This window comes from Pezoporus wallicus, unplaced genomic scaffold (genome assembly GCF_028554395.1).
Source record: "Pezoporus wallicus isolate ANWC-B61680 ecotype Strahan unplaced genomic scaffold, APGP_CSIRO_Pwel_v1 contig_5542, whole genome shotgun sequence".
Classification (NCBI taxonomy): Eukaryota; Metazoa; Chordata; class Aves; order Psittaciformes; family Psittacidae; genus Pezoporus; species Pezoporus wallicus.
Genome location: NW_026640165.1, coordinates 1558514 through 1630602, shown reverse-complemented (window position 1 = coordinate 1630602; position 72089 = coordinate 1558514). Strand labels below are relative to the sequence as shown.

Here is a 72089-nt window from a genome sequence, read left to right as displayed (position 1 = left end):
CAGCATGTTTTGGAAAGGACATTCTTGGCAGATCCACTGCCTGCTGCATAACGAACTTCTTCCTTGTGTTTCCTTTGAACTTGACTCCTATCAGCTTGATTAGCTGGCCTGTCATTGTCCTGGAGACACAATCAACACTTGATCCCTATCCACTCTCTTTGTGTTACTAATGATTTCACAGATTTCCATGTACCCCATCTCTTTTCCAGCTTGAGAAGCCCCTCTCTCCTGCACTGATCCTTGTACAGAAGTTCTGTCACACCTTTACTGATCCTGTACTCTTTGAACCTTTTTCAGCTCTCCTCTGTTCCTCTTGAGAACCTAGAACTGCACAGAGTATTCAAGATGTGGGTACAAGATGGATTTATACAGTGACACGGTGATGTTTGATACTTTATTAGCTTTTCCTTTCCTAGTAATCACAGTAATTTATTTGCTCTTTGGCTGTTACTGAGCAGTGATATGATATTTTCAAGAAAGTGTCTACAAGGTTTCCTCCTGAGTAACAGCGGTGAGCACAGAAACCAGAATTTACATGTGAAGCTGCTTCTACCCAAATGCATTTTCTGTTCAATTTGCGACTGTATGGACTGGTCACTCCATCTCATAAGGTCCTTCTTGAGTTCCTCACTCATACTCACTACCAGGAACTCCATTACCATTATAGTTTGTGACCTCCCTCATCACCTCTTCTTGCAGCTCCCAGCTCTGGCTTTTCTCTGCTGATAACCCTCTGCCCTTTTCTTGCTTTCCCCACCCCAATGACTCATGGTATCCCACAGATTTCTTCACTTGGACCCATCATCCTTCCCATTTGCCATCTGCAGCCTACACCATCCAGAAAAGCCATACTCTTTCTACATGCTTTCTGAAACTACCAGCACTCTCCTTTACCAAATCATTGTAATCATGGCAAACAGAGTTGTACCAAACCTTTGGTGTCCAGAGGGAAGCTGTCCCTGCTGCAAAGATGTTGTGAGAGAAAGAAGGGACAGGATGGGACACTCCTGCCAGGCAACTGAAGAAACATCTAGAAATTTTCAGAATTACTCATGATGTCATTTTTATTTTCTGAGGGCTTTAGAAAATAAAGTTGTGGGTTTTGTTAACAGAAAAAAAAGGATTTATTACTTTTTTTTTTTCACCCTAGTTGTCAGCCAAAGTTTGAATTGTTTCAGTTAATTCTTTAGAGTCAGGATTGTTTCAAAACCTAACTGTTTATTTACGAAGAACAGGCACTGCCTTCTTGACTTAACATGAGGAAACACTTTGCTCGCAGCTCCAAGCTCTGTTCCAGCTAGAGGTTCATGCAGTTTATACTACCAGGCTGTTGTGGTTTAAGCCCAGCCGGTAACTCAGAACCATGCAGTCTCCCTCTCACTCCCCCCTCTTCCTCCCCTGCTCCTGGAGGGATGGGGAGGAGAATCGAAAGAATGTAACTCCCACAGGTTGAGATAAGAGCAGTCCAGTAACTAAGGTATAACACAAATCATTGCTGCTACCACCAATAATAATAATGATAAGGGAAATAACAAAGGCAGAGAATACAACTGCTTACCACCTGTCGACCGATACCTAGCCCGACCCGACCCAAGCAGCAATCTAGCCCTTCTGGGTATCTGCCCCCAGTTTATATACAGGACATGACGTGCTCTGGTATGGAATACCTCTTTGGTTAGTTTGGGTCAGGTGTCCTGTCTCTGCTTCCTCCCGGCTTCCCCTCCTCCCTGGCAGAGCATGAGCCTCACAAAGCCCTTGGTCAGACTAAATGTTACTGAGCAGCAACTAAAAACATTGGCATTATCAGCGCTGTTCCCAGCCTGAAAGTCAAAACACATCACTGCACCAGCTATTAAGAAGGAGAAAAATGACTGCTACTGCTGAACCCAGGACGCAGGAAACACCTAGCAATGCATTTGCAGGCACAGCTCAACTCCCTCAGAAGACTTGTGTCATGTGCTTGAGTTTTGGATGGTGGCTCCTATTCTGGATAGTTGATTCCATAAAGTACATGAATTGCTCCCTTTTGCTTAATGGGAATAAATAGGGCCACAATACTTCCCATTTCCAACCAGCTTTAACGCAGTCTATGGTGGAAGGGACTTCATAATAAGCCAGTGGTCTTCCAGTTGTGTTGTTCCAGAAGGAATGAGCATATTCAGTCTGAAAACTCCACTTTCTTCCACCAGCACAGTTCAGTCATTCAGCGTCTCCCTCCCATAGACATCCCAACTCTGTGGAACCCCTGGCACAGTCAAGCCTTGCAGTAGTAATAATATGGAATTCCACTACTGGAAGCAATGCTAAAAAGGCTCAAGTCATTTAAAGATTAACCTGCTGGTTAGGCTTCCCACGTGGAAAGTAGAACGTAGTACGTTCTACCTCTTCTTGCTTTCAAGGATTTGTAAGGGACTGTCTCTAATGAAAAGGCTGGGGAGACAGGGAGTTAATTTGGAAACCAGAGCTGGCTTCAATGACATTCAGAAATTGCCACATCCTTTTTGAACAGCATATAAAACTTCCAATATGTCTGTGCAATCCAAAAAATGTATGTGCCAACCACTGACTCCAGCTCCTGCCTCCAGATCTTTGCTTCTCTTTCATGTGGGAACATCTCAAGGCCTTTTCCAATGATTTTTTTCTTATGGGTACAGTGTGATTTTTCCTCCCTCCATTCAGACTGGTCCATACCACAGACTTGAACACTTCACCAAGCACCTGAGGTAAGTGACACAAGTCTGAGGAGACCTGCAGCCTGCTCATGTTTTTTACGATGTTGCCCAACATGATTGCCCATAACCACATTCAGCCGCAGCCATGCCCTATAGAGCAGCCAGGCTGTCCTGGGTTCAGCAGTAGCAGTCATTTTTCTCCTCCTTGGTAGATGGTGTAGTGCAGTGTTTTGACTTTCAGCTCGGGAACAGAGCTGATAGCGATGTTTTGGTTTGGCCAAGGACTTTGTGAGCCTCATGCTCTGCCAGGGAGGAGGGGAAGCCAGGAGGAAGCAGAGACAGGACACCTGACCCAAACTGACCGAAGAGGCATTCCATACCACAGCACGTCATGCCCAGGAGGTAACGGGGAGTTAGCCGGAAGGGCTGGGAGACTGCAGGGTTGGAGGAGGTATCGGTCGGGCTTGGGGGGGGGAGCGAGTTATCAGTTGGTTGCTGGTGAGGTACTTGTTATTTCCTTTATCATTGTTATTATTGGTGGTAGCAGCAGTGATTTGTGTTATACCTTAGTTACTAAACTGTTCTTATCTCAACCCGTGGGAGTTGCATTCTTTTCGATTCTCCTCTCCGTCCCTCTGGGAGTAGGGGGAGGGAAAGAAGGAGGGGAGTGAGTGAACAAGTTGCCTGACTGGGTTTAAACCACGACACAGGCATTATCACCATAATTCTCCACTTGCAGGTTCTCTTATTTCTGCCTGGTGTAACACAAGTCACTGCACAGCCGGAAGGGTTGTAATCCTGGGATGTTCTCTTTAGTGGTTGGGCTTTTCCCAGCTATGTGCTAGCAAGATGTGCTCTCCACTCTGCTACAGAGGAAACAGCACAGTGGACTTGCTGACAGTAACCTGCTGCTGCTTATTCTTCACTGCAGAGGACACAAATGTTTTTTTTTCAAGACACAACACTCCTTTTTCTGTTATGGCTGCCGTTTCTCACTCTTTACAAGAGTACATATTTTCAGCTTAATGTGTCTGTAAACAGCAAAACCAAAGAAGCCCTCCAGTTGTGTGAGTGATGTTACAGCATAGTCATAGGATGGTTAGGGTTGGAAGAGACCTTAAAGATCATCCAGTTCCAAGCCCCCTGCCATGGGCAGGGACACCTCACGCTAAACCATGTCACTCAAGGCTCTGTCCAACCTGGCCTTGAACACTGCCAGGGATGGAGCATTCATAACTTCCTTGGGTAGCCTGTTCCACCACAGACAGTGATTTTTGAGAATACACCAGCCAATTCTACACCCAGGGAGGGGAGGAGGCTGTGGTCTTGTCTCCTGTTGTTAAACTCCCACTGCTGAGGGAAGGGTGTCAATGGAAACGAGATACCCTGATCTAGATAAAAATGGCCGATTTATCCAGACCCATGTGAGATGGCTCTGTAACAGAAAGAGAGACAAGTTGCAATGATTTCCACTAGCAATCATCAGCAGTTACTATTGTGCCAGCTTTGCTGTAGTAATCTCGGGCTTTCAAACTTTTGCTAACTAATCCTTCTTTGGCTGAAATTTGGCACATGAAATAAGAATTTATTAGGAATACCTGGTGTTTTTCTGTTCTTGTTTTGGTGATTTCTTCTGGTTATTGCAAATGTAAGAGCATATTTTTTTCTCATCTCTAAGAGCATCATTAATGGACTTAGAGAGCTTGTCACTTGTTAATCTCTATCTGTCATACAAAAAAGACATCACTATTATACGTAGTCTAGTTTTTGTTTTAATTTCTTGCTGATTTATCTCCTTCTGAGTGCAGGCTTGCAACAGGCTTGCAACAGCTGCTATTGCAGGCTTATTACCCATAACCTACGTCTGCATTTGCACAACAAACTTGGAAGAAAGCAGCAGATCAAACATGTCTTTATGCATAAAAGTGGACTTAATTCTCTATTGCTTTTCACTTGGATGGAACAAGCGCAATGAAACTATATTGTATGTAATGTAAGGAGCTCTATGAAATGCAAAGCAGTGGAAAGGAGTGGCTGGTGGCATCGTACAGCTCCAGAGTCCTTTGACTCTTTGTGGTTCAAGATTCACTCAGGTGTATCTGAGACCTGAGTGGTATTATCTTCACTTTAAAGTTTTGTAATAATGAAGAGGCACCATGCTAACAAGAGAAAAGCAAACCACAGTTATCTCACTTGAAGTGGTACAAGCCAATAAGTTATGATTAAACATTCTTTTTAATTGGATATTTCACATAATTCTTGCTGCAAATATGAAAATGCAGCATGGCTTGTTGTGTTTTAATTTTGTACTCTAAAATATTTTGTTAGAAACTAGTGACCTCACCTCTAAGATGTAATTAATAGAACTTTCCTACAACATATGTGATGTAAGTAATTGCATTTCCCTACAAAATAAAGTAATGCTCTATACATTTATTATTCATTCCATTGCTGGTTAGCTTGTCCTTAATCCAATAATAAACCTTTAGTTGCTCAACTCTGAGAAGATATTTTTGATATCAAAAAGCTAACAAAATCTGTAGTGTTTGTGAGTGGGGAAGCAGACTCAGACTCTACTAATGATTAGCTCTTGGTACACAATCACTTGGAACTTGTCCAAACAGCAGTTTTTGCAAAATTTGGCTTTGTATTTACAATGCTCATTCACAACGTTATACCCATAAATAGCCACTCTTAGGCCAAAATACATATACATAGATATGTTTTATTTAGGTTTTAATTCAGCTAGGAAAACCTTCTGATGCAGTTTGAGCAGCAGCTCAACCTGAAGTAGAGGCCAGGAGCCCACAGTGGAGGGTGGGGAGGGTGAAGGACCTCATCAACCACTGCAGTTAAGCAAAATGCTTGTTAATCTTTGCACTTAGTGTACAGTGAGCATGAGGGAGTGAGCTCTCACCTGGAAGAGTATTTGGAGAGAAGTAGCAAACATGCTATAAATTAACACCCTTGCTGACTTAATGGAAACCTTCCTGCCTTAACAACCTGCTAGACAGGGGTGTGATTGATCCCACTACCCAGCAATGCTCCCTACCACAGGAAGTCTGTGTACGCTGTGACAGATGGGTGGAAACGAGTGCTGTGAGAGGAGCTGTCCCAGCCAAAGACCTGGCCATGTCCACAGCATTCTCAGCAATGGGATCACTGGGTGCTGCACCTGTGTGTGTGCTGTAGCCACGGGAGATCTGCCACCAGCAAGGGCACAGCTGAGATTTATTAAAAGGGGCTGTGAGTTAAACAAACCACAAACAGCCTGAGCGTGCTGTGGTTCAGCTGGACTCAGCTGGCTCTTTGCCCCTGAAGCTTCTCTCTACCAGGAACCTGACTACAAAAACATAACTCCTGTCATGCAATGTTGCACCAGGCGGGGTCACAAGTGCACTACTGAGAGCATGGGTCTAGTCCTGCATCTACCACTGGGTCCTTCTCTGTATCTCTATGGGAGACATCAGTCCCTCTTCTTTATTGTAAGGAATTCTGTGGAGTGAATTGCTAAACCATCCAACATCTCAGCCATCTGAGAGACGACTGTAAAAACAATTGCTCTGTCAGCTCTTTCTCATGCCTCTTCTGTGCATACATAATCCCACCAGGGGATCTGGGCTAGCAGAGTGTTTTGTTATAATCAATGACAAATTTGCTAACAATGAGTATCTTGCTGTTGTTATTTTATGCATATTCTTGAGAGATGCTGTCTGAGGGGATGGGAATGGGGAGCTGGGGAAGCACCAAATCAGGAGGCACTGGGAGGTTTGGGGTATACTTTAATAGAGGTCTGAATCTGGCATGGTTAATCCTAACAAAAAGTTGTTTCCAGCAGCTTGGCTTGCAGGAATGAACTGGGAGGTTCTGTCCACAACTGGCCTTTGCTGTCAGGAGCAGGCTTTTTATATGCAAACCTGCTGGTGCAAGCAGTAGAGGAAGGGTATTTCCTTCAGCTGGGGCTGGCTAAGTGAGGAATGGAGGAGAGGTGGTGGTGCTCTCCTGCTGACACGCCCTACAGTAGGTTGCAACTGGTACTCCCCCCAGTTTATATACTGGGCATGACATGGTATGGAATACCGCTTTGGCTAGTTTGGGTTGGGCGTCCTGTCTCTGCTTCCTCCTGGCTTCTTGTGCCCCTCCTCACTGGCAGAGCATGAGAGACTGAAAAGCCTTTGATCAGAGCAATTGCTACTGAGCAACAACTGAATCATCGGTGTGTTATCAGCACTGTTGTCAGACTGAAGCCTAAACACAGCACTGCACCAGCTACAAGGAAGAAAATACCTCGACAAGCTTGTGAGGTGGGCTGATGCCAACCTTATGAAGTTTAACCATGCCAAGTGCAAGGTCCTACACCTGGGTCAGAGCAATCCCAGGCACAGCTACAGGTTGGGCAGAGAAGAGATTCAGAGCAGCCCTGTGGAGAAGGACTTGGGGGTGTTGGTTGATGAGAAAATGAACATGAGCCAGGTTCAGTGTGCGCTCACAGCCCAGAAAGCCAACTGTATCCTGGGCTGCATCAAAAGGAGCGTGACCAGCAGGTCGAAGGAGGTGATCCTGCCCCTCTACTCTGCCCTTGTGAGACCTCACCTGGAGTATTGTGTGCAGTTCTGGTGTCCTCAGCATAAAAAGGACATGGAACTTTTGGAACAAGTCCAGAGGAGGGCCACAAGGATGATCAGGGGACTGGAGCACCTCCTGTATGAAGACAGGCTGAGGATGTTGTTGCTGTTCATTCTGGAGAAGAGAAGGCTGCGTGGAGACCTCATAGCAGCCTTCCAGTATCTGAAGGGGGGCTATAAGTATGCTGGAGAGGGACTCTTCATTCGGGACAGTAGTGATAGGACAAGTGGTAATGGGTTAAAACTTAAACAGGGGAAGTTTAGATTGGATATAAGGAGGAAATTCTTTCCTGTTAGGGTGGTGAGGCACTGGAACGGGTTGCCCAGGGGAGTTGTGAATGCTCCATCCCTGGTGGTGTTCAATACCAGGTTGGACGAAGCCTTGGGTGATCTAGTGTAGTGTGAGGTGTCCCTGCCCATGGCAGGGGGTTGGAACTAGATGATCTTAAGGTCCTTTCCAACCCTAACTATTCTATGATTCTATGATAAACCAATAGAAGAATGCATAGTAGAAATCTCAGCCATGGACTTGTCTCTCTAACCTGGTCTCAGTGTCCCTGCCAGCAAGGGCTTCCTGTGTGAGAGAGAGGCTGCAAATGAAGGAGCAGGGAGCTTGAGGCAAGAGAGATTTGGTAAATGTGTGAAGAGGAAGAAGCTGCTGCAGCGTTTCCTCTCTTATGCAAGAGACAGCTCAGGCTTCCATGTAGCTGAACTCCGTGAGGGTCCTGGAGCAAGCATCTATCAAGCATCAAGCAGAGGTGTTGGTACTGGGAGAGCCCAGGCAGGAGCAGAGGAAGGGGCCCGTGATAAGCAGCAGAAGCTGCTCTCACCAATGCACCCCCTTACCTCCCTGCCTGGTTTCCCCCACACCTCTAAGGAAAATACTGTTTGTCATTGGGTTCATATTTGGCAGCAGAGAAAATCTGTTCAATGACTACCCATTTAGCTTCATTTCCCTGTATTTCTACTTGAGAGCTTTGACTAGTGCTATTTATAACAAGAGTATTAAATCTGAAGTCAGGCCTTGCTCCTGGTTATGACGGCTGGCAGAAGGTTTGCCCTCTAATCCTACTTCTGCTTTTGCACCTCTTTTACCTGCACAGTCCAGGAGGATATGTTCTTGTTCTGTTCATGGCTCGGTTTTACACTTATGTTAAACAAGAAAAATAGATGTGCTGTGTAATGGTGCTTGCTTATTCTTCATCAGATGTGACCTTACACGTGTAGAAAGTGCTTTACACCTCCCTAAAAGGAAAAAAGGCAAAAGCAAGTTGGAGCCATACCAACCAACCCAGAAGCAAAAGCTACCAGAAAGATAAACTGTCATCCAAACACAGTAGTGACTGAGCCACAGGATGGGTCCAGCAGCAGCTCTCCAGCAGCTGCAGCCTGCCAAGAAACCAAGGGCTGCTGCCATCAAGATTTTGTGTTTCCGATAACTGTGTCACTTGGAATGTGGCCATGAACATCACCCACAGAGAAAGGCAGGGCAGAGGAAGGCAGTGGCAGCCCTCCCACCAGGCTGTCTCCTCGCAGCTCCACCTCCGCCTGCCCTCTCCCCACTGCCTGCATTGACACAAAGCTGTATTTAAATGTCTCCTCCTGCCTTCTGCTGGTGCTTTTTCACAGAAACCTTTGCCTTTTGGCTGGTGAACAATGAGAAGATGAGCACTTCTCATGGCTATCTCCATTCCCAGGGATGGGGGCTCTGCAGACCTCTAATGGCATCTTAACTACCCAAATTTCTTTCAAGCCTTTCTCCATTAAATGGAGCAGTACCTCACACATCAGATGTCCGTATGTTAAGAGCCATAAGATTTTGAGGTTTGCAGATAAGCAAGAAGAAGTGCAATGAAAGGACAGATTTTCTCAGTATCTACAGAGGACTGTATTTATGTTAAGGCTGGCTATCCTGTTTCAGCCTGGAGCAGTGTTCCACCCATGCAAGACTTTATTTTCCAGGGAACTGTGTCTTTGGGGACTTCCTGATTTCTGGCTATTGCCTGGCTGAAAAAAGTGACCCAGTCCTGACCAAGCCTTGCTTCTCTGGTGGGTTCCCCCATGTTGCTGCCTATCAAGGGTGCCCTTGAAGTTATTTTCATCAGGAAGCACAAGGTCTGCTGCACGATGGGGAAAAAACTGCAATCCTTCCCCTGTTCAACACAGAGTTAAGCTGGCACTGCCTAGTGTTTCCAACAAGACAAATCCCTGCACTGGCAGAACCTCCATAACTACGTTAATTTTTAGGCACCACTTGCAGTGTTACGTGCCCTAGTCCTTCATTGTATGAATAGCAGTGGTACTAGGCAGTGTAATAGTCTCCCCTTAAACTTCAATGGGGATGTTTCCACCGCAAAAAGTAATACCACGACAGGTGATTTTTCAATGGCTCTTTCAAGAAACAACAAAGAGAAGGAGAATTTTCCTTTAAAGACATAAACCTGCCCATCTGAGTGGCTGCATGGCAGCATGGCAACTCCTGGCCCAGCAGCCTCGCACCCAGCAGCACCAGGCAGGCATCTGGACACTGCTCCAGCTGTGTTTAGTGCCATGGACCAAGCTTCCAACCGTCATGGCCACAGAAAACAGTGGAAATTTTTTTGCTATGGAGTAAGTAAATCACTTGAGACTGAGCTCCACAGAGGCTGCTTAGCTCACCTTGCATGTCCTTGTCCTAACAGGAAGAAAGAAGAAAACAAAAACAGAAAAGGAAGTTATTGGGGTGATTTAATGAGTGTTATTTGTAAACCCTTTCAATTATTTTTCCCATCATGGAGGCCTGGGAGGTTATGTGCTCTTTGTGAGGTGTCTGCAATGAGCTGAGGCCACATCTGCGGAATATTGCCGACTTGGACACGATTCCTGCCCCTCTGCGTGTCAGAAATAGGCCTGGCTGGCAGAAGCCAAACCTTTCACAGCAACCATCAGCTTTGTGTAGCTGTGATTTTGGTCTTGGGGGTTGGGCTCCCCCCGGCCCCTAATTGTACACAGAAGACTTCTGCCATTGGCCGTAAGGGACTTGGAGCTGAGTCGCTCCTGTTGCATACTCTGAAAGCGACGGCAGCCGCAAGGAAGCATTTTCCAAGTTCTAAAGGAAAAAGGAGCCTGCCCTCTAGCTGCTAAGCGCGCACACGTCTCACTTCCTCGGCTCTCCCGCGGCAGGCAGGGCTCAAAACCAGGTTTGCTTCCTCCCCTCCTGCTTCCTGGGCTTTGCTGTTTCTTGCCCTGCTCGGGGGCTCCAAGCTGGGTTTGCTACGCGGTTCCCCTGCACGGACATGACCTCCTGGATGGGGTTTAACTGATAGGTAGGACTGCGTGACTTCTGCACGGTGCAACTGATTCTCTGAGCTACAGGGCAGCAGTTCGTGGTGTAAGTTCACCTGCGTTGCCTTAATTAAAGCGAGGAACCAGTTCCCGAAGGGCAAGACCATTTCTCACAGCCCTCGGTGTCTGGTGATGCATAGCAGCTAAGGTCAGCACCTGAATTTAAACCAGGTGTAAGATACGGAGCAGAGCAAAAATGGGTTCGAGCATCAGTTCAAATACATAGAGAGATACTATTTGGATAAAACAACCGTCTTGAAAAATACAGGAGAAAGCAAAAGGTCACCTGGTGGGGGACTGATACTCTAAAGTATAATGCCCCTGAAATGCAGAAAGGTTCAGCATTTTGATTTTAAATGATGAGAAAACAAACTGATGCTTGTGCTTGCTTATATATACTGGCACAAAGGCACATGGCACCATACAAAGACTGCTGTACAAAGCAGAGGCAGGGGCCCTGGTTTGAGAAGCTAATGGCTTGAAGCACCTCAAAAGACTTTTGGCTTTCAGAGCTGAGTAATTGAATCAGCTGTGAGGAGACAGTAACACAAAGTGTGGCTGGATAGAAATGTAGTTTGGAAAAAGCAGGGGAAGGAGGGAAGGTTGTACCATAAGGATCTTTCTATGGCATTTCCTCACTTTTAAGTTTGTTGTTCTGGAGTTCTTTTAAAGGCCCAGAATACAAGATCGGGCCCTTAGCATATTGTAATATAGGGAAAAAAGGAGGAGAAAATGTGGATGGAAAAGAGGAGAAAAAGGAGCAATTTCCCCCTCTCATACTGGGCAGTTGCTACATGTATTCTTCTTGGTTACATTGGCAAAGGGAAAAATTATTTTTGGCATGTCTGCTTGTTGTCTGTGTTGAAGCCTGGCAGTGGCCATTCACAAACACAAAGCAATTTCTCCAAGTGGTCCAAAAGGAAAAAATGGTAAACCGTTTAGAAATGTTGAAAGAATTGCATTGGTTTGGGAGTTTTGTTTTGTTTTGTTTTCCATAAAAATCAAACAGTTTGTTGCAGGAAAAGGAAACTTCTGGCATTTTCAGCAAGGATTATTCCGTTCTCAAGCTTTTGAAATTAAAGACAAGAAATAAATGTTTGGGGGGCTTCTTTTTTATTGCTGCCTCTGCCTAATGCAAGTACTGGAGATAACATGTATTGGATCCAGATCCTTCTTTTGCTTGTGAGCTGGACACCCATTGCCCCAGTTTAATGATGGCAAAATTCTTCCTTTCATAACTGCAAACAGGTGCTCTGTGTCCTGTGGCGAGGCATCCTGGCTGGAGCTGGGCTCATCCTGAGCAACCATGGTGCTGGCAGTCCTCGAGGGGTTTCCACTGACCTCTTCTGCAGGCATGGCATCACTTTTCCAGCAGCACTTAGGGGCTGACCAAGGCACAAATGTATTTGTCACCACGGTGGTTAGGTCACCATACTGAGAAGGGAGGAAGTCTAATTGAATTAACTGTTCTGGAGACAAAACAGTTCTTGACCAAAACTTCCTCTTTCTTGGAGAAACAACCTAACCACTAGGCTATGCTGTTACACGTTTTATCTGTATGAAGATGGCTGTAGGGCATTCAAAAAGTAGCTGATAAAACCCTCCCTGACCCTTGGAAGACACTCGGAAGAGAGAAAGGGGAAGACCGCGTTAGACCCTTTTGGTTTAATTTTTTTAAAACCTGGATTTTAACTAACCTGTGAATTTTGTGGCAACTGTCTGACATCACTGAATGCTTCAAAGTAACATGTACAGCCCCCTTTCCTCCAGACATGTGGTCAAGGTGGTGGGGCAGAGGGGTTAAGGTGGGCAGCCAAAGCAGGTCAGGGTCCAGGAAGGCTTTGGACATGATGGGCAAACAGGAGAGAGCTGTAAGCAAAGCCCAAGGTGGTGGAAATTCCTTGCGGGGGTCTCTGAGGGTGCAGTGAGGAGGGAGAGCTTGCTCGTGCTGACGAGAGGCAGCTCTTGGGACAGGACGTCAAGGAGAAGATTTGCAGCAGTGCCTCGGCTTACTTCTTCAGTAGCAAGGATGAGACGTAGTGAACAACTGGCAGAAGCGGCGTGTCTGGATGTTGTGACTAATAAGGAATTTCGCACTTCGGAAGCCACTAGGTGGCATATGAGGTGTAGCAGAAGCAAAGCACAGTAGCTGCCGGAAGAGCAAGTCGGGCATGGCTAGAGGGCCCATAGCCCAGCTCAGGCAGTTGTGCAGGAGCCAGCTAGTTGCAATACCTCCATATTCTAACATGCCACAAAAGTGGGGCTGTTGTGGGGTTTTCTGGCTTTTTTTTTTTCCTTAAAAAAAAACCATTTTTTAAAGATGGGGTTTGTGGGACACTGTTAACAGGCAGGAACCTGCCCATGGTTCACCAAAAGGACCTTTTGGGATGCAAACTGGGGGATGTAGCTCCCAACCCTGTAGGCAGGCCATGGCTGAGCCTTTGCAGCATTTACCTCTTGCTGTGTTTTCACTTCAAATTGAAACGGAATGTTATTTTTTGTTAACATTCACCAGCTTGGATATATCTCTGGCCAAATACATTTTATAAAGGTCACTGAACAACCACCATTGATCGCTACCTACTATTGCCGGGGACAGTGTTGAAACACTTGTCCAGCTCTGTCACCTCTGTTTTGTGCTGAACCATTTGGTCATTTTCTTGTGGGTTTTTGCTGTTGATTGTTTTCTTGTTTGTTTTAATCCTCAAGTTGAACAAACTCCAACAAAGATCCCATGCAAACCCAGCTGACTAATGAAGGCTACTTACTTCTAGTGATGGGTCACAAATACATCTTTGTTTCAATAACTAAAACCATCTTCTGCAACATGCTTTTGATTCATTCCTCCACTGGTATTTGCAAGTAATGCCACAGAGGCCTCTTAAATTTCCCCAGTGCAGTGCTGGCATGAACCAGCGCGGAAAAAAACCTCTGAATCCTGCCCCTCTGAATCACTTGGTCGTGGCCCAGAATTGTATTTTCTCCCATCTATTCAGCTTGCAGTAATATTGTCATTTGGAAGAGAGTATTTAGTTAATCAACTGATAGAATAATGTGCTGAAATACATGAAAAATAAGGGTTACCTGTAAAAAAATGTGGAAGCATAAGTAGCCCTGGCTGTAAACAGAAGGATACATGTTCCACCTACTAATAAGTCCTGGTGTCTAGGAAGAGGGAGACAGAGAAGCATTTTGAAAGGCAAAGGTAGAGATTAGGTACTGTCCTTCTGCACAGGGCATCTTTTGTACAACTGCTATAGAATCACAGAATCATAGAATAGTTAGGGTTGGAAAGGACCTTAAGATAATCTAGTCCCATCAACCACAATGACAGCTGTAGGCTGGTTGTGTGAAAGGTGAAGGCAGGGACATGTTCCCACTCTATTATCTGGAATGAGAAGCCAGCCCCTAATTTGATTATGAATTACATGGGCCCGTCACTAGCCCTGGAGTGTGCTGCTTTCATCTTTCTGCCCCAGCCAGTGTGGGGGTAGTATTGGCTGGATGGTCTCCATCTGAGTCCTGCACAGCTATCAAGGACCATCGAGACATATGCTTTCTGCTGCTTGAAGTCTTGAGTGGATTTATAAATAAAGCAACAATTGAGATGTTTTAGGAAAGACGTGCTGGTTTGACTACATGTGCTTTTTCAGCATAAATACCACTTAGGGCTTTCCAACCAAAGTGGCTGCTGTTGTAAATTCAGCATTAGCCATCAAATCATCCCTGTTGGTGGCTCTCTTGTTCCTGTGGCATTTAGGCCTGTGTGGCTGGCTTTTGGCTCTGCAGTTCAGAAGAATCTGTAGAACTGAGCAAAAAGATGAACCCCAACCAACCAATTTAGTAATATCTGGCTGAATTTCTCCTTTTGCCTAAGGATTTGGGCTGTAACAATTGGACGTGGGGCTCTATATGTTTTTGCTAGTTCAATGCAAATAGCTCTGTTGTGTGGGAGCAGTGATAGACCTGTACTGGCCTGTTCAGATTGATAGACCTATACTGTGTTGCTTAGATTAGCAATAAGAAAACATGCATAAAAATGTTGAGAGAGAAATTTATTTCTACCTCAACATTCCTTAGCACGTTCTCTGTTGTGAATAGAGAAGGTGGTAAAGGAGCCCAAACTGCTTGTCTCCAGTAATTGTCTTCTGCACTCTACTTAATATCTGGCATGTTGCCCTATTCCTCCTTTCTGCAGAGTGCTTTGTCTTATTTCCAGCCCTGCCAACAAGTGCTTCCCCAGCTAAGGACACAGCTACTCCTCCGACCCTGTCAGATAATGAGCATTCTCTTGGCATATAAATTCATCTAAATTGAAGAACAACTAATTCACCGACTGGTGTCCCAGACCACACAGTAAGAAGCAGGTAAAGTCTGTATTGCCTAAAGTAGAAGAGAATTTACACTTAAATGCATTTACTTTTGACACGGTCATGCTGCAAGCTATAGCCATGTAGGCAGAGAGATTTTCTTGTAGCAGAAGCAGATCTTGGAGCAAAAACCCACATGAGGAACACTGAAATAGAAGTGGTTTTGTTCTCACAGATGTCTGAGAAATCAGAAATGTCCACTGTCCACTTCAGTATGAAGCCAAACTCCTGGGACCTTTGTTGTTTAACAGAATGGTCATAAAGATCTTTTTCATCTCCATAACATCCTGGGGTCACCAGGTATGCTTTTACTGGGCAGTAACAGTCCCTGCTCATGCCTGGTTTCAGACTGGAGCTCTGCACCCTCTTGCCCACAGCCAGCAGGAGGTATAAGGCATGCCAAAGCGGCTCCCCTTCCTCGAGGAGAGCAGAGCATTCCACCTTGTTCTGGTTGGAGTTTATTTGCAGAAAGCTCACCCCTTGCTTTCCAACAGCCTGCCTGCTCCCTGCTGGCTGTCTGCTCTCCCAGAACTGGGGATAGTCCCTCTTGCTTGGGGCAGAGATTGTGTGCCCCCAGTTTCATAGCACTGTGGCTTTAGGTTGGTTGCCTGGACTGGTGTTTTCTAGTTTTCTACATTTGCCCTCTAATGATGAGTTTAAGCAGTTCCCAATAGTGTCACCTTCAGCTGGGTTCTGACAGCAAAACAAGCTACTGTCTGGGTGCTAGTAAATGAAGTTAAAGAAACACAAAGTGGACTAGAGGAAGAGACCCCACATTGATCATAAGGAAAGATGCTATAAAAGGCTGACCAGGACCTGGGTCTAAGCTGTGGCCATATCACACCTGGCCTGTTCTGCAGGGCCTTGGCTACACCAACTGGGCTTCTGAAACCCCAGCAGGTAAGAGCAGAGATTTTTTCTGCTGCTATTGTGACACTGATTCCCTACCAAATTAAACCACAATTTTCCATCCAGACTTCCTGAAAAAGGATTGTTCTGGCCCTGCTTCTGGGAAGAACTTTTATCAGAAACTGGTGGCCTGATCCAACCTTAGCTATGTAAAGCACAGACAAGGAGAGGCTTGGTCTTTGGCCTTAGGCCACACCAGCAATGACAACAAACCTGCAGCACTCTGTCAGCAGAGATGTTTTTTCTACAACCACAACAACTTTTTTTTTTCTTTTAAAAAATTTTCTTTTTAAAAATTTCAGTTATTGACTGAGGGAATTGTCTTGCCCTAAACTCTTACCTAAAACAGCAAATCTGGTGAAACCTTGCAAAGTAGAGGCTCATCCGGAGTTTGCACCTTGATAGTGCAGTAGAAATGTTTCTTAGGACTATGGGAAAAGAAGGCTCCTGAGGCAGTGCTAAGGTTTCAGTGAAGAAGTTCATGATCACATGTTTAATTTTCAGCTCAAAGCTTTTAGCGCATGTTCCCAGCTAAAAGGGTCAACTTTGGTTTGCCAAGCACTGGGTTGAGCTTTGTGGAACAAACCAGAGGCAGCTCACCCATGGAACACAGTGCAGGTCTTCTTCACAGGAAGGTCCATAATTTAAAGAATGATGAGGTCACAGTTAAGAAATACTTGGGTTCATTCAAATTTGGTATGTTGAATGTTGAAATGGTTTCAATGTGAAATATTTTTATTAGACTATGAAATAAAAATGTTCTGTTGATGGTGTCAGAACAGAACTTCCAGGCTTACCCAAATGGGTGTTTACATTTTTTTCCTATGAAATGTCACTGAAATCGTCCTGTTTCCTGGCATGCTGGGTTTCAACACAACTGTGTTTCCCCATGCTCGCCATTCTGTTAGAAAATTTCAGCTCTTTCCAGCTATGACTATTGGCTAATATAGAATCAATCCATCCACCTGCTGTACAGTTTTACTCTAAGAAATTCCCTCAACCATAGCATTTTAATAAAAGCTGAACTGATGCATGTGTGTTTGAAATCTTGTTAGAAACATCTTACCTGCAGTGTGCTATATTCTGAAAGAGCATTATCATTACAATGAAAACTCTCTTCTCTTTCATCTGTGACCTACTTTACAGTAACATCTATAAAAATGTATAAATATCTGTTGAATAAAACTCTATTCATTGCATCTTTTATCTTAGTTGTTTACATTAACCATAATGAATTAACCTCTCAGAAGTCCAGCTGGCAGCTAAGGTGATGCTCATTGCATCACCTTGCATAAGGACTGGAGAGTTTAGGGCATGACATGCTGCGTGCTACCATGCAAGCCCATAGCAGAGCCTATGAGGCCAGCAGCAGCAGCCTAATTTCCCAGCAGCTCGGGACAGTTTTGTTTCATTATATGTGTGCCTTCTCCTGAAGTTAATCATAAAATAACTAGGGATGGAGGAAACAACTCTTCTGGCATGAATACTGGAGAAAGCCTTAAGATGTTTTGCCCTTCCTCGGTTCCTGTATGATGTATTAGTACATGTGATGTGATGTGACGTTTCACTGTAAAAATTAGGAGAGTCTAATTGCAATGTGCCAGGAAGTGAAGCAGGAAAGAGGAAAAGGAAGTCAAAATAGTTCCTGATCCTCTGCTTGGTCTTGAGTTCCTCTGCCAAAATGTGGTGTTTGCACTTCCCTGTATTTTTAGTTTTCTTTATCATGAGACTGAAGAGCTGGACAGGTCCCAGGAAAACTAATAGACTGACCAACTATGTAGAGGCACAGTAGATGGGAATAGTCTTTATGTCCTGACAAATGTACCAATACATAAGGTGAAGGAGAAAAAGATGCTTTGTAGTAATCATTCTGTAATTGCATGTACAAGAAGTGACAGAAGACAAAACACTTTCCAACAGGAAATGTTATTCTTTTAGAGGGTCTTATTTTCCTCCTGTGATGATGTGTAACAGCCTGTTATAAACATGAAGAGCCCAATGAGTAATATGCCCTAGTTAGAGGAACAAACCTCCTTAAGCCACAAAACGAAAATGCCTTTTTTGATGCATTTATACCATCTCAGTGCAGTGATTAGACTTGTTGGAAAAATTCTCAAGGGTTTTTCATACCTTTCTTTTCTCTTTTCTTTTCTTTTCTTTTCTTTTCTTTTCTTTTCTTTTCTTTCCTTTCCTTTCCTTTCCTTTCCTTTCCTTTCCTTTCCTTTCCTTTCCTTTCCTTTCCTTTCCTTTCCTTTCCTTTCCTTTCCTTTCCTTTCCTTTCCTTTCCTTTCCTTTCCTTTCCTTTCCTTTCCTTTCCTTTCCTTTCCTTTCCTTTCCTTTCCTTTCCTTTCCTTTCCTTTTTTTCCCTTTCCTTTCCTTTTTCTTTTCCTTTCTTCCTTTCTTCCCTTCCTTTCTTTTTCCCTTCCCTTCCCTTCCCTTCCCTTCCCTTCCCTTCCCTTCCCTTCCCTTCCCTTCCCTTCCCTTTTTTTCTGTTTTCTATTTTCTATGTTATTTTATTCTATTTTATTTTATTTATTTCTTGCATTCCAGCAGTTGAAGTTGATTGTAAAGGTAGCAGCTATTGAGTGTAATTATAACAGTTGCTGTTCTGGTTTTGGTGTGAGTTCCTTGAAGGCAAGGCTTCTATGAGCTGCAAATCAGGGGTGCTCTGGTGAGTGCTTTCCTGGATTCCAGAGAGCAATCATCAGTGACAATTCAAGATCCCATCTATTATTTATCAGCTTTATAGAATCATAGAATGATATGGGTTGGAAAAGACCTTAAGATCATCTAGTTCCAACCCCCCTGCCATGGGCAGGGACACCTCACACTAAACCATGTCACCCAAGGCTCTGTCCAACCTGGCCTTGAACACTGCCAGGGATGGAGCATTCACAGCTTCCTTGGGCAAAATCATAGTTTTGAGTTTTGCTCTTTATATCATGCAGGCAGTGGAACAGACCAATAAAACATCTGCATGGGAGATGGTTTAACATCACATAGATTGTTCAAAAATAAACCTGATGAGCAGCCAGGTACAGGATCATGAACACCTTATGGAAGAGGTGGCTTGCCAAATGCCGGGCTTCCTGTGTTGATTACTCCTTGTGATAGCTTTCGTTTTTTAAAAACTGGAACATTCATCCATGCTACTGGATAGTGAAAAGGCACTTTCATTGCCCATGTCTGCAGAGGATGGTGGGCAGGCATGTGCCAGACACTGCTGTTATTACCAAAGTGCTGCCAGCTCAGAAAAATTACCTTTCCAGGACTGACCCTGGGTTAGATTTCCATGGAAAAGTCTGGCTGCTCCCCATCACTCGAGGATGCCCCATCTGCTGGAGCAGCATGCGTCCTCCCAGCCTGGCACCCAGTGCCTGATGTGCTGTCCCCATAAGAAAGGCACTCAGACTCTGTAAAGTATCATTTAAAATGCTCTTTATGAGAGCTAACACTATAAAGATAAAATAGCATGCATAATCTTACATCACTTTATACGTCAGGAACCCCAAGCTCTGCACCTGCACACAGCACACTGTGCAGACCCCTCCACAAAGAGAGCCACCCCAGTTGGGTCATTTAAGCTGTTACAGGACTTTCTTACAAGATAACAACTCCGCTCATCACTTCTACCGTCAAGCAGAAAGGATGCGTGCATCACAACTCCTTGCCACACTTTCAGACAAAGGCAAGGTCACACTGGCGGTGTGATTGCTGGTACCAAGTGGGAGCTTCCACAGGCTCCTGCATTACAGCATGATGGTGAAACTTGTCCTTTGGCCATGGGGTACCCCAGCATGGGGATACAGTGCGTACACAGGCTAACTGCTATGTGGCTCACTAGCTCCTCTGTGCACTGTGCTCCTCTGGTAAGGATCACTGTGCCCTTGTCTCTTACAGAAGCTGTCCTGGCCAGCAGCACTGCCCACGAGAAGCTCCCGAGTGGACACTATGGCAGCTCTATGGTGCTGCAGACCAGCTCCATACCATGAGGTTATGTGCCAGTTATGTGCATTCATGCACCAGGCCGCCAGCAGTGGTAATTATTACTCAGGCATAGGGGCTGAGCTGTTTCCTCTTGCTGTGAGATCACCATCCTCACAGCACATCTTTCAGCAAGCCTTGCCAAGGGAGGTTTAAGACATTTGTAAAAGCCCCTTAGCAGTGAAAACTGAACCTCAATTCAGTGTTGTCCATCTCCTGCACATCACTAAGCAGATTCTCTTGCAACAATGTAGATTTAAGCTGAACTGATGTGTGTGATCGTATGTGTGTTTGTGCACCAGCTGATTCATACAGCATGTGTTCAGTTCTGCAGCTACCTATTGTATAAAAATAGGGTCCTGATCCTCTGACACCTCACCCCACCACTGTGATTGCTCAGGCTTCTGCCAAGAGAGTAGAAAACGCTACCAGACCAGAAGAGCAGTTCTCCTGCTCCTCAGCACTCCAGATGCACCAGGGTATGTACAGGCTGAGCCCTCCTGCAACTTAAGCAGTGACAACAGACTCGTGGTGGAGACACTGTGGGGCTAAGGCAGTGACCTCTCTGAGCACACAATAGATGCTGGATGGGTTTTCTTGCTCCCTTCAGCACAAGTCAGGGAGAAAGCAGGAGTGTGTAAGGAGGTGCACGGAAGTGCATGGGGATCTCAACCCATGATGATGTAGTGTGTGTGGTGGCTGGAGAGCAGCAGTCCTGGGTCACTGTGTTTGATGGGTTGGTGCTTGCTAAGCACTTGTCCCTCAGCTCACAGCGCTGCACAATGGCTCTACTGCAGGGAGAATCACTTTGGCCCTCCTTGCTCAGCACTTCCACATCTGTTTGGCCAGGCTAATGTTATTTTTCTCACCCTGAAAAAGATATCTTTAAATGGAGTTGCCTGAACCTCCACAGAGGGTTATTACAAGGCACATCTGGAGCTTACAGTGCGGCTGCTCAGGCTTCAAAAATCAGATTATAGTTTCCTTTTAAAACCTAGAGGAATGTGTTCTTGAGCTGTGAGTCACCTTAACTGTGACGTTACTCATTTGGACTGTTTCTGCTTAAAAAAAAAAGCCCTGAGCATCAAACAGCAGCAGAAGGTGGCAAAGGGTGGAAGGGTGGATGGAAGCCTGCAGGAACTTCATCTCAAGGGAAACACAGCAGACAGCACACCCGGCCCCAGCAGCAAGGAGCTGCATCTCCATATCCTGCAGGCTCAATCTGGTGGGCTCCTGCCCATGGCATGTGGCACAGCATGGAAGGAAGTGCTGCAGCATGGCATGAAAGCAAATACTGCTTTGAAGCCCCTCCTACAAAAAGGTTTTTCCCTCACAGCTGTCAGATGAGCCCTTGGGCCGCAGAATTCTGTGTTCCCACCACTGTGCCCATTGCTTCTGCCTCCAGCCCTGAAAGTGCCCACTGTGCTGCTGGTATGGCCCAATCTGGGCCATGGACCTGGCCCCAGTGTGCAATAGGGTGGTGAGGGTTGCATCCATGTCCAGGCTGTCCCCAAAATGGGATTCCAGATCCCTGCATAGAATCATATAATCATAGAATCAACCAGGTTGGAAAAGACCTTTAAGATGATCAAGTTCAACCATTACCCCTGGACTGCCCAGTTCACCACTAAACCATACCACTGAGGGCCAATTGCAAGGAGCATTGCCCTGGGATGCACCAGGAGGAGCAGCCTTACAGGGGGGTTAGACAAACCTGACCTGACAGTGCCCCCAGGGAGAGTTTGCAGCAGCAGGGAAGGATCACATTGGATGTGCTTTAATGGCACAGAATGACGCTCCCCAAGGATCCGCAGATGACCGCTGACCCTTCCCATGCCTGGCCCCTGCTCTCAACAAACATTGGAGCAAAACGCCAGCCCAGCAAAATGGACCCCTGAAAACCTCTCCCTGCTCTATTGAAACACAGCCTGTGGTGAGGGGAAGGGGAAAGTGCCACTTTGGCAGCTCTTTTTAATTAGTCAATGGATAACGAGGTCTGACAATAATCTGGTGAACATCCCGTTGTCGCTGACTTACAAGTCCCCCCTTCGATTTGAGCAGAGGATTTTGTGCTTGTGTAACGCAGCCCTGCTGTTACACAACTAACTCCAGGCACACGTTTTCTGGTTTCACTTGTGATTCATATCACGGAGGAGCTGAAACATGCTTGCTGGCTCCTGCCAAACAAAAGTCACGCTGCGTTATTTAGGTTTAGGTTTGTAGTACTCCGGCCCTTGAGCAGCAACAGGCATTTCAAACAGATTGACAGCCATTAATATTTACAGGACCAAAGGTCACAGAAAATCAATACAGCCTATGAGATGATCATGAGCAAAAACTTCAAAACCAGAGCTAAAACTTTCTGAAGGACCAGCAAAAGACCCATCAGTGCCAGACAATGCAGTTTGCTTCTTTCTTTTGTATATCCTCTTGTGCAATGCTGCATGTACAGCTTAGGCTGAAAGCTTCTGACGCTAAAATCAGCCTTTATATCACATGCTCCAACAAAACGACTTCTAATAGGCAGATGGACCACCAGGCTAACCCCAAAGGTATCTAGTTCAGGGAGCACTTTCTTGGAATTTGTGTAACAAGCAAATGTTGCAGTCTGGAGCTTCCTAAGCTGCCTTATGGTCTGTAGGATGTGGGTCCACAGGCAATTTCTTTTGGGATACAACTCCCACTTGCAGACAAATAACTTTGTGCAGCCCCAAATTCTTGTGCTGAGCAATTTAGGACTCTAGAAAATGTACCATGCAAAAAAAGTTGCAGGAAAAGGGGGAAAGTAGACATAGAGAGAAGAGCAGGCAAAAGCATACGGCCTCCTCTCCAACTGTTTAGCTGTAATACGTGCTTTTGGCTAGAGGCCAGGAAGGTGTCCCCTGAAGTTGCTCCCATGCTGCACCCTTGTGCAAAGCCCATGAGCTCTCAGTGGATGTTCATTTTGCACCTCTTGCTTGGCAGCCTCAGCATAAATCCAGCTGGAAAGCATCCTTATATGCAGGGCATGTCCCTGGCCAGATATTTAACCTTGTATTTACCTCAAAGTTATAGCACAGGCCAAGAGTATACATTAGCTGGGGGGTGGGAGTAGAGGGGTGGTGCACAGTATACCACAGTTTTGGTCCCAGACAATGCTCTAACTGCAGCTTGTTTGTACAGCCAGAGTTAAGATGGGACTAGATGCAAATTGGGGTTGAGTCCCCCTGTGCTGGATTGAGGGAAGAGTGCCCAACACAATAGGAAGTCAAAGAGGGCAGCTGTGGAGGCAATGTGATAGAAGTGCAGAGGTGGCCAGCCATGGCCAGAATGATGCTGGCCAGGGTCTTATACCTGTGGCCACATTGCTCAGGTATAATCCCAGTGAGGAGAAAGACTTAACATAAAGGGGTTGTTCTGGGGCTGCCCAGTGCTGTCCCCACTGCACACTCCTCTGGTCTTGTGATCCCCCAGCCCTGCATCCCAGAAGATCCCTGAAACAAGAAATCCCGGGAAGGCGCCTGCCAGAACCACCCAAGTTTATCATTCACTGCAGCCTGGAGTGGCTGAGCTCTATCTCTTGCAGCATGACAAATGCAAAGAAATTCTTCTGCAGAATTAAGCTGATTGATATTTACAACATCAGCTTTCAACCTGCAGCCCATTAAACCCCACGGTTACGTAACTAACCAATAGGTAAGTAACCAACAAATGGGAAGCCTACTGTCAAAAGGCTTAAATGTGTCACAGGGGGATCTCACATCTGTCAGGGAAAATATCTGGGCTCATAAACATATAATCGTCCACAGCCTCCCAAATGTGCATTTGCCAGAAAACATCTGATCTTCCGGTGGAACAGCATTCCAATGGAGTTAAAGTTTAGCCACCAAATAAAAATAGACAGGGCTAACACTTGGAAAAGTCATCTGTGTTCTGCAGATTTGTAAAAAGCCATTATGCAGAAACAGTTGTGTCATGCCTGTGTCATTTAATATCTTAATTTAGGGGATTTAAATCTTGGCTAGCCCAGTTGGCCAGGCCAGCTCTTTTATAACCCTGAAGAAAAAAATGCGAAGTCATGTGTATGCTGTGTGGGGCTCTATTTTTGTTTCTTGCAGGCTTCTAACTCTTTCTCGATTGCTGAGCTACTTGCATAATACATTGAAATTTTAATTCAGGGAGAAAAGCATTTTGTGGCTGCCAGTGACCTAGGCGGTAGGAAATGTTTTACCAGTAAAACTGGGCAGGTAGTTTTATTGGTGACTGAGGAAGAGGAGGAGGTTAAACCACATGAATCTGTTTCTGTGTTCTAGCATTTATTGACAAGACAAGGCAGGGACTTTGTTTGCTCTCAGAGGGATATTGGTCGATGCTGTGACACAGTTTCATGCTGCACAAGGAAAGCTGTATTTAAACTGTTTGAAGGGTGAGAGTGAGTTAAGCAGACTGCTGTTTCACCTGGTTCCATTTCACCGGGCATTCAGCATATAAAAAAGCTTTTTGTCTGTGAGCTCACCTTGCCACATCCGTACTTATTGAAGATAACACAGAATTAGACAGCATTAATGACACTAAATGACACTTAGCTCTTTGCAGTATGATGGCAAATGGCCATATTGGGATAGGCACAAGCTGTTTGCCTGGCTTTGCAGATGAAATTCAGAGGTGAGCTGCTCGAGGTGGCAAAACACTAACCGGCAGGACTAGGACCCTGTCCTGCTGGATCCTAGTTTCTGGAGTGCCCTGTGTAACTTGCTCCCAGACTTTGCATTATGGATTAGTTCCAGCCTTGCCTTTGCACTGCTGAACTTCTGACCTGTCATGTGTGGCTGCAGGTCAGCAAATGGGACATCCTCATGGGCTCAAATGGTTGATTTCCTCTTTGAGCTGGGCTTGAATTAGCCACACTCCTCATCTCTTGCTCTCTGTAGTACTTTAAACAGTCTGCCCCACACTGAGCTTCCTACAGAAGCATCTTCCTCCCTAGAAGAGATTAAATAATAACCTAGAGGTTATTTAAGAAGGTTCAGTAGCTGCTGTTCAGAAGTGCTATAAGGGCAGCTGGGCAGAAGGTTGGATGAGCTGATCTCCTGATACATGCTCCAGTCCTAACTGGGTTTATCTGAATGACTAGAAAACATTGACTCCTTATTTTCTGGGAGGCATTGTGCTCAGGTGCCTCAGTTGTTTATCACCAGCCATCTCATGAGAGTCACAGTGGCTTCAGTTCTTGTCCTCCAGAGCAGTCATTGCTGGAACCAGCTGAGGCCACCAGTGCCTTAGGATACACGTACTAAGGTTGCTGTCTAACCAGTGGCTGGCGGTTTGGCTCTTGCAGATGCTAGGCATGTGTCAGCAGCAGGATCCTTTCAAATTAAATCACAGCTGTCTCGAGTACACTTGGTTTGCATGCAACTGGCTTTCCCAGCAGCTTAGCCAAGGTGGAAACCACCAAGGAGTGAAGATAGGTCCCTGCCTGCAGCACAAAGCTTTGCTTGAACTTGGAAGATGCTGATCCCACTCAGCTATTGAAATACAAATTTCCCCTACAGGATGGGGCAAGCCCTTAGACAACTTGCTTTTATTTGTCAGAGCCTTTTGACTAACCTGTTACAAGCACTTCAGCAACCTCTGAAAGAATGCTTAGGTCCACCACTGCCTTGGATCTCCCATGTTTTCATGCCCAGGCCATGCATACCCATGCATATAGAATGTACAGTATGTTCAACATGTATGTATGGAATTTAGTTCCCATTGTCACCATATCTGAGCACCTGCTATTGTACTTTCGAAAAGGAAAACACTATTATCCCTGTTTGCAAAGAGTAAACTAAGGCACAAGGAGCCCAGGTGGGGATATTTGGGAGCCCAGTGCCTGACTCCTCCCTGTATATCACTGGAAATCTCATGGGACTTAGGTAAGAAAACACCTTTCGGGTTGTGCAGCTTAATTACTTGTCTGGGGGCATAGAGGACAGCTACAGAGAATTGAACCCAGATTTCAAACTAGCATATTATACACCAGACCATCTCCTTCCCCCCTCTCCCCCCCATAGAGGTCGAATTATAATGTTCATGTAAGACAAACAAGATGTTGTCCTTGGCAAGTACTGATATTCTTGATTGAGTAGTTTCTCTGGTTTCATAGTTTAATTCAAATCTAAATATGAATCCAATTATTTCTCAGCATCTTGGGAATGTGATTTTTCAACTACTGTGAGTTTTGAGTTGTCACTGCTTTGAAATCTTTTAAGTTAGGATTCTTAGACATTACACACATTTATACCTGTCACATTGCATTCTCCTGCTTGCTTTCGAAAAGAAGGAATCATTAAAGTGGGGCTTTTTTTTTCTCATGGGAAGATATATTTTCTCTTTCTAGAATTACATTGAAATAGAGAATAAAAATTGAGACTTCATGCATTTTTTTCAGTAAATTGAACTATTGTACACTGGTTTTCTCTCAATACTTTGTGTTGACTTATATTTAATGCATGCCATTGTCGTTTTCAAAGCTTTCATTTTGCAGGGAATTTATATGCACATCCTTGATCCTTTGAATGTAACACACCATATTTGTACAGACCTTGGTTTGCTTTCTCTTAATTCCTCTGTTCTTTGGAGATGTCCTTTTCTGCACTTGAGAATACTTCTCATTATTCCACAGATTCCAGCTTAAAATTATACTTCTTCTGAACACCATCTGGTTCATTTCCCTTTGAAATGTGAGCCTGTATGAAAAGGAATGAATGACATGCGACAGGTAAAATGCATTCTCCTCAGGACCAACTCTTAGAATTTTACTGCCTGTAGATGAGGCATTTGCCCTTTGAAGGTGCGACGCAGAACCCTGCACCCTGTTGGGTGTTCACAGACCCCTCTCCAGTGCACACAAGAGCCCAGGGTCTCAGGACGGGACACAAAATGGTCAGTGCTCCAGGCAAGCCTTAGCCATCTGCTACACTGCTGCAAGGCAAGACCTAAGCATCAGTTCTCAAGCATGTCAGCTGTGGGCTGGCACCTCCAGAGAGGACTTGTCACGGCAGATGCTCAAAGAGTTTTCTTCCACAGAACCAAGCCAGCCTCATTCCTTTAAAACTGGGCTGGGGGGGGGGGGGGGTGTGGAAGATGACCCATGTGCCCCCCTTCACCTTCAATGATAGTTTGAGTTTGCTAAACACAGCAATTGAGCAATTTCGAACTGAATTGTGAGGCAAATTTGATGGCATTAATCATGTATGAACGCAAAAAACTTTTGCATCTTTGGCTGAACACAAGAACTTCTTACGGATATGCTGGCATTTCTTCTGGGTATTTAACTAAATGGTTCCCTGTCAGTTTTTCCTCTGTAGATTTCTACCTAGCCTTTCCAACATTGCATGTAGTCTTTCTCCATTTCTTTATGTCAGCCTTTCAGAATTCCGCAATCACCTGTTGAAATTATGATTATCCACACCTATGATGTCTAAAATGAATAGAGGAACAAGTTGAGCATAGAAAGATGTGCAAACTAGTATCTTTTTGTGACTTACCGTTACAGTCCCTCCATTTTCTTACCAGAGAAGGTGATTCAGGAGCTGTGTTTCAAAGAGTAATTGGTACTTTGCTAGTAAACATCTACCTTTTGGGTTGAGCTTTTTGTTTGTTTGTTCTTGGATTTGCTGTGTGAGGTCTGAATGGTGCTACCTGATAGGCTTTTCAGGTGCAAATCTGCAATGTCAGCACACAAACAAGGTAACTGTAGCAATTTCAGACCTATCAGCCTGACTCTGGGAATGTACCTAGAAAAGATTCCTGCTAAGGTGCACTTTCAAAGGGAAGTTGAGGTACCTGTGTCCATGACTCCTACTCAAACCTATTCCAGAGGTACCTCTATACTTGAACTGCAAGCTCTGCCTGCATGCAGAGCAGCAGGTCTATGCAGCTCCCTGTCTCAGTGCCTAGGTGTTTTACCTGCCCAGGGACGGTTTGCCAAACATTTGTTGGGCCATCAGTCCAGCTGGCATTTCTGAGGCTAAATCCTTCTTTCCCTGGTTCTCCTGGTGATCACAGAATCATAGAATAGTTTGGGTTGGAAGGGACCTTCAAAGGTCATCTAGTCCAATACTGCCCTGCAAAGAGCAAGAACATCTTGAACTAGATCAGGTTGCTCAGAACCACATCCAGACTGGAATGGGTGATGGTTCACCCATCCCCATGAAATTCCCTGGATGTCACTTAGCGTCTGGGTGCCTGAAGCATTAAGCTGGGTTGACCCATCCAGCAGCCAAGCACCCACACAGCTGCTCCCTCATTCACCCTTCCCTAAGAGACATTGGGAGAGAATGTGAAGAAGAAAAGCAAGAACATTTGTAGGCTGAGACAAAGTTTAATAAGGGGGAGAGGAGGAAGGGGAAACAAAACACAGGTGATGCAAAGGAAATCACTCCCACAAGCAGACTGATGCCCAGCTAATGTCTGAGCAACAGACAAATTAGAAGCCCCAAACCTCCCCTTCTTCTTCCTCTACCCAGTTTTATTGCTGGCAGGACATTACGGAGTATGGAATATCCCTTTGGCTGGTTCAGACCAGCTGTCCCAGCTGTGTTCCTCCCCAGCCTCTTGCCCACTGCCAGCCTACTTGCTGAGGGAAGCAGAGTGGGGAAAAGAGAAAGCCTTGATGCTCTGCAAGCGCTGTTCAGCAACAGCTAAAACACTGGTGTGGTGGCAACACTGGTTCAGCCACAGATCCCAAATGCAGCACCACACATGCTGCTGTGAAGAGAGCTGGCTCCGTCTCAGCCAGATCCTGTCCAAATGCCTGCCCAGGAGGGAGAAGAGGGTTGAGTCCTGGTCCCCATGCTTGCTCCTGCTCTTTATCCCATGACTTGGCAGGCTACAACAGCATCAGCATGGGGAATAAGGAGAAGAAATGGGGCTCCTCTGCCTGGGTGAGTACAAGGACCTCCAGATCAGTGCCGGTCACTTGCGTCCTTGGTCCTCTGACATCTCCAGAATGTCTGATACCTGTTTTTACACCATCAGACAGCTTCAATGTGAGGGTACATCCCTGACCTGCCAGAAGGCTTTCTGGCTTCTGGAAGATGTGCTTTCAAATCCCCTCCTGGCACAGGAGGGAATTCAATTTACCATGTTTGTCTTAGGTAAAAGAGGTTTGTATTCAGCATTCCTGCACTTAACGGGACACCTGATGCTGTTGGCATGTGCTAGCTACATTATGAGGGTACTGGATGGAAGTCAACCCCCATGGCTGGAGCCATGTCTGCCTCTTGTCTGGGACATGGGCACTGAGCAGCTCCCTCTGACAGCCTGGGGCAGCTCCAGCCACACCTAGGGGTGCAGCTGTAGGCCCTGAGAGATTTTAAAAGCAGTATTTTTGTGCCTCAGTGTGGTGCTGAGCAGAGGGTTTCGGACCCACAGATATGAGCGGAGGTGGAGTTTCGGCTCATAGCTCCTATGGCTGACTTGGTCTGTGATGCCGCTTCTCTACTCCCTCCCCAGTGTCACAGCACACATCACCCATGCTCACAAGCACTCTTTCAGAAAACCTCTGAAAAACACCCCAGCAGTTCATTGCTTTCTGTTCTTTCTTTAAATATCCACCATGATGTCTAGGCTTTAAGCAACTAGTGCCCTAAAAACATCAGTGTTCCTCTGTGTGCTCCGTTAAAGACAATATGCAAGAATTGTTAAAGACAATGAGGAAGTTTCCAACTTGAAATGAAATGTGTACTTATAATCACCTTAGTTATTTTCTGAGTCTTCTGGTGCTTCAGAATGGATGTGAGCATTCTATATCCGCAAGGATAACAGAGGCAACACACATGCGCGTTAATTACTGCCAGTCATAGTATGACCTGACTGTCATGGAATCAAGATTTAAATAAAAATCCTAATGTCAGGAAATCAGCCTTGTTATTTATAATACCTTCTGTTAGAGCTATAATGAGGCAGAGAGGCAAGGAGGAGGTCTGAAGCCCTGGGTATTTCATAGACTATGAAATCACAAGATGGAGCCAGATCCATCCACATAAATATTTATATTAGAGAGGCAAAGCTGCAGCAGATTCTTGGCTGATGTGAAGAGTCTTCAGCTGATGTGAATTTTATGGCTTGTGCTTTCCAGCAGGGCTGTGACAATTCACATCAGCAGAGGAGCCGCTACTCTATAATTAGCCAAATCCTTGCAACAGAGACTGCCGTCACCTTCCCATCAACCCTGCTCTCCCCACACGGTTGCTATTTAACCAGTTGCAAAAATGCTGCTTATCAGAACATCTCGACAGAGCACTGAACAAAAGAGTATCTGCAGCTCAGGCTCACTGTCAGACAGACAGAGCCACAGATGACAATGGCATTAATTCAAGATCTTTAGTTATATTAGAAGGTCAACGACCAGCAGATCAAAGGAGACAGTTTCTTTCACAAAATGCTGGATACAGGAGTTTGACTGAAGTTGTTCCTGAGCCGTTGTCTCTGGGTTATGGCAAAGGAGGCAGTGCAGGAGGGAGACGGCAGAGCTCACTGGTGAGGAATAGGGGAGCAACGGGCATCTGCTTCTGCTTGCAGCATGGGTCACTCCTGCGCACATCAGGGGCTGTGAAATTGGCTCTTACCCTGAATGTTACATATAGCAAAGCCACCTGTTAATACAGGCAACAGAGGGATCACTGGGGTGACAAGGTCTTCAACAAATGCCCCCCATTGCATTGTTCCTGGGCAGTGCGGGGAAAGGAGAAGCTTTCCTGGCCTCACTGCAGTGTGGGAGAGCTCAGTTTGATCTGCGTGGCTCTGAGTGGTGCAGTGGTTGCAGGTGGGTCAGCATCCCTGTACTGTTCACTGCACCCAGGTGGGAAAATGGGCCAGGCTTTCTTGAGGGATGCACAGCCTGTCAAATGTGCCAGAGGAATGCTAGGAATGCTGGAGGAAAGTGCCCACAGTATCGCACAAAGACATGGACAGGGCAAGTGATTAGAGACTGAAAACAAAAAAAATCACAACATTTCGTTGTATAAAGGGAACATAAACCCATTCCCAGTGCAAGTGCAACCCTCTGTTCAGCCAAAACCAGAGACTCTCCCTAGGCCCAGGAGTGGTGCTCACTGGGGACAAGCCTCCAGCTCACCTCCTAAACCACAAACACACATCTGGGCCTGTGCCTACTCTATGAGGGTTTCCCTGCTCCAGGGAATCAATACCAAGAGCATGACTGGGCACTATGGACAGGAGCTGGGCTCTGCATGATGTCCCTTAGCTTAGCTTCTGGTGCGAGCTTGCTGAGGCTGTGCTCAGCCATTGAGCAGACTGTTCAGGAGAAGACCACAGTGCCCTGCTCCAGCAGTATTGTGCTGTCTGGGCTGTACAGGCTCAGCCCTTACACAGAGCAGGGGTTTGGCTGGTTACCTCATCCTCCTCCCCAGGCCCCAGGGGAGGCTGTTCCTTCAGGAGATGTCATCGTTCAGGAAAACCACGAGTGGGTGTTTTGTTTCCAGGAATGCCTTTCCCAAGGCTCTCTCAGCAGCGCTGCCTGCGTGGGCTCCCATGCCAGCCTGCTCTTGAACAGTCCAGGCTGATGCTTTTTTTGGCAGCTTATGCAGAGTTGGATTGCTTTTACTCTGGGCTGTGGCTGTGTATTTCTGCTTCTGGGCTACAGGATTTTCAGTCAGGGCAACCCTTGGGACACTGTCCTAAGGGTTGTCTGCTTATAGCATCCACTCTCTCTACCTGGAAGCTGCGCTGGCCACATCTCCAGTTAGAATTATGAACCCTCCAAAGAAGAGAACCTCAAGGTGCCTTCACACACCAGTACAGATCATAGAAGTATTATTTGAACACCAGCAACTGCTTAAAAGCAGAGTAAAGGGAGTAGGGTAGGAAACATTCCCCTCGGCATCACAGCAATATGAAGAGGGGCATCTCCCATTACTCTCCTCCTGCAACTGTTTCTTTGGCAAATAGGCATTACCTTTTCATTAAGCAAACATCACTCAGTTTATCAAAGAGTAATTGGAAAGGTAAACTGCTTTCTGACCATAGCTTTACACCATTGCCTTCCTGTGTGATTTCTAGAGATCTCTAGAAAACTGCAAACAGGATTTTCAGACTGTTCTTAGAAAGGATATGTGGGGGGATTGTGTGTGTATATGTGGGTGTGTTTTTATATATATATGAATATATATGTTTTACTTATTGTCTTTTATGTATGTGTACAGAGAGGAAGAAAGGCAGCAGAATTGGTGGTGACTGACTTAGATCAGGCCTGTCCCTGCGGTTTGATGTGCCTTTGCTTCCCTCCTCCATCGCCAGGGTGATGCACAGACCCGGAGTGGGGCAGACGTGGGACTTTGCTCAGCCCCTGTGCTCTCTGCCCTAGATGTAACGGGAGATTTTGTCAGCCCCAGGCTATGGGATCCTTGGTCTGGGGATCTGCAGGACAGGGCCAAGCTGCATTTCATGGTGACAGGAGCTGGAATGGGGTCCTGGGCTGTGAGCAGTGCAGGTGAGAAAGGATGAGCCCATGGTGCCTTCCTGCTGCCAGCTGCCTCAGAGGCATTCATGGTTCTGCCTCCCTGCACCAGACAAGTCTGTCAGACCTTAAGAGGTCTTGGTCTGATTACTTTATGCTTGACACACATGGTGTGAGTTGTGCTGCTCCTCAAGTTTCAGCAGCACCCTGTCTGAGCTCAGTTCATTGGACGGTGCTTCATGGCCCCTTAATTACTGACCTGTCGGTTTCCAACAGCATTGGAAGAACTGGTACAGCAATCCACTAATAAATAACTAAAGGAAGGTAATAAGATTAGTGTTGCATAACCTAGATTGGTGAAAGACATTACATGCTCATTTTAAAAGTAATGTTAAATTGGCTTGAGAAGTTTTGTTGATAGACATGAGGTAATTACAGCAATACACTTCGACTTGCGTAAGGAAGCTTGCTTAATTTTGATGTGTGTTCTGACTGAGATAAAAGATAGGACAAATTGGACACTGGATCTTTGTCCTTTTCAGGAGAGATCAAGAAGAAAACAAACTTTATTGACAATATTGCAGGAATTGGTAAAAATATTGGCACAAGCAAATAATGTGTATTTCAGTTCAGTAAAACACAACGTATCTAGAAACAAAAAAATGCAGGTCATGTTTGCTTGATAAGGTTTTCTGTCTTGCAGCGTAATCCTGGAAGGGATTAAGGCTCACGCGCAGATAATCAGTTGTAATGAAACCGCAATATGATGTTAGGACCTTCAGAGTCAATGCTCTTCTCGAATGCAGTCCCCATCTTGTCACTGAAAAGGAGCTCAATAAGGTTTGTTGCTTCCATATCTGTCACGAGTGCAGCTGGAATATGGTGTCCAGTCCCGGACTTCACTCTCCAAGAGGGATATTATAAAATCAGAGAAATTTCAGCACAGACCAATACTGTCTGAAGGTCTGCGTTAGCCTCTTACACGAGACGCAAAATCTACTTGTTCTCTCTAAATGGTCTGTAAGAACCTGTCAAAGGGTTTTGATGTTACAGATAAAGATACAACAGCCTTCAGCATTTACAGTTGATAGACAAGTTGAAGCAGGAAATACAATATAATTATTTTCACTAAGAAGAATGATGATTGCCATTGAGTTGCCACTCCTGAAGAAGTTTTCAGTCAATATTTCTCTGTAGGATACCCTCAAATTCAACTGTAGTTACTGGATCTGGATGAAGGACTAATCTGGGGGAACTCAGAGGACTGAGTTGAGGACTCAGTTGTTGAGGACTCAGACAAAGAGTCTGATGTCTGTTGTTCTTCCTGGCCTGATGGTTAGAAGTAACAACACAGCTTAGCCCTATGCAAATCTGCGAATCAAAGTTTGAGTTCTGTATATTTTCATGCCCTGCTGTGCAATGTTCTACATCATGGCAAGTGCCAGACAGGACGGCAGAGCACCCAACACAATCCTCCTTCACTTTGGGGAGATCCAGGGCTTGTGGTTCCTGCTGTATCCCAGCTGCTTGCTCCACTGCTTTCTGTGCTGTGTACCTGAGCAGCAGAACAGACTTTTATGTCATACTTAAGACCTATCAGATGTAAATAATAGAATCCTTCTCCTTATCTATCTTTGTGAACTCTACTGTAATCTCTAAGTCTATGTAGTGGAATTGCAGAATGAATCATGACTGGTAAGCTCACATGAAGCCACCTGTGTAAATAGCTGTCCTACTGCACTGTGAAGCCATGATGACAGGATGACTGGAACCTGCAGGCCTGATCCTCCTTTTCCAGGTACTTAAGCTGGCATGAGGGGCATATCATAGAATCATAAAATCACAGAATGGTTTGGGTTGGAAAGGACCTTAAGATCAATCAGTTCAACCCCCCCTGCCATGGGCAGGGACATCTCACACTAAACCATGTCACCCAAGACACCATCCATCCATCCACTCACTCGGGGAACTTTACCAGCTGCGATTCTCTGATAGAAAGCTGGACGGGAGAGCAGACCTTGCAGCCAGTGACAATGCCTAGGGCTAGCTGGCAAACCTATGCATTGCTCCATCACATCGTACTGACTACCAGTGCAGTACCCATTGCCAGTAGCCAATGGACGCCCACACTTTGACTTAATCCCTTGTCAATGTGGGTTGTATCATGCTCCCATCTGATTGCATTGAGAGCAAATGGATGTGAAGATCTAATCTTCGAAGCTTCTCATGGGTTAGGAGTGTCTTCAAGGCAAAGCTTTGTGATCACCTGCTTCAACCTTGGTTTGCCAAATCACCAGCAGTGTCTGTTGGTACTTGCAGCCTAGTACATAACAGTTTACCTGGTAGACTGTAAACAAGCATTTCTCAAGAAGATGGTGGGCAGCTCTGCACAGCACGCACAGTTTGGCTGCATTACTGTGTCCTTCTCACGAGTCCCAGGAAATTCCAGTACCCCTGGAATTCAAAATATGCTGTGGTTATGGGTGTGTGTGTGTGTGTGTACGTAGACAGACACCCATAGACATATAAAGAGAGAAGTAGTCATAAAATATATATACTATAGACTACATATATATAAGACATGTAAATGGTGTTATTATGAAGCAATATGATGTATTTATATAAGCATCTATATATGCACACATAAATATATGTCTGTGTGTCTCTATGGAGAGAGTGAGAGTCTGTGAGGATGGGTGTACAACCACTCCTCACATGCTTATCACTTTTCCTTAGCACCTTCAGTCTGGTGTGAATCCAGAGCTGATAAAGGGCACTCAGCTGATAGCTCAGGCATGGAAGCTTCTCATTCTGCCCAGTTCATTGCTGTCAGCAGCCCTGTGAGCTGTGAAAGCCTGTTCCTGTGATGCACATCAATTTAGCCTGGGTGGATCCATTTATGGTGTGATAAGATACTGAGGCTGGCTGAGACTAAAAACTTACCTTGGGGCTAGATTTGCACAAGCAGACTAGACACAGGAGCTTTCTCTTCTGCAAAAGCTGTCTCTGCAAGCACTTCAACCCCATTTTTTTCCTTTTAACTATTCTTTTGAGAAGACTAAGTCTTTGAAGAATTTTTGGCATTAGGAGTGAAAGCGAAACCTAAAAGTCTGCCACTCTGTGACTGTGTTAACAAAATTCTCTATTTTGACTTGGAATGCTAATTTAAAAGCAAGCAGCCAAGAGTGCAATCTGATTATTCTGTGCAATTACAGGCAAGAAGTTTCAGGAACACAAACAACAAACCAGATGTCATCACTATTACTTGAAACTCTTCTTTCAAAGTTCACAGAAAGTGTGAACTTTGTTAAGGTGTTAAGAGTCTGGATCAGTGAGAAAGGATACCTGCTTCTTGATTCTTTATTCTTTCATTAGGACTATATATTCAAATACAGCAGCAGCTCCTTTCCCAGCTCAGACCATTATAGCCTTGTAAATTCATATATTCATCCCATTTCTTGTTTTGGATTTCATCACCACTTTTAGTAAGGTACTAAAGATATTTTTGCAGTACAATTGTATGAAATCAAAAAGTTATTATTCTGAAGCTCTTTATCCTATATTTATAAAAACAAACCAAAACCAAAAATAAAACAACCCCGCTATTAGACACAACTGCTTCAATAACATGGCTTGTTTTATTTACTAGATGATAGCAATAAAGCTGGCAAAGCTTTACTTGACAAACTAAAATACCCCTACTGTCTCATTCTCCATGTTGCAGTAAACATCAGATCCCACCTTAGAAGCAGAGTTAAAAATCAGGTATTTAGGGGACACCTGATTATTTATTTTATATCTTACACCATGCTACAAATTATGTCTTCAATCACTTCTCAACTTGTATAAACCAGGAAAAACAACACATACACAGCTGCATGTGTAAAAAGGCACCTGGGATGGTTTTGTAAGTCCTCCTTGACTGATCTTAAAAGACGTGTAGTACAGGCTATTTTTAACAGTCTCTTACTGTGTAATGATGAACACTGCAAGCACAGAGAAGTGTCTTCTCTGCAGGACCCAGACCTGCTGCGTAGGTACATCTGCTGAAGCTGTCCTTTTGTCAGGCAGTCACAAGGGATGCAGAGGTATTTTTAGTCTTTGCACATACATATTTCGTCTTCTAATCCCCAAAGGACAGTGTTTTGGGACAACAACTATGTCATCCAGTGAATCACGAGAATGGCCTGTAGGACAGTCTATTGTTTTCAGCCAGCATGCAGCTTGCCAGAAGCACAGACAAGCTTTGCTTCCCCTCAGTTCTCAGCAGATCAGGCTTTGGATCATAGTGAATACTCTTCCTTAGTGTTTTATCAGGAATAGTCGTCAGACACAGTTTCTCCCACTGTCCTTTCACAAGAGTCTCTTCAGTTCTTGTGCCAGGGATTCAACCTTCTGTTACAGGTATTGCCATTCTGCTTCCTCTATGTCTCCCCCAGCCTGGGGCAGGAGTCACCCCACATATATAGCAGGTGCTCAGCACAAGCTTCTCTCCTTAGCACTTCCCAGGGTGCAGACAAGAGTTGTTTATACCTTGGTGCTGTAGTGAAGGCTTTCTCCCCAGGCCATCTCACGCTCTGGAGAAGGAGCAAATCACACACAAAGTTGTCCCTAGTAGTTACCCCATCATCCTTCCCTCTACAGCCAGGTTGGTGCTGCACTGCCACTGCACACTAGGGCCAGAGCAGGGTTTCACATGGTGTCCCAATGCCCAATAACTGGCTTAAGCAGGGCAGTTATCCCTCCACCCATGGCACTCCTACAAGTCCTCTTCCTGTACCTCAAACGCCCAATTTCTTGTTTTGTTTCTCTGTTTCTCAGATTGTGCTACTGGGGATAGAAAATGACCTTTTACCTCCGCTTCTGCCCTCCCAGTTGGATTTCTTTCCATCTGCTCCTTTTGGTGGCCAAGTCGCAATCCAGGGCTCATCATATCCCTCTCTTCTCTACTCTTCTTGCACCTGTATGCAAAAGTACTTCGTCTGATTTAAACCATTCTTGAAGGTAGTGATTTTGCCTGAGAAGAAGATGCCAAGTGAGACTTCAGCACAGCTTATGTCAGAATGTGATTTAAATAATGACTGCCTTTCCTTGGCGCCAGGTGATGCTTCAGGGAACTGAGCTTTTGAATGCAGAGCTCAGAAGAATGAAATATAGCACTAACCTTTAAGGCTTCTCCAGGAACTCAAAACGTGGTACTGATCAAATGTCAAGAGCAGTGCTCTTAGATAGTTGATCTGGGCTCTATTAATTGGAAACCCAAGCACTTTGCTACATGTGTTAATTGACAGTGTATTGCTGAACCAAATCATTATGTAATGATTATTACTTATGAATTATTCTCCCTGTTCTCCATATGCATACTTTTAGGTGTTATCATTTTAAAATGAATGACATTCATTTGAAAATATGATGAGCCACATGTGCATGCCTGTACTATATGGCTTTGGACTCAGCCATTTGAGTGTGCATGAACAGAAAAATGGTAAAGCTTGATTTAAAAGTACTTTGAAATGTTTCTCTTCTGAGAAACCCTGAATCACTCAAAGCAATCAAAGGGATCAGGAGGCACATTAAGGACCTGCTTCAGGAACTCCTCAAGAATCAGAGTCGAAAGCCAGAACTTCTTTAGCACGGAGCTATCCTGAGCTTGGTAAGGTCAGGGAAGAGATCATATGACATGCTGCTCCGCCAGGATAAATGAACTTCATGATCAGAAGGTGTCCGTGTTCCTGAATGTTTCTATCAAATATGAATGTGTAATCAGATTATCGGCCCTTGTATGGTCCTAAACTAGCAGATCATGGGTGTACATGCTGATCTTAAGCCCGGGCAAATCTTCTGTCTTTGAGGGACCACTTAGGTACATGAAGTTAAGCAAAACCAGGAGTTTTGCAAAGCCTTCATTCCAAAATTGGGAAATTGGGTTAATGCAAGTGGGTCCTTGAGCCCCCATTGAAATTGGATCTTAGCTGCTTTTTGTTGTATGACTTTGACTTCTGGTACCACAACGGGTAAGAGCACTGTTCACATGAGACAAGCTAGGGACAGAGAGGATTCAAAAAACATGTTTACCTTGATGACACCATCTTCCAACCAACAGCAGCTGAGAATGAAATATTTTCTGAAAGGGTTCATTGTTGAATTTCTGGGATATTTGCAGAACTGTGTTTTGATCAGCCACTGGATCCAATTATCCAACCTGTAACAACATCAACTCCTCTCAGATTGGCTGCTTCTCCCAAAATGAGAGAAAGCAAAAGTAAATAGCGATACTACACAGAAGTAACCCAACAGGCAAGTGTCTGTATATATAGCTATATATGTGTGTGAATGCATTGCATATACAACAAATGTGTATAATGCATATGTAAACAGAACAGATCCGGAAACACTGGAATGCAGCCAGCATTCTAATAGAGCCTGGTGTCGTTCATGCACATGCTAAGCTTTATGCACACACCTAGGTTGTTTACTGAATAGATACTAGAGTAAGTTACCCAGCCTGTTTGCTCAGCTCCTCAGACTAGGGTTGAAATCCTGCTCTGTTCCTTAGAGTAAGAGATGCCCATGACTACAGTTCTTGAAGCAGAATTGGAATTGACAGTAGCAAAAAGCAGTGCTCCTAAAATATTCATGTAAACATTTTACTTCAAACATTTGGAGGTCAGTCAGGCTTCTAAAAATAAAGCAAACTCCCAAAAGAAACTAGTGTGGTTTTCTGTTGTCCTTTATGGCTGTGGGTTTTTCCTCTTTCTAACTAAAGGAAAGAAAATATCAGGAAATGTTTCTAAACTCCAAGTTTAAACCCCTCCCGTAGTCTCCAAGATTGTGCTTCTATATAGACGGATCAACCTCATCATAGCAAGTTGTTTGAAAAGTCATTCCAGAGTTTCATCTTGAACAGTTGTGGCTATTTCTTTGTTTTATATTCATCAAATGCTGCTCTAAATGCAATGTAAACACCCTTTTCAAATGGATTTCACAATAGGCTTGGGGAGGGTTTTCCTAAGACAATCTTCTTCCTCACCTTCCTCTTTGCCATAGGAGCAGGACACATTTTTTGTGGTGGTTAAACTAACTGGCATGAGTCTTTAACATGTGAACTGTAATAGCCAAGGTTTAATTTCCTGATGAAACATTCCTCATGAAAAACTAGCAACACTTTGGCAGATATCTGGGAAGAGGATGCAGGAGGCACAGAAGCGAACAGAAGATTCACAGGGAGGGGTTTTATTTGTTTTAATAGTGCTGCCAGTAAATCTGTGCATTCAGTTTCCTTCAAACATCAACCATACCGTGACTCTGTGCTCCTCTGGTATCTCTTGTAGGTGCCTGCTCTGATCTTCAGCTGCTGGTCTACGGCACAGGCAGTCAAAGAGTCACAGCCTGTCCCCTCTTCAATTAACCTGAGCTGTCATCAGTGCCAGTGGCACCACTCCCACTCCTACAGACAGAATAGCTGAGGAGCTCAATGCACAACTGCTGCTGCTGCCCCTATTCAGTGACAGGAGTGCCCACAGTCCCAGAGCATTAACCCTCTGAATCACTGCATCTCAAATGCTCAAGAGTATTTGAAATGTCAGAGTGTTTGTCTGTTTTGGACTGACGCAAAGAGAATGGCTTAATACACTGATAGGAAGGAAAAAAAGAAAGAAAAAAGAAATGAAACTTGTTTTTTATTCTTTTACCCAAGCTCTTTTCAGCTGTTGAGATAAGATGGACTAAATCCAAGGAAATGCAAGTTTTCTTTTATTAGTGATAAAATCTAAGCTATTGTTAGAAACATCAGGGGGATTTAACAGGCTTAACAGAGACTCCTAAATTCCTCAGGAGTCCTGTGCATTTGGAGTCTAGATCTGTGAGAGCTAGGAAGTTCTTGGCACCTTATCAGCTGTCAGCTCTGCAGCCTTTGGAGAATGAGAATCACCTTTTTGTTCAACTTCCCTTGGTAGCTTGCCAACCTTGCTACTCACTAAGTCAACTGTCTGTAGAAAATATGCTCTCTGGTCTAAGCCACAGGATTCAAATACAGCTTAATAAGTAAGCAGCAAGTCAATGGGAATTATAACATCTCAACAGGCAGAAGCCGTTCAGCTCCTTGGCTGCACGATACCCTAACTAGTCATTGAGTTTTGCTTGGCGGTGCCTTTACCTTATAGGCAGACTCCTCCCCATGGAGCGGTCTGGCCTCTCTCTTTCTGGGAAGCAATGGCAGGCAGGGACACAGGGGAGTAGTATGGAGGAAAGGACCGAGAAGAGAAAAGCCAAATAACAGGAGTAGGTGGATGAGCAGCTGCCAAACAACGCTAGAACCAATAAATTTCCTTATGAGTCTCTCAGGGTCATTGAAGCACCCACAAATTAACCTCATTGTGCATGCCTGAAGTTTGTTGAAGGTGCTTATCCCATAAAGCCGCTTTAATAAACACAAATAGTCTGTGTGCAAAGCTACAATTAGTACCATGTAAAGAGACACAGGATAAAATGCTCTTGCACCAGCAACTAGGAAGACTGAATTATAATCAGAGCTATCTCTAGTCTCCTTCCTTCCCCTTCAAAAAATCCCAAATTTACATTTATCCTATTGGCATCCATGCCCACCACTGTACCATAATCAGGGCTGGGAGAGCAATTGACAAGGCACAGCCAGAGACTCCCATGGCATACAGCACAAGGGATGGGAGAAAAAAAGAAATACAAGGGCAAGGGAAGGGATGTTCCCAGGTACATTGCTTGCTCTGAAGCATTAAATATTTTGCAGTTGTGTTGACCATTTGTGGAGTGCCCTCCATTAAACATTCATCATTTGCTATCCCATTAATCATGGGAAGTGAATCAGTAAATAGCTGTGATGAAAGTAAGATATGTGTCATCAAACTGATAATTTTGTTCTAAACAAAACTCTGTCTAGCTCTAGAGGAATTGCTCAAAAAAGAAAGTCTGCTTGCTCACAGCTCTAACCAAAATGTGCATGAGAATCCAGGACTTGGCTGGTTCTCCAATGTCTAGGAATTTGGGTGATTTGTGATGCTTCACTCTTTTAATTTCAAGTAGCAATGTGAGTTTGCTGGTTCTGCAGCAAAGAGTGCATTGGTGGTGTCATTTCCCTTGAATAGCTTTTCGTCTGAAAGGCAGCTCATGTTCCCGTCAGCTTGACAAATAACACACTTCATCTACCCCTGGAGCCTGGAAAATCTGGGATGAGACTGGCACTCAATATAAAGAGAGATACCCTCAAAAGAGAGGCAATGGTGGCAAAAACGTTCGGTCTGAGTGGAAATAACCACTGGCACTTCCAGCCACAAAAAGCTGTATTTCAATGTAAAATGGTTTTCTCTCATCTTGTTTGTACAGCACCTAGCACAATTGCATCCTACTGTCAGTGCAGTAAAACAGACATGGAGCTTATAAATATACAATCAATCGCATGCGTTCTTGCCTGAGCCATCCATGGCCTCAGCATGACTTAAATCCAGGCGTGGATCTTTGTACACCTTCAACTTTGGACATTGGGAACATAACCCATTGTGTCCAGAAGAAAACTTTCCACGACTAATCCTGCATTTCAGAGCCAGCCATGTTGGGAGTTTCTTTTTAAAAGATAAAACACACAGGTGGTCTGCCATTTGCTGTGGGTACATAAAAGGAGTATTACACAGATAGCAAAGGAGAAGTGGATGGATCTGGCAGATGGCATCATGTTCAGGGTTAGCCAAATCTCCTCTCAGGCACAGGAGCCCAGATGGCCAAGCAGAAACACTTTCTGCCACAAACCCTTTGCGTGCCTTTGGGGTGCCTCTGTGCTGAGAGGGGAAGTTATGTCAATTCACAATCTTGCTGCAGCAAAAAAAAAAAACTACATGTATTTTGGCAAATATGCTCATTTTCAGCACACCCCCCCACCCCCCACCAACCTTTTGCCCCAAAACTTCCCTTGTCTGAGCATCTATTGGTTGGGGTGCTAATCCTAGGTCCTGCACACTGTAAAAGGTGGTTATCAATCACTGCTTTTGAAAGCTGGATTTGCAAAAAGGGGTGACAAACCCCTCCTGACAGGTTTCTGCCCATGCGCCCATAAAATCAATAAGGTCTCTTTGGGAAGCTGGAAGAGTGGAGAGTGGGTGGATGCAGCCGCTGAAGGAACCCAGCAAGGATGACCAAGTATCTTCTTCCAGAGCATTGTGGTGTCATGCCCACCATGCTGGCACATGCACTGGCCACAATTAGTCCAGCAGTGAAATAAGGCTTGGGAGGGGTTTAGTGAGGGTCACAAACCCCAGTCTCACCAACGTATCCCCAAGCTGCCCCTCCCTGAGCATGTTGTAGATGCTCAACACATGCAGGGGGAGTGCACAGGGAATGGAGGGCGGAAGGAAGAAAAGGAAGAAAAGTAAAAACTAGGAGAAAGAAGTGGGACAGGACGGTGAGGGGAGAAGCAGGGCTTGGCTCAGAGATAATAGGAGGAAACACCATACAGCTTTGATGGGGAAGAGGACGAATTACTAATTATCTTTTTGCTTTTCATGAAACTTGACATGGCCTCCGTTCCATCCTGTCCTGCTCCAGACTCATTTACAGACACCCTCAACACCTGGCATAAGCTTGGCTCCTTACACAGGCTTTCCTTTCCTCCTCTCATCTCTCATCTTCCACCCCCTGCCCCGCAGCCAGAGCCTGTGGCTGCTCCTGTTGTAGCTGTTCAGTCCCCAGCGGAAGGAGCCTGGGTGTGCAGTCACTTGAGCTGGGAGATTGCCATCATCATACCCTCTTCTACACACATGTCCTCTTGTGATTCCCTAAATGCCTGTAAAACCCCAACAGTTCCTGTTCAGGACAATTCCTCTTTTACCAGAAAAGCCCTCATCTCCAGCCAATCCTTCCTCTACCTCCCTGAAAAACCTCTCCTATCATAAATCGCTTGTCCTGTGCACACATATATGCCAGGAAACAGCCCCTCGACTGTCCCTGCTGTGGTTTATGGCAGCGATGATGCTCCTAGGCCAGCTGGGCCATCAGATGCCCACATGCTGCATACAGGGAGCAGCCTGCCCCGTGGGACCCCACCACTCAAGTCAGAGAAGGCTTCCCACATGACACGTGAGGCTTTAGACTACAGCAAAGAGCAAAATGGAGCCAGAACCCAGGCCTGAGCACCAGCTCATGATCAGCAACCAAATCGTCAGAGAGGTCCTTGGCACAGGAGAGATCTGGGCAGCCCACACCATGTCTGGCCAAGGTGAGGGCTGGCACAAGGCTGGGTCCTTGCAGGCTGTCTGGATGCAGCCATCTGTTTCAGTGATGAGAGTTTGGCTGTGTGAACACAAGCGGAACCATGCCAAGGGGCCTCCAGGTTTTATTTCTTAGCACAAATGCAGCCTCAGAGTCAGGGAAGCCTTCGGTGTAGTCTGCAAATACTCAGAAGCAAGACATACACAACAGCCTCTGCAGTAAAGTGCAATGGATATGGTATGACATTACTTTTTGAAGATTACAAGCAACTTTATTCCAGGATTGAGTCAAGGTAGTTCAAATACTCTCCCAAAAACTCAGTGAGTGATTACTGCATCTCTAGGCTTCATATTCAGGATTTTGCTACTACAGGATAAGGACCTTCTATGCCATGGAAGGGAATATGCATCTCCATAATGCCAAGCAATGACTTTGCTCACAACATCTGTCAAACTACTGCTGCTTCTCTTTCTTCCACCACCTGCATTTCTGCACCTCTTCCCATCTCGCACACAGTTCCAGGTCAGACTAGCAGAATCTGGCAGATCATAACAGATCCTGATTGCAGACATGTCAGGATTAAATTTATGGTTTAGGTTGCCAAGACAGTAAAATGCTAAATGGAAAGTTCACTGTGTCTCTGAGAGGGTGGACTTTAAAGAGGCATCTCTCAGGACGTGCAGTGAAAGCCAGCTGGATGGATTCCTGCTGAAGGCCTGAGCTTGGCATGGCAGGATTTCTCGAATCACAGGAGGCACTCAGAAACAGTGTGGCTAAACCCAATCCTGTGCTTGAAATGCAACCCAGACAAAGAAATGGGATTAATTAACTCCATTTTTCCCACATGTCAGATGGAGGCAAGTATTCATTCTTACCTGAAAGTTGTCTGCATACATGTAGACAGTGCAGAAAAGAATAATACTGGACCACAGGCTAGAACATCACTCTTTGTATGACATTTATTCTGCCATAACAAGCTTGTCTTTCCCTCTTGGAGCAGAGCCGGCTGTGTCTGACCTGGGCTACAAGGCAGGAAACACTCTTCCTCCCCACATTCCCTCTCCCTTCCCAGTTGGAACTTGTGGCAGTTTCACCGCTTCACCTTGGTTTGGTGGAGGAGACTGGCAAAGTGGCAAAGACTGTTCATGGCCAGGAGCTCCATGGATGCTTAGTTTAGGCAATCAGAAGTGCATGTGGGGAAGTGGGACAGCAGATCCCACCTCTCTGTTTCCTAGCTGATGGCAGGAGCTGTATTAGTTTGAGGACTACTTATCTCAGAGAGTCAAGGAGCTTGCTCTTGTGCAAGGACATGTATTAAAAAGAGGTGACCCATTTTGCTCTTGAAGTACCTTACTGAGCAAGTGGAGCATGGACCTCAATGGGGTGCTGAGAAACAGCAAGTTGCTTTAAGGAGAAGTAGCAAGTGTTCACTAACTTGGTGGGATGAATAAAACCAGTTCTTATCCCTATCTTTGAGACTCAAGGGCCTGAAAAGTTGGGCATAACCTTTATGAGCTTTTCAAACTGTGCTTCCCTAGGGCTGCAGGAGACGACATGGTGTTGCTCACTGTCAGTACTACCAAGCAGCCATGAAATACCACCAGCATGGTGCCTGGCTGCTCCTCCCCAAGCCCTTTGTGGTCCTGCTGCCCATCGGGCAGGCCAGCCCATGATGAGCTCCGTGTTGCCCGTGTCCACTGACCACAGGCTATGCCTCAGCACAGCACTGCCACCATCACTTCTGTGCTGCTGCAGCATGGGTTGGCCCTGCCTCCTGTTTACTGGTAAGCATGAGAAAGGGAGAGGGGACTGCTATAATTGAAATATAAGAAATTGGTTTCTTTCACACCATTTCATTGTTTCAGATCCTGATTCTGTTCCAGAAGCTTGTCACTCCTCAGCAGGGACGGCTGTGTGGCAGAAACAATGTCTCTTTGTTTGCTGTGGGTCCCAGGGCCCTTCTGAGACTCATCTCATACTGAACCACCTCAAATGCTTTTTCCTGCAGTAAGCGTTGAGATGGCTCCATTTCTTCCTCAGGGAGTTATCCTGCATAAAAATGCTGTGGCTCTTTCCCTGACAGGTCCTTAAGATATATTATAACTATATTTCATGCAGATGCAAAGAGGCTGGCAGCATTAAATGCAGATGGAGCCGTTCATCACCAGAGGTTAGCGAGGTTGAACATAATTTAATAGCATGATGAAATTCTTGTTCTGTTTTTGCTGGAACTCCAAAGCTGCGGGTGAGAACATTTTGGGCCTGAGATCCAGACCTTGTCACTTCTGAGTAACAGTGGGTACCACCCTGGGGGCATTGCTGTAAAGAAAGACTGATATACAATGTTAGTCTGACAAGCTGGGGGTAGCTATTACTTTGTGAGATTTTTGCATCTATGCTATTTTATGCTGATCAGGAAAGCTCTGAGCTGAGACCAGCTGGTACTGATTTGCTTGGGGTTATTTCTGGTAAAAATTAAACAGTGCTGCACTCCATTCCCACAGACAGCTATTAAACTGGAGATGATCATTTATTCATTGGTATTTCAGTGCTGTTCAGTTGGGAGTGAAGCCACACTCAGGTGGGCACTATTCACTTACACACACAGGGAGTTAGGGTTCTTCATCGCCAGAAACCTAAACCTGAAGTGAAAGCCCCAGATGCAGAGTGTGCTGACCTGGGGCTGCTACCAAATACTTCTCTCTCTTATTTCAAAACCCATTTCTCAGCAATATGGTTTCTTCTTTTTTCCTCCCCAACTCAAGGAAACGAGATGTCCTATTACAACAATTACTGCTGACCAGACTGGCGGAGAGGACACTCTTCGAGGCATTGATGAGGCTGTGCAGCTCCACTGCTGGGGTTGCTGGGAGCAGCTGCTTCTGTTTTCTACATCAAATCACCCTCTGCCACATTATCATCCAGTCTAGGCCTCTGCACCGTTTGAGAGCTGTTTGACTTAGTAAAACATAGGCTAAATCGCCTGTGGACACTCTCTTGGAGATGTGGCCCTTGGTCAGCTTTTTCTCCTTATTGAGGGAAAGGGAGAATGCACAAGGTAGTGTGTGTAATAGAAACATTTCTCTGAAGCAATTCTTAACAAGCCCACTACCCTTCTCAAATTCTGTATTAAAACTATTCATTGTGGACACTATGGTCAAGCAGAGCTCAGAGAACCTCAGCAGCTCAGCATCCCATGGGGCAGGTCTGGGGCAGGCCTGGACAGTTACTGGAGATGGAAAAAACAGCACTTCAGAAAGGCAGTGTCTCTGGGGACCTGGAGAGTAGAAGAAGCAGCCACAATGCAACCCCCATTTACCTTTGCAAAAGAAATCAGAAGAGCATAATCACAAGAGGTTTCGTGGGGCCGCCTTGCTTCCTCTGTCAGCCTTGGCTGCTTGATGAATTTACCTGTTGTCCTCCAATTCATGACAACATGCAAATAGTGAAATCCATGGATAGCAAATATCAGGATGAAGAAAAGCTTAAAGTTAATGTAATGGTTGCTGTTATAATTTAAACCAAATTACAACTCATTATAAGGTTCCCTTGCTATGAATGTTGCAGGGGCCATTGATTCCCTTAAAATGATAAATCATAGGTTTCACTAAATAAAAGCTTATCTGCAACACAGATTGATTGCTTTGGAACAATACTCCAATTTTTCCTGGAAAGTTTTATGAACCAGAATAAATTTGAAGTGTGTTCAATTTGAATAAATTCTTTCAATCAGTAATCCAAGAACAGAGACTTCCAAATGCTAAAACCAGGAAAATGTCTCAGAGTGTCAGGAGCTGACAGACTTGAATTCTAACTCAAGCTGAAACACAAGTCTGTCCCATAGTTACAACTGTGGCAAAGCTGGCTATCAGGGCTGCGCCTCTCTGCACACCCAAGTACATTCAAAGTCATTAAGCCTCTGGTGGTCCAGGAACATTGCAGCTTGTCATCGGCACAGATGAGACAGTAGAGCTGGTTTGAGACAACAGACTGTCTTGGTAGCAGATCTGAACGTCTTGCCACCTCCATGTTAGACTGATACACAGGAGCTCTCCAGATGGGAATTTTGGACAGCTCTACATATTCCACTGTGCAGCTCCTTCTGCAGCTCATCTCCTTTGTATGTCTAAACGTGTGTGTGTTGAGTAACATCTGGGGTGGAGTGTCCCTGAGGTTCTCATGCCGTTCTGCTCCTTCGGCAGTTGCAGAAGGAATCAAGTTGCACATGGATGTTTGCAGCCAGCACAAACTGCTCCTGCAGATGCAAAAATACTCATGTAGGACAATGTTTAGTACACAATCATTTAAACCAGATTTGCATGTAGCTGTCATGGACATGAAAGTCCAGAGGTGGGACATTTATTTTGAGCTAATTTATTGCCAAGCCACACAAGCTTCTGATCCCTGATTTGGCTGCCACAGGAAAGAATACAAACAGCTAGACTAACACTTACGTGAAACTTCATCCTCCCTCTTTCCCAGACTCAACTTCCCTTATTTTTGCTGCAGTCACCAGTCCATCAAAACTCCCATGGCAATGGGTGGGTGACGTAGGAAGTGGAAGTGATGCATGTGATGGCTTAATGCTGCCCCGCACGTAACCTTTTCTTCTGCGCTGTACTTTGTGATTCCGGACACCCCTTGTGTAATGGTTTCCACCACACTGCACGTCATGCTGGACAGCAAGATGGCTTGCAACTGATAACTCGTATGGCCATTGCAGTGGGGACTCCAGTTGGCACAGGACAGTGAGCAACCATTCTGAGAGATCTGATCCCCCATGTGAGAGATACCTTATGATAAGATTTAAAAAAAGGAAAAAGTTTTTATTTAAAAAAAAAGGAAAAAGTTTTTATTTTAAAGAAGCACTCTGTCATTGAGTGTCTATGGTGTCTATGCAACACTGGCCTGCCTGAGAAATGGTTCGTAAAATAACTTTCTAGCACTCCCTCTGATAGATGCACAGATCAGCAGCTCAGTGTATCCCCAAAAGCATGAACATGAAGTTATCTGCCTATCAACAGATGGATCACTTCAATTCGAAACTGTAGTAACCATCTTAGATCCAAAGATCAGAGCTGAGTTTTTTGTTTATGCTGCCAAATGAAGGTAGTCTGAAAAGCAGCTGCCTGTCCACCTCTCATAAAGCACTGTAAAGAGGAAACCTGACAGCCTGATGTTTGCCAAGTACCATTCCTACTTTAGGATGAGTTTCAGTCCTGTAATTGCCATGTGCGTGTCTGTGTGTGTGTGGAGTCTGCTGAGATTGAAAAATGGGAGTCAAAGCCCTACCCACAGGCAGGCTGCATGTAGCTACCACCCCCTGCACACTTTAAATAGAGATCTGGGACCACTGAAGCTTACATAAAGTGTCTCAAACAATCCCTCTGTGTTGTTATAATCTGAGCTGGGAAAACGGTCTCCTCATATCATGTAAGAGCTGTTACAGCCCTGCTCCAGCTGTGCCCATTTTGGGAGAGGATTAAGAGCAGTTTAAGCATGTGGGGGGCAGTGTGCAGAGCTGCTGCATTATGGTGGACTTCATCCTTCTGCTTCTGCTGACTTGGAGTTTTCACACTTAGTTCTAATTCACACCAGTGCTGCTATATCTGAAGGTACAATGATAGCTGTAATTCAATCACTTCATTGACATACACAATTTGTCAGCTTTAGCTGTACTTATCTACATTTATAAAGAACAATGTCAACTCTGGTAGCAATTATAAAGTCCTCAAATACCCTCGGAAGTAGCTGTCCATAACAAGTGCACTGTGAAGTCTAAAGATTCTTTTCATAATATGCTTTTAAGTGCAAAAATCCATGGCAGCTTCTCAGGGAATGCTGTTTGCAGTGGCCAGGCACTTGATTTTAATGCTGATCCCTAATCCTACTTTGAGTAAATCAAAAGTGGAAGTAAAATTGTACTATTACACAATTGCCAAGGCAGTCAATTCTGCTGTCAGCAGCTGCGGTGGCTAAAAATCCCCTTAATCACAGACACAGGATGTCTGAGTGATACACACCCAGTACAAGAACAAACCCCAGCGAGAAAGTGAAACGTTGGCAAACATTTCACGGAAAACCTGAGTTACGTGGTGCGCAAGAGGGTCTGAGTCATGGTACAGTACACTGGCATACTGGACGTTGCAGACTGTGAAACTGTGACCATTAGCACACGTTCTGCCCTCTCATCAGGCAGAAATAATATACACAAGTGAATTAACCTGCCACATTATGGCAATAGTATCTCCATCGAATTCTTATGTGTAATTTATCTCAGGAATAGATACATGACTAAGTATATGTTTATTTTAAATATATATATTTTAAAATACATTTAGAATATGTATTTTGTATATGGATTCCTCTACTCTGGACAGTTGCAAACTTCAATTACATCACAAAGGTTTCTTAGAGGGACTCACAAATTATCGGTGTTTACCCCAGGGTACTTACTGTCACTCCATGTGTATCTTTCATCTGTCAGATACAGTAAATTGAGATACAGTCTGCCAAATGATGACTGCCAGTTTTCCCAAATTCCTTTAAAAATGCTCAGCCTTTAACTATTCTTTTCAGACACCAGATGAAAGCAGCATTCAGTCATTCAACAGCTGAGTTTGGCTGATTATATCCTCCCAAGGCCAAGAGAATGGAGATTCCTCAAGGACATAGGAAGGTGCTGTCTGATGGCACGCTCTTAACTGGCAGGTACTTCAGCACATAACGAATAACTGGAATGAATCCAACTATTTTGGGGGGACTTGTATAAAGACGAATCCAGTTCAGAATTCCTGTGCAAATGTTGATAGGTAAAATGACATAATTTTAAATACAGGCTGTCTTCCTTGTTCCTGTTGTACAACCTTGAATTTTTTTCTTTAAACTTCCTTTTGGCTTTGAAGTCCCTGATCATATTTTCATTGCACATAATTGTATGTACAAAACCCTGGAAACTGAAGGGTTGTTTAATTTCAGTGTATGCATATGGGCTATGCTAAAGTCCATATGAGTTACTATATTCCTCCTGAAAACCTTGGAACCAGCAAAGGGCAATGTGTTACTGCAACTTGTGAAAGGCTGCAGCTGTCTATTTAATTAGTCTGAGACTGCATTCTTCCAGAGTCAGTTGAATTAAGAAGCTGTGAGCTGTGGACTGCTGCTGCTGAGGCTGTCACACCATGGCTTCAAGGGATTTGAACCTCTGCATTCACAGAGAAAGCAAAGTATCTTCAAGGCAGCATACAAGACATGTCCTGTTATAAAACACTACTATAGGTGGAGCCCTTATCTCCACCATCTCCAATAAAGCATAATCTTAAGAGACTGAGTGTCCAACCCTATGTATATACTTCTCTGCTTAGTACCTGATGAGTACAAGTACAAAAGATCTGGCTCAGATATTGCTTGTTGCCTAATTTCCCCGCTATAGAGTTGTCTGTGGTTCAAAGTAGGTTTCAGGGAATATCAGATCTCTCAGTGTTACAGAAAGCAAATGTTCAGCTAAACATACATTCCTCTCTGGCTATGTCTGTAGTATGTGTTTACTACATACTCTGGTGTGAATTACTGGGTTCAAATTTCTGCTGCCAAATTTCTGTGCTTCACTTGAAGTTAGTGGGAGATTTGGATTGTTATTTTGGTCTGGAACACTATCTAGGTCAGGCATATCTCCTGAACAGTGGCTCAAGAGCCCTTCCTTGAGCACTGCAGCCAAATGCCATGGGCGCCTCTAACACACACCACAGACCTCATGCATCTGCTGCACACGGGCCTTATCGAGGTCTGTAGTGGCATAGGGTCTAGAAGTTATAATGGGTCCCTATGGAACAAATGACTTCTCCAGGGCCAAAAAGTGACACTGGTGCCTCTGGAGCATAAGTCTGAGGAAAGTGTTCTTCTAATGGCAGAGAACGCATTGGCTCTGATGATTACTTCACAGAAAAAGGAAACTCTGGGGCTGGAGGCTCAGAAAGCATGTTCTTGAAAGGTCTTACAGTATTTGTCAGTCCTGAGCCCTCTCTTTGGACTGCTGGTGCTACACCACTAGGAGTGGTTGATCTGTGTCGTGGTTTAAACCCAGCCAGACAACTCGTTCACTCACTCCCCCCTCTTCTTGCCCACCCCCTACTCCCGGAGGGATGGAGAGGAGAATAGAAAAGAATGCAACTCCCATGGGTTGATATAAGAACAGTTTGGTAACTAAGGTATAACACAAATCACTGCTGCTACCACCAATGATAATAACGATAAAGGAAATAACAAGGGAAGAGAATACGATACCACCTGCCAAAAAAAGAGTCCGACCCAGAAGACCCCATGTCCTTCCGGGTAACTCCCAGTTACCCCCCACCCAGGGCATGACGTGCTGTGGTATGGAATACCTCTTTGGCTACCTTGGGTCAGGTGTCCTGTCTCTGCTTCTTCCCGGCTTCCCCTCCTCCCTGGTAGAGCATGAGCCTCACAAAGTCCTTGGCCAGGGTAAATATTACTTAGCAACAACTGAAAACATCGGTGTTATCAGCACTGTTCCCAGGCTGAAAGTCAAAACACATCACTGCACCAGCTACCAAGAAGGAGAAAAATTGACTGCTACTGCTAAACCCAGGACAATCTGCTACCCAATTCCAAAAGGGTCAGTAGGCACACTGTTAGTGGAAATGGTGTTCCCACAGCAGCCCAGGTGTGAGTCAACAGACCAGTTCTGATACACAGTCCCTGACCGGTAACATCACCAGTCTCCATTTATCTCCAGGTCCTGGGCAGAAGGCCTGGTCATGCCAGCATGGCAGCAGCCAGTGTCTCTCCACCTGAGACCTTTCTGGAGAGAACACGTGTAGCAATCCCAGCACCACTCTGAAAACACACACAATACAATGAATGCACTGCTCACCTCTGCTCCCTACAGTGCCCTCGGCACCAAGGTCTGCATTTTCAGCAGTGGAGTGACAGCCTCAGAGATCTGTTCTTTTGTTGCTTGTGTTGTAAAAGGATTCAGCCACTGAGTGGCAAGGCTCTTTCAACACGTTCAGCTCAGCAGCAGTCTATGCTTTAGATCACAGAGAGAGGAGTTGAGTGAGCAGAGGCAAGGGAAGGAAAGAGTGAGCTGATGCACACTGTATGAAGGACACTAAGGTAAACACCCTCTCCGCTGGGACTTAATAACCAAATCCTAGTGAGTGAACTGAGAGCCTCTTGCTAATTCAGGTAGCTCTCTAGGAAAGTGGATGATGCCTTTGAGCATAGAGAGAAAACCCCTCCCACACTTACCGTTCACCTGCTGTACGCTATGCTGTGACCCATCCACACCGAGCAGTGGTCTGGTCCAGTATCTGTGAACTCTTTACCAGCCATTATTGGCAGGATGTTATTTGAGGATTGAAGACTGCTGGGGAGTGACAGAATACACCTGATGAAGTCAGGCAAGAGTATCTTTGTCAAAAGCCTGGCCATCATGGTAAGAAGGGCTTTAAACCAGAGAGACTGGGAACTGGAAGTTATGACCCACAGTTAGGTGAGGAAACACAGATTCGTAGTGGAAAGCAAATGATGCAAGTGTATGGGAACAAGAGAGATGTCAAGAATGATAAGACAGGGCAAAAGGACACACATCTCAAATGTATATCCACAGCCTGAAAAACAAGCATGAAGACCTAGAGCACTACACACAGAACTGCAACATCACTGAACAGCTGAGATGTGGTGGGACAGCAGTAATGTGAGGGATGGATAGAAACTCTTCAAGAATGACAGGAGAGAAGAGGACGAGTGAGTTGTCCTCTATGTGAAAAGGCAGCTTGGATGCATGGAGCTCTCATATGGGATAAATGACATACTGGGTGAGAGCTTGTGGGTCAGGGTCAGAAGACAGTCCAATAAAGATCATATTGTGGTGACTGTTAAGTATCACCTGATCAAGGTGAGAAAGTTGATGAAGCCTTCCTCTAACACTGAGGTCTCTTGATCACAGACTTCTCAATACGTTGGTGGGGGTTCAGCCTCTCCAGTATCTGCTGGAAGGGCACACAGTGAGATACAACCAATGCAGAATTTTAGAGGATGCTAGGGATAAGTTTTTTACACAGGAAATAAATGGGCCAAACAGGGAGGACATACAGCTGGATCTGATATTCACAAAGAAGGAAGAATTAGCTATGGATTGTCAGTGGCAGCCTTGGCTGTAGTGACCACAAAATAGGGTTCAAGATCCCAAGAGAAGTAAGGATGGTAAGTAGGACAGCACAGACCCTGGCCTTTAAGAGAGCAAACTTGGCTTTTTCAGGCAACTGACAGGTAGAATCCCACAGGAAACAGCTCTGAAGTGTAAAGTAGCGCAAGGAAAGCTGCCAAGGACTTAAGTACAGCATCCTCCAAGCAAAGTGCAATATGCAGGATGTCAAGTAGATTTATCAGGAGATTGGACAGTGTAAATAAGGAACTCGTGACTGAGACCCAGCGCAATCAAACAGCATACAGGAGGTTGGAGCAGGGATAGGCAACAAATAAGGAATTTCAAGATTGCTCAGGCACACATGGATGGGGTTAGGAAAGCCAAGTTCCAGGAGAAACTGAAATTTGCAAGAGCTGTGGAGGGTGGTAAGAAGAACTTCTACCACTCTGTTAGTAGTAAAAGGATGAACAAAGAAAATATGGGATCATTGCTGAATGGGGTAGGCTATTTAGTAACACTGGACACACAAAAAGCTGAGGTACATATAGTGCCTTCTTTGCCTCAGCCTTCACTTGCAAGTTCTCTTGGGCATCTGGGCTGAAAAGCAGGGTTCAAGGAGAAATATCAGCAATCAAGTCAGGGATAATTTGCTTGATTTCAATCCATCAAGTCCATGGGACCAGACAGGCTCCACCCAACAGCGCTGAGAGAACTGGCCCACATTGTCATGAGGCCACTGTAATTTTGAAAGGTTGGGGAAAGGCTCCAAAGGGTGGACAAAGGCAAATGTTATACCCATCTTCAAAAAGGGCATGGTCAGCCTCACTGCAATCCCTTCAGAAGTTATGGAGCAAGGCCTCTTGGAGCACATCTTGGGCACATGGAGGAGAAGATGGCAATTTGGAACAGTCAGCATGATTTTTACAAAGGAAAAACCATAACTAATCATCTGATTGCCTTCTATGATAAAACTCCTAGATTTGGGGTGAGAAGTCATTGGATAGTTCATCTTAATGGTTAATGGTTGGTACTCTACCTGGAGGCAAGTAATAAGTGGAATACTGCAGTGGACTGTCATTGGCGCTTCCCTGTTCGTTAACTTCACCAGTCACCTGGAGGATGCACTATCACAGAGTCTGAAGATGAGACCAAATTGACAGGGCATGAGGGAGAACCAGACAGTATGCTCAAGGGCATAGCAGCTATTCAGAAGGATATAGGCAGCTTAAAGGAATGGACTAGCAAGAACCTTCTAGAAATCCACAAAGACACATGAAAAGTTGTGTAGGGAGAGCCCCCTGCAACTATGCAGCTTGGGCACTGCTTTGGTGGAGAGAGCTTCGCTGAGCAAGACCTGGAGGTCTTGGCAGACAGTAAGCTAAACATAACCAACGGTGTGCCCAACAGCAGATGCTGACAGCCTCCTGGCGTGTATTAAGAGGAGCACTGCAAGCAGAATGAGCAAAGTGATTATCTCACTTGGCATTCCTTAGACCACGTCTGAAATACATCCGACTTGGGGCCCTCGAATACAAGAGATGTTCATCAACTGGAGTAAGTTCAGTGGAGGCTCAGGATGATCAAGGGGCTGCTGCACATGCCCCATGAGGAGAGGCGGCGCTTCTATAGGCTGGAGAAGAGAAGGTTTGAAGTGATCCATAGCAGAAGAGCAAAAGATAACAGGCATAAAATGAAATAAGAGAGCTTATACTAGACTAGATATTGTGAAAAACTTGTTCACCATGAGAACAAAGAAGCATTGGAACAGCTTGTCCAGAGAAGTTGTGGAGCCTCCATCCTCTAAGGATTTCAAGAGCCAACTGGATAAAGCCCTGGGAAACACAGTAATCCCATAGACGACTCTGAGACCTCCTGAGGTCCCTTCTACCCTGAATTATTCCATAAAACTCATGGCGTTCTCATTGCTGTTGGAGTTTGCCTCTGTGCCCCTTTCCCAGTGGGCCTGGTGGCAGACACACCATGGATTCCGTGTTCAGGTAGAGGCTGGAAGAGTAAGTTCTAATGGTTTTTAGTGGAAGTTATCTTCAACATACACTTGTTTCATGATGAGTTACAATTGTCTGTGCATCCTGGGGCTTGTTTATGTGAAGAATTAAGAGATTTCTATCTTGCTTTGTTTTACCAGAAAGTACCTATTTCTTCAAGCTTTCCCCCCTTCTTTTAGTGTGTCACTGGAATGGTTCTGCTGATGACTGCTGGACTTTTGGGAATGCCAGTGTGGCCTGCCAACAGAAGGACTTTTTCCAAGGCTAGTGGAAGATGAAGAAAAGACACCATTGCTCAGGAAGTCCTGGAAAAGGAAAAAAGGGGGCATGTCGGAAACTGTGTTGCACTGATTTTTTCTATGTAAGAATAATAAATGTAACTGCAATAGCAGTTTGACAGTAACGCCATGACACCAGGCCAGTGCCAGGAAGTGAAAGTGGATGCTGTTCAGAGCAATTCTTCCTCATAGAACTGCAATCACAAAGTATACAACCAACACAATTAATGCAGCATGGCCTTAACCAGAGTTACTGATGTGATATGATGGCTTCTGCACAGTAGTCCTCTCCTGCTGATGCCAAACAAGGGAAAATCCTGTTTAACAAACCCAGTATACTCTACCATCTGTAAGCTGCCTACAGCACTGAGGATGGCTGGGACAACTTTAGAAAATGCTTCCTTCTTGTCTGTTGCACTCATGTCCGCTTCTCCCTTCTCTTTGGGTTGAAGCAACTGTACAAAGCAAAGCAGTCACCAGTGATAGGCTTCTGGGTAGCCAAGAACCATGGCATGAAGACTGAGGATGGTGGTGACAGAGAAAGAAAGCTGCTTCCTGATTCCATTGGATGGATTTGTTCTAGACCATTGTTCTTGACCTTGCATGAGAATTACAAGCCAGTGTCCCAGGTTTCCTATACCATGACATGCCTTATATGAATGCCAAACTAAATGTGGCATCATGATGAACTCTTAGTCAAAGCTTCCATCTTGATCACCTTAAGTGAGATCATTTTTTACAAGCCCTTGACTGTAGCGCTTCTTGCCCTAAATCTTGAACCAATATGCTGCTCATAAGCATCCCTCTCCAGCACTACTGCTGAGAAGCCCTCCTGGCAGCAAAACCCGATCCCCTTCTTCCAGCGTAGTCTTACATGAACAATGTAATTTCCAGGCCCATGCCTTCCTTCTGTAGGAGGATGAAGTCTGGGACATCTAACTTTGTTTGAGGAGAAGGAAAAAGCAAAAAGCAAAAAGTAAACCCCTAAATTTAAATGGGATAATAAATAAGGATAGCAAAAAGAACAGAAAAAAAAAACAAACCAAGTCAACCAACCAAACAAAAATCCTGAACCAACAAACAGAAGGAATAACAGCAAAGAACAGCAAAATGCAGTATCCATGCCAAAGGGCCCTGGCAGCAAGTTGCTCAGTGAAGGACCTCTTGAGTACAGGTCATGGAGAAACACAAACAAAGGGGAGTGATCAGAGAATGAGGTACACACAGTCATAGAGGCACCATAAAAATGCTAACTCTTCCACATGACTACATGGAATTAAAAATTCAAGGGCTAAACACAATTAAATGCTGTTCTGAACCCAGAGCCTGGAACAAAGTCTTTGCCTGAAAAAAAAGCCAGTGGACATGCCTTCATTTCCCAATATATTAAATTAAAATATTAAGTTGTCTACATGATACACTTTATAGGCTTCACTCCTTCAGTGTTCAAAGGGCTCTAAGATCTTAGAAGCGTAGACTGTTACAGGAGTATAAAATATATTCTTTCTGATTAGCATCTTATTGATCAAAATTTCTCATGTATTTGGAAATTCTCCCTGAACTGACTTTTCAAACCCACATAGCAGAGTTTGAGTACATGTGAAAAATAACCCAGAGACCTTTGTTCCAATTAAGCTGAAAAGATGGAAAATTTATTCAGAATGCTAGATGAATATTCTTACTTTAAAAAAATCTGTAAGGCTCTGTAAGATAATAAGAACACGAAACCCACAGAGTATAAATTCTTCATATGTCAAATCTGTTTGAGCTTCTGATCTGGCTACAGCACGAGATGGAAAAATGTACAATTTCAGTTCTTGGAGAGATAACCTATAAAAATATCTGTGAGGTATGTAAAAAGCCATTTACCAAGGAATGTATGTAATCAACATCCCATTAAAGAAAGGTATGTTTTCAAAATCCAACTGCATTGAGAGCATTAGCAAACCTTCTGAGAATTTGAACATGGCAGTGTACTGATGTAGACAGTTTTCATTTCATTCTGTAATACAAGACCCTCTGATAATGGCATAAATAGTCAGTGACTGATATCTGCAAAGTAAAAATGCAGTCCACTTCATAATAGAACATACCTTTCATCATGCCTACTGGCTAGTACATAGAAGATAAGAATCTACAACTGCTCCTGATGGTGTTTTTAATACTAAGAAACTTAGTCCTTGAGAGCTTAATCAGATTAAATGTGATAGGCTTGACATTGATATGATATCCAGTCACACTAATGTGATATACAGTAGCATTATTCATTATTTGAAAATCTGGTTTTATCCAGTTTCTTAAAAGAAATTTGTCAGTGGTACAGGTTTTACTTATCTTTGAAGGATTTAATTGTTGTGATTTAACCAAACTGGACATGGATCAGAAAAAAGAACATGTCGAATTGCTGTGCTAATGAAGTCTTCTGCCTTGGCTGAATCAGAGTTCATATCTTGATAATCCATTCTACTTAAACCAGAAGAGGGAAAAATTTCAGCTTAAATCTGCCTTATTCTGTAATCATTACACCTGTTTTGCAAAGCAGTATCTACTACTGACTTCAGTATGTTTATGTCTATTTCACAACAGTGTAACAGAGAACAAAACAAGGCCCAAGTATTTTAACTCTACTCTTCTTAGCCTTCCCTATTCACACAGCTAAGTTGTATATAATTGGTATGTAAGAAACGAGAAGTTTATGCTCCAGTGTCCTTAAAAATTGGAGCATCTGTCCTTGTCTGATTGCCACTGAGCACCAGGTAGAGCCACACAGACCTGAGCTGTAGATTAAAGCACTTCAATCATGCTGCTTGTATGTTAAGTGCTAGGTGTTGCTCAGAAAACATTAAGTCCAAGTTTTCCCTGGGCACTTATAATCAAGAGTATTAAATCTATGCAGGAATTCGCTATGATTTTCTAGATAGTTGAAGAACAGAAATTTCACAGAAGATAAAATACAACATAGTCTTTTATACATTGATAAATCACAGTAGTATTCGCAGAGTTATTCACAGGAGTACTGGAAGTTCCTGGCTTTTTATGATAAATTTACAGACTTAAAAATCTTCCTTAAAAGGAATACAGATATATCTATATGGAGAAAGATTTCAGTATGTGTTACTTATACAGTCCCACCATCACTTCCTGAACCAGAACTGGTCTGAATTACTTTCACCTATTCACAATCAGAGGAAATAGTGACTACAGCAATTGCTCAGAGGTATTTGCATTGCTTGTAGTGGCCTTCAACGGGGATACCTGCAGTTGCAGTCTTTCAGCTGGCTTACTTGACAAAGAGGGTCACCAAGAGTCACATATCTTCATGAAGAGGTTACTGCCTGTCATAGTAAAAGGGGAACAGCTGGTTCACATGGTGCATCTTAGCCAACTTCCTTCACCATTGGCATAACATTCAAGGAATTCCATAATCTCTGGTTGTAACAATGGAGACCACCATTTCCCAGGTTCCCAATGGCTTGCGTTGTCTGAGCAACAGTGCTGCATACATAATGCAGCAACTGGCTGGGCAATTTTCTGATTTAACAGGTAGGGAAGACTGAGTAGCTAGAACAAACACATCTCATGAATACATATAGGCTTTAAAGAGTTTCTTATTAAAAAGAGAAGTTCAAATAAAACCTTATCTTGCTTGTTTCCGACACTTTTATTAGGCTAGATAGGGCTTCCAGGAAACCCCAAAGGTATGGATGACCCAGCCAAAGCTAATAAATTTAGTGCTCCGATGGATAATGAGGAGCTCAGAAACCCTGTAACCATTAGTTCCAAAGCTTCCAGGTTCATTCACTCTTCCCAGGACTTCCAGTCTCCCAGTTCCCTTCATCCTTCTTGAGCTCCAAGCAGAGCACCTAAGCTGTGCACTGCAGTTGAGGCAGGTGTCTTGAAGCTGAGTGCCCTGCCTCAGTTTCAACATTTTTGAAGACTGTTTTTAATAAAATATTTGTATTTATCTTAAAATATGTATCAATAAATCTTTCCACATCAAATATTGACATTTCTACATTTTTTTCAAACATAATTTTCATCGCACACACAAGTTTCCCACAAGGCAGATATTTCTCTTTTCAACCAGTTCTGCTCCCAGCTGTTTCATGTATTTATCATGATGATATGCTGGTAAGACAGAAAAGTACAGCCCTCCTCATGTTACAGGGAAGGAACAGGCAGCAGACTTATTAACAGGTAAAGAGGACTTGAAACAAGACACACCATCACAAGCTTGCAGCTAAGCATGGGAGGTCTAGGTGGTAAGCAGGTGAGACAAGGTGGTGGGAGCAAGAGAGCCCTTGGGAAGGATGAAATAGGTGTAAAGGGGCCACCTCAAATGCCCATACACAAACACAGGCAGACAGAGAAATGGGATCAGCTAGAGTTCTGCATCCAGATACACTATGGCATCACTGGAATCACTGAGACATTAAGAGACGGATGGATGGATGGATGGATGGATGGATGGATGGATGGATGGATGGATGGATGGAGGAGACAGAGGCTCACAGAGGAAATATTAAAACATTGCCCAGGCACTGAGGGATGATGCCAGGAAACCCAAAACTCAGGTAGAGTTTAAACTTGCAAAGGCCACTGGGGACAAGAAGAGCTTCTACTACTACATTAGCATTAAAAGAATAAACAAATGTGGGCCTGATGCTGAATGGAGTGGGTGATTTAGTGACAGTGGTCATAGATAAGGTTGAGGTACCCAATTTGCCTCAGTCTTCACCAACAAGGTCTCCCATGCTGTTGTGCCTAGAGAGGGGAGAAAAGCAGAACTATCTTCCCCTCAGGAGAGTATCGAGGCAAGAATTTCTTGAGAAAACTTGACTCATCTAATGTGATCAGATCACACATGTCCTAATGTCCTAGGAGGTGAGGTTGAGTTTATTCAGCCTGGAGAAGGGTTTCAGGAGCACCTAATAGCAACCTTGTAGTGCCTACAAGGAGGCTGAAACATGGAAGGTTCCAGCTGAACACAAAGTAGGGAGAGTGTGTGTGTATGTGTGTATCACTAGGAGGATAATTAAGCACTGGAACAAACTGGCCAGTGACACTGGAGAACTTCTGTCCTTGGAAATTTACAAGATGTGACACATCTCGTGTCACACTGAACAATGTGCTCTGAATTCCTTGTTGACCTGCTTTGAGCAGTAGGCCAGACTAGAACTCTTCCAAGGTCTCTTCCAACCTGAATAGCTCTGTCAGTTGTTACAGACAATTTGAGCTGCCTGAGATCCAAACAGAAATGGTGGGAAAAGAAATGGACGTGGTATTTGCCAAGACTACAGCTCATCTCTTTCCCTTCCTGACACACCTGACACATCTCCTTTCTCATGAGCTCAAAATAGCACAATGTTTTCAGAGACTACACATACACCATTGCATCCAGGAATTCCCTCTAATTCCCAGGTCTGGATCTGGAACCATACCACCTCCTGAATGCACCCGGAGCTCTCGTATCACCTTTATGAGACTCCATAGCCATCCTCATTGACCTAACCCTGCCTTGCACATCATACTTAATCTCAGGCACGTCTTGGAAGGCTGATATGCTGGAAGAGATGATAAACTGGAGAGCCAGCAGCCAGAACACTGCTGTACCACAGTGCGATTCTACACATAAATTAGGACACAACTCCTCTGCTGGTTTCCTGATCTAGCAAAACTCGTGAGAACCCCCACCTGAAGGATGGGCAAGATTCCTCCAACACTGTCTGCATAACCAAGCATGACTGACCATTTCTTCCACATTGTCACTGTTTTCTACTGGACTGTTCATTTTCAGTCTTCTGGATTTTCAGTCTTTTCATTTCACCCTCCCACAATATTTCCCTATGGGAGGAAAAGTGTTGAATCTTTAGTATTTCAGCACCAAATAGTACATTGTTTCTTAAACTACACACTCAGACAGTCCAGTCTCAAATTGCCAGTGTTGCGTTTCCATTCTCTCTCTAAAAGAGACCTTTGGGATTAACAAATATTGCACAACATTTATGAGTTAATTTTTATTTAAATCTTAAAAGTCTTCTTGATTTGAATCTTCTAATTGGAACTGAGTTATTATCAAATGGCAGATCTTTATGAAGTATAAGTTAAGTGACTGGATAATACATAAACACTAATAAATATACAAGGACACAGAAATAAATCCTCTTAACAGTAATATGGATTAATTTCCACTTCTATGGCCAGTTTATGTAAGAGAAAAACATTACTATATAAACCATAGAAGGATGTATCTGCAGAGAAAAAAATACATCAGATACCTTCTGCTTCCCCAGCAAGAAGAAAGAAACTCCTGCCAGAAGCAGCAAAATGGGTGCTTTAGATAGAAAGACAAAATGAATGAGAAAATGAAAAAGTACGGAAAGGGCTGGTTCAATACAGTAAAACAAATAGAGGCCATGGAAAGCTTTACCAAGGATTGTCACAAGCCAATTATTCACTTTATTGGGTTCACTAGACCACAAACTTCCCCAAATATTTGTGGAATGATTATTAGGTGCTACCTGACAAGCTAAATGCCAGGGTTTTTTTCTTCTTTTTTGCTAAAGATTACCTCATTTTCACATTTCAAAAGTAATACTGCTGGAGATCTGATACTGCTTCATCTCAACCTCAGTGCTGTTCTGACATAAAAACACCTCTAAAAAATGGCAATCTAAAATCTCACTCCTGCTTCCGCTAACTTTGGGATCTCAGGATCAAATTTACAGAGAGGCAAATGTAAAAGACACCTTGCTAATGATCCCAGAGGAAGGACTAGCTACAAACAAGTGTGGATTTTGGGGTATGTTTTAATTATTTGATTCATTTCTTGAGAGTACTAAAGAAGAAATGATATGACAAGCACAAACTGAATTCAGTGAGCATGGCAAACCAGGAGAGAAGCTGGCAAGCACAGACTGTGTGCAGGGGGGCACACTGTAATTCAGTTCAGTGCAATTTATCAGATTGACAAACTCTCCAAATGTCACAAAAGTGAAAGAGTAAAGCCAGACCTACAGGTATCTAAGTAGGTGCAATCCAAATCAAATAGCTCAAACTGGGATCCTACATTGATTCCGGATGCAGCACAAGCTGTTACATATTATGCTTGCCATCTCTCTTCCTACTAGGCTCAGGCAGCCTTCCACTCTTGTAGCACCTCATAATTTGAGGTAATGTGCTTTTTTAATCTATGCATCAGTCTGATCTGTATTGAAATTGATACATAAAGTTCACCCCTGCCTCCTCTTCTCCTGTTACAGTAGGCTCCGATTTCCAGTTTTTATTTCATGTTTAATTACAAAGCACTAAATTAAAATTAAGACAAAGGTGAGTAGAATTTAATAGAGACAAAAAAAACACCAAACATTCATAGAAAACTCTGTATAATATAGTAGGAGTCTATATTATAGCCTACTAATTTAGCCCAAAGACCTTCTTGGTGCCTATCAGTTTGCTCTGTGCATGCTCACAGCATGACTGCTCCGGTGCCCACCTCTCTTCAGCCTGTCAGCACCCACAGCCATCATCCTTCTGCTTACATCCATAGAGCACTTCTAGGCCATGCTTCATGCACACTAATGGGATTAAGCTCTTTGCAAATGCAGCTGCAATCTTTCTCCCTGTGTAGAGTGAGGGCAGGAAATTGCCCATGCCTTTAAGCAGCAGCACCGCAGAAAGGGGCTGTGCTGATGTTCCCAGCCTGTGCCCTTCACCCTGACCCCCTGGCTACAGGCAAGCCCAGGCTGTGTGCCAGCCTACTGAGGGTGATGTACTGCTGGGAGAATCAAAGATGGATTGGGTCTGACAGACAGCAGAAGAAACCTACATCTCATCTATGCTGTAAGGATTGTGGGGCACAGCTCTAGGAGGGTGTCTGCTGCTTCAGTGACTCTGCGTTCCACATGAATAAGTCCACAGAGATCTCGGGAAGCCCGGTGCACAGTGCAAACATTGTGTAAGACCAGTTGTTTTAAAAACAAAACACTTCAGAGATCATTTCTGTTTGAGACATCAAAAAGATCACCAGCTCTGCAAATGAGTGCGCACACACTGTCATCATCAGATATTAGGAAAAGATTTTCCTCCTTGTGAGGGTGATGAGGCCCTGGCACAGGTTGCCTAAAGAAGCTGTGGCTGCCCCATCCCTGGCAGTGTTCAAGGCCAGGTTGGACAGGGCTTGGAGCAACTTGCTCTAGCGGAAAGTGCCCCTGCCCATGGTAAGGCGTTAGAATTGAATGATCTTTAAGGTCCCTTCCAACCCAAACCAGTCTGTGATTCTGTGATCAATCACTTCTGCAATTATTCACCAACAGTGCTGATTTTAATCCTGCTCAAATCAACTGCTAACATCCTAAATTCCAGCACTTGACACAGTTTTTGCTGGTTATGGGCTTAGGCTGATACTCTAAACTCGAAATTTTCCCTTTATTGTTACCATAAGAAGCAACAAAATACAGACCTAAATATAAATTTCCATGAGGATTTCACTAGTTTCTCTGCACAGAAGCCTGAGCTGTGGCACAGTCCAGCAGTAGTTTGCATGAACCAGCACTGAGTGAGCAGAAATGATCCTGCATTTGTACGCCTGATTTTCTCAACTACAGCTAGGATGACTTAGCAGAACAGCCCTGCATGCTTATGCAGCATCGCAAGTCCAGCAATGGTTACAAACACCCTTGCTGACTGAATGAAAGGGTCTTAATTTGTCTCTTAATCAAACTATAATCTGTGATGAACTATTATGAAAATGGACAAACCTTGGGGCTCTGTCTTGATCCCTTTATAATCTAAATATTTGCACCCCTCAGGAGCAGCAGGAGCAAGGCACTTCCTTGATAAACCTCCTAGGTGCCTTTTAGAAAGGGTGCAAGGGGAAAAACAAATCACAAATCTGTAGTGCAACAGATTTGTAACCTTGTGATTTTTTTTTGCCAGAAAACTGTCTGTTCAGTACAGCCTGCCCTCCGTAAGTCTTGCAGAGGACATAAATAAATTATTCCTTTTTTGTTTTTTCTCTCTTTAAAGAAACAGCGTACAAGATCCTGAGCATACTAAAGTCAGTGGCAGCTCAGGGTGCTCACTGGAGAAGCAGTGCATGTTTGGAGATCAAGCCTAAGTAAAAAGTGTCTGAGTATGTTAACACAACTGCAGAGAAAAGACAGTTCAAGGCTGAAGTTCATGTGAGGAGACTGGTTGATGTCTCAAGCTGCGAAACTGCATCTCCTCTAACTGAGGGGTTGTAGCAAAATGCTGAATGCCTGTCCTCTACGGCTCTTCCCAAATGTGTTCTCTTGTTCAGCTTCACGTGTCCTCCTGCAAAACCAGCATAAGCAATACAGAAACTGGGCAATCACTAAATCTGTAGTCTTTCATGTTATCTACACAGCGAAAACAGAAATTCTGGGCAATCAGTGTTTTTAGGGGGTTCCAGGTTTTTTTTCTTCCTGGGTATGTAGAAATCAAATTAAGAGAAATCTAACCTTCAGCTGGCTAGAATAAACAAGGAGACCTGGATCATTAGAAAGTCAGCTTCTGTCTTTCCAAACTGGAGAACTGTCATTTAGTGTTCAGACACAACTGTGGCAGTGAGGCTGATTTTTTTTCATATTCTGCTAACTCAGTGGTATAGCCGCAGTTGTCAACCTCGTATTTGTACCTAAGACACACAACTGTACATCTCTCTCTCACATTTGAATACATATTGTGTACTGTGAAGTACACAACAAAATCCATCAGTTTAGCTTCAGGTCTCATGTCTCCACTATACAAAGCTCAATCGTGCCTCACAGACACTGCGGTTGCTGTTGTTACTGTGTAACTGCAGAGGCCCTGGTTTGAATCAGTCCTCACCAGGTCAGGTGATAAACACAGAGCTAGAAATAGTCACAGCTCCGGAGGACTCACTATTTATTGCTTTACTCTGGAGCAGTAAAAACTGCTTAAATTACAAATGTTGTTCTAGACAAATGGTAGTGAAATCTTCACACCATCTTGTAACACCGCAAATTCCCCACTAGCCAAACACTGCTGAAGAAGCTATTTAGAAATACCTGTGAAACCTGAAACATATTTACTTGAAATATTTCATTCCTCTTCCTGTAAAAGCCAGATGCATTCATTATGACGAACTCTATTTGCCCAAGCTGAGCCTCAGGGCACTGTAATGAAGTAGAGGAAATTTGATTTGAGAAGCAAAAAAAATACTTTGTGCTTACTTGATTTAAAAGAAAAATAAACCCAGCTGTTCGGGTGCTTGGAAAATCTGATGTGTGGGCAAAGCACAGGTGATCCAGCCTACTATTCATGTCAGCTGCCTTCTTGCACTGCATCCCATGTTCCATCACCATCACTTAACTGGCTGAGGAGGGTTATTTCAGTTGTACATGAATTGTGCCATGGACACACTCTGTATAGCCAAGAGGTTATTAATACAAATTTTATTGGCTCAGGTGCCACGCTGCACAAGCAAGGTTAAACAGCTTCCAGTGTTGGTTCGGATCTGGAAGCAGTTTAGCCACTTTTACATGATCTGGAACATGAAGAATAAGCTCTACTGATCCAAGCCAGATCCATAGACTGTATATCTGGACCATGGTACAAAACCAGGAAAACTCAGAAGTGCAACATCAGCACCTCCAACTTCACGGAGCCGGATTCAGCAAGCTCTTCATCAGGAAGGTCTTTCTTAATCTAATCTGGTGCCACAGAGATGCACTCAAATGTCCAAGTGCAACACTGTCTTGCCATACAGCTCACAAGGAATCCTAAGCACTGGAAAAAAAGCAGAGCAGATCCACCCGAGTGGCTCTTCGAGGAGGGAGCCTCAGGACTCAGCCAATGCTGGTAAACTGTGCTGGATCCACAGTGATTATGCAGAACCAGTCAGGCACCTCTGGAACACAGGAAGCCTCAGGGTGTCCTGTGGCATTCTCCCACCTGCGTGACAGCATTTCAAGTTATCTCAGCTTCAAGTTACTCTGAACAATGAAGCAACTGAACTGTTGTTGTTGTAGAATAAAATACGAAAACCTCAGTACTGGTTATGCAATGAACATAAAGAAATAAAAATTCACGTGCTGTGATACAAAACCATGATCATAATCTGAAACTCACCTCTTCCAAAAACCAAGCCAAGAAGTCTCACAGCACGTCTGGCAAGATAGCAATCCAGTTCCCAGAAGAAACACATGCACTGACTTCCAAAGATAAGACCAAATGGCAAGACGCAGCTCTTAAGAAGGTATAAAGAAAAACTGACTTGCTGTGACTCACACTCAGGAGCACGAAGTCTGACAAACATTTGAAGGTTAGCTGCGCTGAGGTGTGAATCTTGCTGACCCAGGTCCTGCAGTCACACAAACACCTCTTGGTAGCTGGAGTTCAGAAAAGAGATGCTATGCCATGGACTGAAAACGGATTTCAGTAGACAGACCATCAAGCAGTAGTATTTCAACAGAATATTAGGGGGGGTTATAAATATATACACATGCACAGGCAAAAGATCTATATATCAAATTACATATAATACAATGTGACTATTCACCAGAAGAAGGCCATCTCCTGTAAACCAAATCTTGCACTGGATTTAACCTTGTCCTACATACTGCATAGATAAAGCAATTCCTTTTATTTTTCATACATATTCTAGTCAGTTATTTATACAGTCTGCATAGCGTGTAATTTTTAAAGAGAGGCCTTTGGATAATGCAGAAGGCAGAAATACTAGGCTTGTTTCATTTACTGAATATGATTTAAAATGATGTATCAGGATTTTTTTATTGACTTCTATTCAAAATGATCTACCTCTCCATGATTCTGTGATTGGGATACTGTTTAACAGGACTATTGGTGGATACTGTTTAGCAATGGGAATTAAATTCTCAAGCCAACTAAAATCTACTTAGATGTACTTAACCAATTATGCACTGATCAACTCTGGAACCCCAGCCAGGTATCCAAGGTGACAGAACGCTACAAGAGCACAGAGGAAACACTGCTGAGACACTGAAGAATGAAGTAGGATGGGATGCTTTAGGAAGGATGAAAGGAGATTTAGGAGACTTAGTCTTGAAAAATGTCTACAGGCTCCACTCTGTTTTCCTCATAGCTCTACAGCAAAGAATTGTAGGCACTGAGGTGGAGAGTGACAGATGTCTGATAAACTCCAGTAATACCAGCCTGGCAGTCAGGCACCAAGGGACTTGTTGCCAGTCTTTATAAGCTTAAACGCCACTGTACTAGTTACACCAAACCTAAGGCACAAAGGAGCACAGCTAAAATCGTGCTCTTGTGCCAACATATCTGAACAGAAAAATATAAAGACAATATTAGGAGGTAATGTTGATATTTAATCTGTGAATATTCCTTGGAATTATCACACAAACAAAGGGAGCACAGGGGATTGGTTCGGGCTCAGAATTAATGACCAAAAGAACTAGGAACACTTTAGAAGGGAAAAACTCATACTCTGAATAACCATGGTGTGTGCAGATATTTCAGTCACATAGATCTTCTGTGCAACTGTGATGGGACTTTCACAGCTAGACGAAGGAAACGCCAAGTTTTGCAACAGTGATCAAAGAAGGGATTTAATGTAATATCCATCTTTATTTGGCTGTCCCTGTATACTTCCAAAGACATCAACCTGAGGACATATTTGCAGGATAGCTTTCCTCCAAATACAGCAGCAGACTACATTCTAGGCTTTAAATATATAAATCGCAGACTGGACACTTCTGCTACAAAGAGTATCATTTATTATTAGAAAGCCCTGGGGAACAAAGCATGTCCCTTGATTAATATTAATTTCTTAAAGCTACCGTTAGAGCTTTGTTAAAAATATCTAAATGAGTACCCCTAAAAACCTCTCAAATGCCAAATGTTAGAAGGTAATTATTGAAGAACTCTATCAGGAGGCTAAATGGTATCAGCAACAATTTAGCTGAACTTGCATTTAAACTGAAGAACATGATTTCTTGGTGTGATTCCACCTGAAGAGAGAAGTTAAGCCTCACATACATGACAAAAGCTGATTTCAATAAGCCAGATGAACAGTCCAGACAGTTTCATAGTAATAAATGGTAAATACAGCACAGGAATTGAGTATTGAGGTTCCTAGGATTATTTCTCTTCTGCCGTTGTAACTATACTCCTACTATCTACTGACTGCTGCAAGAGTTTTATTTATTTTTTTCAAAACTTACAGTACGCTCCCTTTACCAGCAACCTGTGATTTAATATAGTTCTGTTTAGCATAATACCATTTTCTTCTAACACTCTGAAGTGTCCTAACTTCACAATATTTCATTGCAGATACAGCTTTAGATATGTTCATGCGAGCTAAATTAAACCATTATTCTGGCTCTGGCACGTTGTAAGATACAACAAAGAGCCAGCAGGAGTAGGAGGAAGATGCTGACAAAAAATACCTGTCTAAGCAAATTATTATTAATTATTCTATTGAAGATCTGAAGATCAATCAGCACAATTCACTAGCGAGAAATGACTTTTTTTTTAATTGAAAAGAAAAAAAAGCCCTGTAGTATTTCTCTGCCATTTCTAATTTCTTGCAACAGTTAAGATAAAAGATTGATCTGATCAAATTCACTTATCTTTTTACTAATACACTTTACACTAAAATAGACTTTCCAAGCGAAAATTAAGAATTGTCTTTTGTGACAGAGAAATTTCACACAAAAAATACACAGATAAATGATGTGGCAGAGGGGGAAATTCTCACATAAACGACATCACAGAAGAAGGTCTAGGGGCAAAACAAGGGAGATCTGTATATAGAGATAGTTTAAAATTACCCTATCATCTTCTTGTCACCTTGATGGGACACTCTGCAAAAGGAATCAACAAGGAGGCAAGTACAGATAACTTCAGGAAAAAACATTCTGTATTTAAGGAAAATCATAGAATCGTTAGGGCTGGAAAGGACCCTGCTATGGGCAGGGACACCTTACGCTAAATCATATCACCCAAGGCCTCATCCAACCTGGCCTTGAACACTGCCAGGTTCACAACTTCCCTGGGCAACCCATTCCAGTGCCTCACCACCCTCACAGGAAAGATCTTCCTCCTTATATCCAATCTAAACTTCCCCTGTTTAAGTTTGAACCCGTTACCCCTCGTCCTATCACTACAGTCCCTAACAAAGAGTCCCTCCCCAGCATCGTTATAGGCCCCCTTCAGATACTGGAAGGCTGCTATGAGGTCTCCACACAGCCTTCTCTTCTCCAGGTTGAACAGCCCGAACTTCCTCAGCCTGTCTTCATACGGGAGGTGCTCCAGTCCCCTGATCATCCTCGTGGCCCTTCTCTGGACTTGTTCCAACAGTTCCATGTCCTCAGAGCAGCTTTCCAGCCTAGCAAATAAACAGCACTTTAAGTTTACCTAATGGAAGAGAGTAGACTGGTTTGGCCATGCAACAACAAACAAGACAAAGAGATAAGAAGGGAAAGAGCTACTAAGAGCTCCAAGAAAGAAAATGGAAATTTCAACTTTTTTTCCTATATTGAGCTAGCAAGGAGATAACTTTGTGTCCATGGGACTGAACAAGTGGAAAAATTAAGACAAGGAGATGGTTAGTTGCAATTTCATGGTGGGTTATAACAATAATTGTAATTGCCCTTGCTGCAACTGACTTTTATTGCAAGATAGCACAGACAATCTGGCGGAAGGAAGCATACAGGAAACTCCTAATATACATATTGCCTTAACATTTCCAACTGTTTCAGTGACTTTTTCCTGATCTATGGGAACCCTTTCCCTCCTGAGAAAACTAATGAAAGTGGTTTCATACAGCTTGCTTGTTGTTAGCAGCTGTCAGTGTTTACCTTCCTTTTTCGTTTTCCAAACAGTAAGTAAATAGTCATAATTAAACAAAAGACCTGGTGCATAAAGCAAGAGCATGCTGAAGTCAACAAGGACACAAAAAAGGTAATAAAAAGAGTGTGGTTCACAGTGCAATTATGGAACCACCAGGTCCAAAATATCTGGATCCCATCCCTGATCTTATTCTTTGCAACTCCCTTAGATACTCGTATTTTTAAGAAAATCCAGTGAAATGTCATCTTTTCTAAACCATCTTAATAAACAGTTATTAGTTACTCGGTTTGGGGGGTTTATATCACCAAATCTCAACCTAAGTGTTAATTCACTAATGGTTTTACAGGAAAAGCTAATTAAGCAGCTTTTTTAATGCATTCTTGGTCAGTAGTATTGCTGGTATTTAACGTTAGTTTGCCATACATCTGATTAGTAGAAGGCAAGAAAACGATCTCCCTATCATGGACAAGCCAATGATTGTGCCAGACACCATGTTTGCCACTTGCTCCAAAAGCAGTGTTTTATTGTCATAGAACAATTCAAAGAGCAAAATATGATACAAAAAACTTCGGAATTTACACAGATTAGAAGACCAAATACAGTTATAAAAGCATAAAATAAAGCTTTTCTAAGGCACGGTTATATTCTGATCAATACGGACAAGGAGGTATCTTTCTAGTGAAATTTATCATATTCTCCCACTGAAGCAACTGGTGGTGTGGTGGAGGTAGAGATGGAGATTTTGATGCTCTAGAAGGCCAGGGAGTCCTTCACCATACGGCAACCCCAGCACCCTGGTAACAGGAGACCTGACAGGGACAGCAGCTGTTGTCATTCTCCATACAACTGCAGCTTTTTCAAGCACGCACACATGCCTTCTGTCTTCATAAAACAACAGAATGGTTTAGGTTGAAAGGGACCTTAAAGTCCATCCAGGTCCAACCCCTTTGCCATCGGCGGGGACACCGTCCACTACCGCAGGTTGCTCAAAGCCCTGTTTCAACCTGGCCTTGAACACTGCCATGAATGAGGAAACTTTCTGCAAGTTCTCCACCTTCTTACCCCATCTCTTTCTCGAAGCTCATGTGCTCATCTCCTTTCTCCGTTATCACACCGGCCCAAGAGGCAGAAGCGCGTCACCTCTGCGGGCGCTCTGGTGCCGCCGCACCGGACCTGCCGGGCCTGGCGACGGGCGCTCCACACGCAGGGCACTGAGCCGTGCCGGCCCCGCCGCCACC

General features: G+C 44.2%; 1 long non-coding RNA gene across 1 annotated transcript; it reads right to left on the bottom strand.

Moving 5' to 3' along the window:
* Nucleotides 1–35945: 35945 nt before the first annotated feature.
* On the bottom strand, nucleotides 35946–37441 carry LOC130603826 (uncharacterized). Its single transcript, XR_008973294.1, has 2 exons — nucleotides 37185–37441; nucleotides 35946–36906 (listed from the first exon to the last, which is right to left on the bottom strand). It is a non-coding gene; the product is annotated as an uncharacterized LOC130603826 (long non-coding RNA).
* Between the last annotated feature and the right edge of the window lie 34648 nt (nucleotides 37442–72089).